This window comes from Ascaphus truei, chromosome 4 (assembly GCF_040206685.1).
Source record: "Ascaphus truei isolate aAscTru1 chromosome 4, aAscTru1.hap1, whole genome shotgun sequence".
NCBI classification, from domain to species: Eukaryota; Metazoa; Chordata; class Amphibia; order Anura; family Ascaphidae; genus Ascaphus; species Ascaphus truei.
Window position 1 is genome coordinate 49,126,140 of NC_134486.1, and position 72,089 is coordinate 49,198,228.

At 42.9% G+C, this 72,089-nt stretch overlaps 1 long non-coding RNA gene across 1 annotated transcript; it reads right to left on the minus strand.

Annotated features, from left to right (window-relative positions):
* Nucleotides 1–7,074: 7,074 nt before the first annotated feature.
* LOC142492765 (uncharacterized) lies at nt 7,075–29,427 on the minus strand. The gene is made up of 3 exons (XR_012800894.1): nt 29,099–29,427; nt 9,443–9,649; nt 7,075–8,043 (listed from the first exon to the last, which is right to left on the minus strand). It is a non-coding gene; the product is annotated as an uncharacterized LOC142492765 (long non-coding RNA).
* Nucleotides 29,428–72,089: the final 42,662 nt, after the last annotated feature.

A 72,089-nucleotide genomic window follows, 5' to 3' on the forward strand; every position in this document is an offset into this window, starting at 1 on the left:
CTCAGGAAACCTAATTAGTTAGTGGGAGGCGGGATCAGCGCCTGGTGACCGGTGTAGGTGCACTTGTAGATAAGGATACCTTCCGGTCACTACGATGACCTTGACACTCCACAGGGGGTCCTGGTGTTAATCCAGCCTTGCGCCGTCTCTCCCTTCTGCAGCACCGTCAGATGGGAAATCCAAGATGGCGGCCGCAGCTCCGCAGCTCCGCAGATAAACCTCACTAAAGGGAAACGTCCCTGACGACTATGGGCGTCCTTACAAATACAGCACCCTACGATGGCAGGGGAAAGACTCCTGGGGCTGTGGGCATACCCTACCTAAGCAGACGGGTCACTGACCCTCTGCTCTCGCACACGAGGTTCCGCCAACCTCCTCCTTCACCTCCCTCGCTGCTCTGACCCACCGCCCACACGCATCCGGTTCCTGCATACACAGTCTCGCATCCCATTGGTCCTCAGCCTCAGCTGACCTTCTCACAGTTCAGAGTTCATAGTTCAAACCCCCTCCAAGTCTCTACTTATGATTACCCTTCGCGCGCTTCCCTCGCGCATGCGCAGCCCAACTGGTACGCAGTAACTTCGCTGGCAAACAGGGACAATATGGCGCTGCCTATGTAATTGACAGCGCGGAACCTTTAATATATATGCACATCCTTACATTCTCCCCCCTCCAGAATCCAGCGTCCCCGCTGGACTACCTAACCACATATATATTTAACTATGTACACAACCCTCTCTTCCTAGATTAGGTTACACATCTCATTAAACAGTACCATCATAGCTTGCATCCTATGCCGAGCCCACTGCTGAGCCTCATAATGGGGTGCCCCAAACTGATCATATGCCATTCGCATGGGAGGTTGACTGTTTCTTTGATTTCGGCGGGGTTGATCCTCCTCTGCTTCCTCTGCACAGTGCTCAGTCTCAACTGGTATTTCCATCTCTACCCTTGAGGGGTGTTCAGCATTAGCACAGTCTCTTTGGGGTGTAAAACATGGACTTTGTGGGTCTAGAGGCTGACTCGCTGGAGTCAAATGATCAATGTTCGGGCCAAGAGGCTCTTTACCCGTGGCTCCTTCGGGAGATGCCTCCACGGCCGGAAGGCCCCTTTGAGAGGTTCCCTCCATTGTATCCTCAGAGGTGGCAATTTTTACAGTCTCTGAGCCATCCTCTGTGTATTCAACTGCTCCATCTAGGGCAGTGGCTGGGGCTTCCAATTCATCCGTCCCTACTTGAGGTATGAGAAGCAGATGATTCCTATGCCACACTTTTACGTGGCCTTCAGAATCCTTGATCCGGTACACAGGAAGACCCGGCATCTGTGACTCCACCTCATACACACCCTCCCGCCACCGGTCTGCCAATTTATGCTTCCCAGGAACACCTAAGTTGCGTAAAAGGACCGCATCTCCGGGGTGAATTTCCTTGTAACGTACTTTGTGGTCATAACGCCTTTTATTCCCCGCATTCAATTGTGCGGTCGTCCGCTCAGCCAATTTGTAGGCCAACTGTAAACTGTCCTTTAGTCGCTGAACGTATCGGAAATGCGTCCTATTGGATACCCCATCGGTAGATATCCGTAGGCGCACATCCACCGGTAACCGGGCCTCTCTTCCGAACATCAAGAAATACGGGGTATACCCAGTGGATTCATGTCGGGTACAATTATACGCATGTACCAATGCTTCGACGTGTTTACTCCACTCCGTCTTTTGCGGGCTCGTCAATGTACCCAACATATCCAACAAGGTGCGATTGAACCGTTCGGGCAAGGCATCCCCTTCGGGGTGGTACGGGGTAGTGCGCGACTTGGCAATATTCAGTAGGATGAGCAACTCCCGTATCAGTGTACTTTCAAAGTCCCGGCCCTGATCGGAGTGAAGACGATTTGGTAACCCATAATGAATGAAATATTTCTCCCATAGTACTCGGGCTACCGTTACGGCCTTCTGGTCTTTCGTAGGGAACGCTTGGGCGTACCTAGTGTAGTGGTCAGTGATCACAAGATTATTACTAACTCCCCGACGGTCGGGTTCGATACAGAGAAAATCCATACATAGACGGACCGTCCCGTTCTTCTTGCGGACTACCACAATGGGTGAGGCGTAAGGGCTCCGAGATTCCTGCACGATGCCAGCCGTTTCCATCTCGTCGATTAATCCCCTCACTTCGTCAACATCCCTGGGGGCAAGCCGGCGGGAGCGCTCCCGGAAGGGGGTAGCGTCGCTCATTCGGATGGTATGGTGGGCACTGCGACTGCACCCCACATCCATATCACCAGTGGAGAACACACCCCTTCGGTCGTGTAGCTCATTCTGCAGCCTCTTCCTCCACTCATCCGGGAGGGGTGAGTCGCCAAAGTCAAATTCCAATGCAGGCTCTATGGTAGTAGGCGAGCTCCTAGCTAGTCCCGTCGAGACCTTCTCCTCGGAAGTTACAGGGTATATCCTTCCTAGCGTCTGCCGCCGGTCAATAGTCATCGGGTACGGGGATATATTCTGCACATACACCCAGGTGCGCTTCGGGATCTTCTCGGGCCATTCCTTGACCGAGGTTAGTACTTTGTAGCCCAAACGTTGTTCGTCCTGGGCCACACTCTCCACGGTGAAGAGCTGATCCTCCGACCGTCGACGGTGATAATGGCAAGCGGCGACCATCATTCGTCCTTCCCCCGGGGGAATCTGGGTCAGTCCCCATTCTTGGCTGTAGAGGACGCCATGCTCTTCCTCAGTCGCAATTCTACCGCAGACCTCTTGGAGGGCGGGGCAGGCCGCTAAGGCCAGCAGTGGGGCTTCTCCCGCTTCTTGCAAGAACTGGCGAAACACTGTGCGTACTATGTCAGCGTTGGTCCCCAAGATGATTGGGGCGCTGGGGTGGTCCTGAGGTTCGGGGCACACTAAGGCCTCCACTTCCATGGGGTGATGTTTACCCGTATTCAGCTGGAGAATATCTAGCTGCACCTTTATTACTCCGTCTATGGGGTAATCTTCATGACTCAATCCCCGTAGCCGCAGGGCATCCGCCGATAGCAACGGTAGTTGATGTAGGTGTTGGTCGTAGAAGGGCCGGTATACGATCGTTACTTGGGATCCCGTGTCCAACAATGCGGCGGCGTAGATGCCTTCGATAACTACGCGAATAATGGAGGCGGGCCGATTCGGGAGCCCTGAGGAGGCGGTAATGCCTGGTCATCCTTCAGGGGTTGGCACGGCATTGAATGCGCCGGTCGGGATGACGTTCTCCGTGAGGTGGGGCAGTGGGCCCGCAAGTGTCCCATCTTTCCACATGCATAACACTGTATTTGGCTGAGGTAAGCCTCGTTTCTCCTGGTGGGGGGGCTCCGCCCGGTCGGGGGACGAGGTCTGGGTGTCACGGGGGTAGGGGCATCCTCGGGGTCAGGGTCCCCAGATTCGGGCGCATCGGCTTTGGGTTCCACTTTCTTGGCCTCCTTACCTCCGAGCTGGGGCTTCTTCCCGGTGGCTAGGTCACGCCCCAGCAGCACCGTCTCATGCGCTTGAACCCGGTCCATTAAGTCGTGAAACGACAACGCTTGTCCGGGCGTTAGGCAGCTACTGACCCGCACCGACACGGGGTGTAGGGGTAAGAGGCCCCGCAACAGCTGAGTGGTGCGTAGTCCGTTAGCTTCTATCCTTGGTAATACGCCTTTCCTCACCAGATTCCAGAGGTCCAGGTGTAATCGTCGGAGAAAATCGGACACCATTTCTCCTTCTTTCTGGGCTAACGCATGAAATTTTGACATCAACGTGTACGTGTCCACCGGGGCTCCATAGGCCTTGGTCAGGCAGTAGATAAGATCGGCCGCGTCAGCTTCCGGATTGTCATCTCGGTAGTAGTGCACCATGTGGGACGCGGGGGGCCGTAAGCACTCAACTATGCGCTGTCTGCGGACCGCGTCCGTGCAGGTCCATTCAGGCAGTGCCTGTTCGGTATGATCCAACCAGTCCTCTATCCCTACTTCCCCTGGAGGCGTGGGTTTCTCGCCGGAGAAGGCTTTTAACTTCCTGTACTGGAGCGACTGGGTGGTGTTGTGGATAGCGGCGGCTATGGCGGGAATAGAGGTGTCTCCTGGTAAGCTGTCCCCGACTGCAGGGTAAGCGTCCAATCTTGATACGCTAAGGCGGTTGAGGCCAGCCCGCAGGCCGGACGGGGTGGACGAGGAGCCTAGGCTCAGGGTGGCTGGCCAACGAGGGTGTAGGCCACGGTCAGGGGAGTGGTCGGGGCCTCCCGTCGCGGCACCTGCGGTGGGAGCATACTCTCTCCTAGGGGTAGAGGTGGCCAGGGGCGCAGGGGTGTCCGCCTGGACTAGGGGGCAGCGCACCCCCGGGGCCTCAGCCAGCAACAGTACACGGGGCAAGGCCTCGGGGCATATGTCCTGTTCAGTGGCGTACCAGACCCGGCGCCAGGTCTGGTCGCGGTCATAGAAGTGGTCTTGTACTTGGGCATTGTCCAGGAGTGGAAGCTTGCGGACCTGCTCGGTCACGGTGCCTAGCGAGATCGTGGCGGGGACATGGCCCAGCGCGAAGACACGGTTCAAGGGAATCCCGTGCCGTTGGGCCCACTTGCGCACCTCGAGTGCCGAGGGCACCGACATGATGTGGGTTGGTAGCACAATAGAGACAAAAAAAAATGTGGGGGCACCCCAGGTCTAAAATCTCAGCAGCGCCTCCAAATGTAGCCCTTTTTGTGAACGCCTGAACTAAGGGACTACGGTGCATAAACCTGCGGCTTCAGGAGCTCTGAGCCTCCGCTTATTGGGAGCCTGGGGGTATACCTTTATCACTTGTGGTGCAGCGCCTCCACTTACCCAGGATCCCCATTATAGAGATTATACCCTGAGCAAGAACCTAACAACAGCAGTATGCAACAGCAACCTTTTTTATATCACACATGAATAACAAATGATCTGCAGACTTATCATATAACATTTACATACACACACACAACGTGGCTCGGCCACACCTTATTAGGGATAATGTCCTGTACATAGGTGGCTCTGCCACTCTCCTTAGGAGTATGTCTCATAACCAGTAAAGTATGGTACCATATGCATTCTCTCAGGAAACCTAATTAGTTAGTGGGAGGCGGGATCAGCGCCTGGTGACCGGTGTAGGTGCACTTGTAGATAAGGATACCTTCCGGTCACTACGATGACCTTGACACTCCACAGGGGGTCCTGGTGTTAATCCAGCCTTGCGCCGTCTCTCCCTTCTGCAGCACCGTCAGATGGGAAATCCAAGATGGCGGCCGCATAAAAATACAGTTTAATCATCAGGAACCCGCCCCCGATGAAGCCAGTTACGGTGAAACGTACGTAGGGTACGTCTGACGTCACCGTCACGTGACGTCGGCTCATCGGGGAGGTGTGTGTGATATACTGTCTGAGTGCTTCGTAGACTGCGTTCGTGGGCAGCAAGAGCACTCAGACCCTAGGGTTGATCTACTACTATATATCTGCAGTGAATGTGGCTGGCCTTATACTAGACCTGTCACAATAAAGCTTACAACAGACACCATGTGCAGTGAGTAGTGGCTGCTTCAACTCAGCCAGCAACATACTCAGTCTCACATCCAACAGCTAAGCATATTCATCTGCCTATACCTCCTTCCATTGCTTTTGGTTAGGGGTCTGATATATACCTATACATATCCAGTATAGCGATCACCCTTACTATAGGGTCCACTAAGTATTAGAGAGGTATTTATATATAATTATACCTCCACTAAACACCCTATCACACCTCTCCGTCTTTTAATATCATTATATGTTTGTTTTTTGTATGTGGTTATTCCAAACAATTTATTTTAATCAGGTATAATAAAATTTAAGTTTTAATTAGGGTGAACCTCTCTAGTGCCACATTAAAGGGATTCTTTCTTTCTTTATATTCACTCTGTGTACACTCCCTGTGAGCACCACCCTCCCCTAGCAATTGTTTGGATTAGATTCCCTCCTCAGCTTGAGCAGAGTTCACAATCTGCAGCTTCCAACTGCATGCAGATTTCTTTTCTGTTAAAGTATGGTACCATATGCATTCTCTCAGGAAACCCAATTAGTTAGTGGGAGGCGGGATCAGCGCCTGGTGACCGGTGTAGGTGCACTTGTAGATAAGGATACCTTCCGGTCACTACGATGACCTTGACACTCCACAGGGGGTCCTGGTGTTAATCCAGCCTTGCGCCGTCTCTCCCTTCTGCAGCACCGTCAGATGGGAAATCCAAGATGGCGGCCGCAGCTCCGCAGCTCCGCAGATAAACCTCACTAAAGGGAAACGTCCCTGACGACTATGGGCGTCCTTACAAATACAGCACCCTACGATGGCAGGGGAAAGACTCCTGGGGCTGTGGGCATACCCTACCTAAGCAGACGGGTCACTGACCCTCTGCTCTCGCACACGAGGTTCCGCCAACCTCCTCCTTCACCTCCCTCGCTGCTCTGACCCACCGCCCACACGCATCCGGTTCCTGCATACACAGTCTCGCATCCCATTGGTCCTCAGCCTCAGCTGACCTTCTCACAGTTCAGAGTTCATAGTTCAAACCCCCTCCAAGTCTCTACTTATGATTACCCTTCGCGCGCTTCCCTCGCGCATGCGCAGCCCAACTGGTACGCAGTAACTTCGCTGGCAAACAGGGACAATATGGCGCTGCCTATGTAATTGACAGCGCGGAACCTTTAATATATATGCACATCCTTACATTTATATATATATATATATATATATATATACAGTGGTTGACAAATCACCAAAAAATCTACTCGCCACACAAAAAAATCTACTCGCCACCTAGTACCAAACGTGTGCTGCTTGGGCCAATATTTACTCGCCCAGGGGTTAAATCCACTCGCCCGGGGCGAGCAAATGTATAGGTTTGTCGAACACTGTATATATATATATATAACAAATACCAAGAAGGGATTCTCCTAATAGTCTGCTGAAGTAATAACAGTAGTATTTGAAGAGTTGGTGCACAATACAGATATAGTAATAAAGCACTCTCAGCTAAAAGCGGCAATGCTGTAATAATGGTAAAAATGCAAATGTAACTGAATATCTAAAACAATTGAGCAACAGAGATTGTAAGCAAAAGTTTGACAGGGACCCTACCCCAGTTTATCTCAGGAAACTTAAAAATCTGGTAAAATAAGGAAAAGTATGAAGGACACCTCACCTCAAATGAGATCATGACTCCAGGTTCACAGTCCTGGGACCTGAGACTGCAGATCATGGTTACAGGTTCATAGTCCTGGGACCTGAGACTACAGATAATGACTACAGGTTAACAGTCCTAGGACCTGAGACTGGAGATCATGACTCCAAGTTCACAGTCCTGGGACCTGAGACTGCAGATCCTGATTACAGGCTCATAGTCCTACAGTAAGACCTGAGATGAGGAACACATTTCTAGCAAACGTGTAACATTAGCTTGTGCCTGATTAGTAGCATTTCTTCTGAATAATAGGAGGAGGAGAGCACTGTGGTCTTTCCTTTTATACTTGAATGAGGTTTGTTGTGTGTCATGATTTCCTTCTGACCTGATATTGTTTTAGTTTGCTACATTATTTACAGTACCAGAAAATGCGTATGCAAGTTTGTGTATAATTAAGTCTTATTGGCACATTTGTTGTCATAACTGATTCTCATTATCGGTCAAAATGAAGTTTTACCTTAATAAGTTGGTAATTAAAAGGCAAAAAAAAAATGAGTTCTGCTGTAGTATAAGATTTGATTTAAACAAATCCCTAGCGGAAATAATTTTTCACATTCTAAGTTTGAAAAGAAAAAAAACATTTGTAACTGGGGTTCTATGTTATTAAACTACAGTATACATAAAGAAAGCCTCAACATGAGCACACGCAACATATTTGAATGCTACTGATTACAGAGTTTCTTCAAAGCTAAAATGTAATAAGGTCTATATTTGTGGTTTTCCATGTAGAGGGTTTTTTTTTTCACTTCACGTCACTGGACACCTTCATAAAAAGGTACTTCCCGCTGTCTGTGTATAGAGAGAGATTATCCTGTGGGACAGAAACACAAGAGCATTAAGTTAATCAAATTTTAAAAGCTGTGAATTTAAACTCTTCGGGATATATATATGTTACCAAAGCAGGAAGTTGGAAAATAAAAGAAACTTTTCACATAAAAAACTGTCAATTTAATGGCTCGGGAGCTGGAAACAGATGTTCCATATCCACACATAACATAAGTGCTGTATCACTTCTCTCCGTTTGTAAGCTTTCCCCTTGTCAAATGCTTGGTACAGAGAGAGAAATTAATGAGCTGTTGAATTTTATTGTATGATCTTCTGATGTGGAAAGTCTATTTTACAGAGAAGTCTCAGGCATGGGTAACCTGATTTGTGCACATGCTTGATCTAGCATTCATCAAAAGGAAGCCCTAGAGGATGGTGAGCTGGGGAGCCAGTGTTGGGTGAGGTTGAAGAGTTAATAGCCATCTCTTGAAAAGTGACAGTTCACTCCAGCTCTTTGAAAACATTTTTTTTTTTTAAATTCTAGTGCTCTATGTTGGCCAATATTGCTTGAGATAATACAGTAAAGAAACAATAAATTGGATAAATTAAAAAAATATGCTAATACTGTAATACAATAATAGTTTTTTACTTCTATAGCACTGCCAGTGTATGCAGTACCATATATAGAGTCTTGCAGACACACGTCAAGGCACCTGGTGAGCTTACAATCTATTGAGGCACAGGGAGAACAAAGTGACATACTCAAGGCCATAATGGGCTGAAAGTTGGGTTTAAACCAGTGTATTTACTCACTGAGCCACTCCCTCAGCTCAGGTTAAAGATGGGTTAACCAGTGCAAAAAGTGTGTGTAATCGGGCGCTCCTTACTTAATCAAATAAAGTGCTAGTGCATCAATTTTATATAAAGAATATAATATATAAATAAACCCAAATTATTAGTGACCAATATATATATATAAAGTGAACCCAGTGAACAATTAATTAATGATCATATAAAATAATTTCCACCACCAAACATGAAATAAAGAATTAATTGTAAAGCAGCTCAAACAAAACCCTTCAATAGACTGTTCTGGAGTCTATATCTTGATTGTAATCTTCCACAGCAAGGGGAGCGCAGGATGTTGACAGCATGGTCATGAAAAGACGAAAAGACATAACATAGTGTGACCTGTGTATATATATCTGGTATATGTAGGGCTGTAAGATAATAGCACTCACACTTTTTCCCCCCGAACTCAAGCAGTACAGAGACTCTTTCTCTCTCTGAAACGAGCAACCTTCAGTTGTGATTTCCAGCACGTTAGTGTGTCCGTGAGGTAATTTTTCCTTCCATGTCATGTAAAAAGGATGAAGACTAATATAGTGTAGTATGTCTAAAAATATATTTTCAAAGCGAAATAGCCAAAATTCAAATGCACTCACATTTTAAAATACATTACAAGGAATGGTACGAAATCCTGATCCTCTGGGCAGACAGTCTCCGGCGCGTGTATGCTCGTTCACGTCCGACACTTCCGGTGTGCACTGTGGTAAGGGCGGATGTGACGTCACGCTTGGTCTCCGGTTGCCAGGATCTCTCAGCAGGAAGTGGGCACAGATTCAACGCGTTTCGTCAATAGACTTCGTCATCTTTAAGGATGGGTTAAGGCTGGGTTAAGGGTGGGTTAAGGCCGGGTTAAGGCCAGGTTAAGGCCTTAACAACATCTTTTATTGTTGTATAAATAACGGAGCTAGGTTTTGTTGTTTGTTTTGTTTTTTGTTTTTATATAAATTGTATTTTTATTGGGGAAGGTACAGGTACAAATTCTAACGTAGCATTAACAAAAGCAAGGAAGTATATAGTAACTAATCTGTCGAATTATTACATTGCACGAGGGATGACGACAGGACAACACGAGACGAGACTAACTTAGACAACATCCATCTTTCGGTGACTTGACAGCTACCGTCTTACCAGGATATATATAACACACCACCGGATGGAGGGGGGGAGGGAGTGACATGAGGGGGAGGGTAGAGGGTTTGAGAGGGTAGGTCTTCCTGTAGAGGTGGAGGAGGGCCGCGGGAAGGTGCAATTTCAGATAGAATCACTAAGACCTACTTATTTGAGCTTGTTTTCGTAACCCTGTTACCTAGGAACTTCTATGTTCTGTTTAACATATCACTGATGACTTTATTATCAAGATGAGATATAGTCTGGACTGGCCAAAAGAGAATGCATCTAGCGCTTTCAATGCCAAATTGTGGTAAGCTCCACCCCTGGGATGTTTGTTTGGGCCAGCCAAGGTACCCAAATCTTTAGATAATTGATGCCAGTGTCGTTAACCAGACTCGTTAATTTTTCAATCTGGCAGATAAACCAAATCTTGTTCCGAATCTTGGGGATAGAAGGAATCTCATTAAGTTTCCATACTGCTGCAATCTCGCATCGTCTCACTAGAGCAAGGTGCCCGATTAATTTATTGTTTGCTCTTGAGAGCCCTTCCAGTGGTCTGTTTAGCAAGAACAGCCACGGGTCTAGGGGAATCGGGAGGCCCAAGATCCTCTGAGTCCAATCTCGAATTTCTTCCCACAGAGGTGCGATCCGAGGTTAAGACCACAGCATATATAACAGGTCAGCCGACTCTCCGTACTGTCGAGGGCACAGTCGGGAGAGTCCTGGCACATACCTTGATAATTTTAGTGGGGTTTGGTACCATCTCACCAGCCCTCTCCTTGATAAAGGCAATCTATTTGCCGAAACGTTGGACCTTTGGTGGCACAATAAACTGCACCTTTAGAAAGACCGTGTGCCTGCATCCATTCCTTTGCACCATCTCATTAGGACCTTATATGTATTCTCCTTTAGTGTGGTGCAGATTGAGCTTTTAGCAGCTGCTAGATAGATATCGTTCCAGTCCTTATCTTCTAGGGATTCTCCCAGGTCGGACTCCCACTGAGATCTGTATCTCGGGTGTCTCTGTCCGGGGTCATCAGAACCGACCACTTCCCCGTATAACTGCGATGTGAGTCCCGAAGTGTCTGACTCTGCCAGATAGAGCTTTTCAATATTAGTCAGCACTGGGTAAGGGGCTAATTTATTATAAAATGCTCGGACCTGAAGATTTAAAAAAAATTCTGAGTGGGGGATATTCTTTTCAGATCTAATATGTTCAAATGATTTACTTTTTTTGCCATTGGCCTCCAGGTCTCTAAGGCGCATGTATCCGGCCGTTATCCAACTAGAGGTACTACTGTACTGCAGGCCAGGAACAAAGTCGGAGTTCCCCCAGAGGGGGGGCATCAGGGAATTTTTAGTGGTAAGGGAGTGACTGTGCTTTGACGTGTTCCATATTGACAGCGAGTTGGTCACACAGGAAAGCGGTATGACAGCACCTGTGCGTGCTTTTTTGGGGAGACATATTAAGGATTTCAGCTCTATCGGGGCGCAAATTGCCCTCTGTAGTTCCACCCATCTTTTCAATGCAGGGTTGGAATGCCATTGAACAATTTGGCTTAATTGCGCCGCTTTGTAGTAGGACCACAGGCAAGGTACTGCTAAGCCCCCTGCAGTGGAGGATCGCTTCACAGTTAGTTTGTTTACTCTCGTTTTTTTGCCTCCCCAGATAAATTTGGAGATATCAGACTGAAGCGAGAGTAGGTCTTTCAGTCTCAGTGGCACCGGTAATGTTTGGAATAGGTATAGGATATGGGGGAGAAGATTCATTTTGATACTTTGTATCCTGCCTATCCAAGAGATTCTTTGGGAGGACCATTTTGAGATGTCAGCTTTTAGTGATCTAATTAAGGGGGGGGGGGGTTAGTTTGCCTTATAAATGTCTCTGACATCCCTGGTAATATGGACTCCCAAGTATTTCATCTGGTTCTGTTTCCAATTGAAATCGAAATTTAGCTTTAGTAGCTTTTCAACCTCCGTGGGGAGGCTTATGTTAAGAGCTTCCGATTTAGATTGGTTGATTTTGAATCCATACAGTATATTTTAGTAAATTTGTCTAGCAAGTTGAAGAGATTTGGCAGAGAAGTGAGAGGTCGTGAGAGTATTAATAGAATGTCGTCAGCGTATAGAGCTGCGTTGTGGGATTGCGAGCAAATATCTACCCCAACTATGTCTGGACAGCCACGGATGTGAGCTGCTAGAGGTTCCATACAGAGGGAAAATAGGAGGGGGGATAACGGGCACCCCTATCTCGTGCCACATTTAATTTGGAATTGGACAGATGGAAAGCCCTGGTGTATGACCCTAGCAGTAGGGCCTGAGTAAAGTGCCATAATCGCTTCACTCACCCTATCTCCGAATTCAAATGCCCCGAGAATCTCTTTTAAATACGGCCAGTCGATCCTGTCGAACGCTTTTTCTGCATCCAGACTTAATATCATATTTTGAGATTTTCCTCTGTTAGCCAATTCTATCAGATCAATGATTCGTCGGGTGTTGTCCGCTGCTTGTCTACCTTTAATAAATCTGACTTGATCTGGATGTATCAGTCTGGGCAGGATCTGACTTAGTCTATTGGCCAAAAGTTTGGCGTAGATTTTGATATCAGTAATAATCAGGGAGATTCGTCTATAGCTTTTGCATTCCAGCGGATCTATGCCTAATTTATGGATTAGTGATATAGATGCTCGAAGCATCTCTCCGGGATTGGGGCTCCTGCTAAGATTGCGTTAAACATTTGGAGCAGCCTTGGGGCAAGTACTTTGCAAAACTTTTTATAGTAAAGCCCAGAGAAGCCGTCTGGGCCAGGGGCCTTTGACGGCTTCAATTCTTTTATCACTGTGGCTATTTCCTCAACAGTAAAATCAGCACCTAGACTCTCTCTGTCCGCCTCAGTGAGCTTTGCCAGATTCGAGTTTGCTAGGAAATCTCTTAGGGTCTTACTCGTTTTTGGGGTATGTGCCACTTTCTCCCCGTTGTTTAGAGACTCATCGAATTTACCAAATTCGTTAACTATAATTTTAGGGTTGGCCAAGGTGGAGCCTGATTTCAATCTAATCGCTTGTATATTATAGTTGGCCTGTCTGTTACGTAGCAGTCGGGCCAGCATCGTATCTGGCCTGTTAGCCCGCTCGTAAAGTTTCATCTTGGACCAACATAACGAATTGTCTGTCCTGGATGTCAAAAGCTTATTTAATTCAATCTTAGTATCTTTCAATACCTTGAGGACCTGCGGATCTGGATTTTTTTTATGTCTCTCAGATAGGGAGCTTAATTTAGTCTGAAGGGTGATAATTTTAGCGTCCCTTTACCGCTTGCGTCTCGCCGCGACACTTATCAACGTGCCTCTGAGGGTCGCCTTGTGAGCCTCACAGAGAATTAACTGAGATTTCACAGTGCCTGTGTTGATTTCAAAGAATTGGTTAATTTCTTTACCAATGTGTTCGCATATATCAGGGATTTTTAAAAGGGATTCATTCAGTTTCCAGTTTGCTCCCTGTCATGATAGAGAGGGTTTGGCCTGGGATTAAAGGGGTTACACTCTATTTAGCCACCCTCTACTCTCACCTGGGAAGCAAGGGGTTAACTGGACTGAGGTCTAGCCATGTGTTTTTTTTACCTTGCTTCAGTATCCAAATGTTTATTCCCCTGTATAGCTGTATTGTGTTATCCTGGTGTTTGCACTCACACCTACACTAGGATTGATGCGGGAGGGAAGGGGGTTAATGTTACTTTAGTGATTATAGCCCTTTGTTCCCTTTTCCCGCCTTTTTAGGCTCCATTTTGCAGCCGTCCATAGGTCGCCATTGAGCCTCCATGCTTTCTAATGGCAGAAGTAGCGGTTTTGGACCTGTTTTCCAGCGACGATCAGCAGGTGGCGTCCAAGAGGAGGAGCGGCGGTTTCCCATTGTAAGTCAATGGGCTCATTGACTTCAATGGAGATTCCTCAACGCCGGCCTCGAGGAACAGGTTGGCAGCCATCCAAACCGCAGACCGCAAAAGCGGATACAATGTCTTTGAAAAGAGTTTAATCACTTCGGTCAAGTTCAAAGACAATTGGCGTGGGAATCTTAAGTTCTAGGGCCCCTGGGAATAAAGTTCTTTTTGTCCCTAGCTCCTAGGAACCCCCACATACGATCCACACCGGGTCCAGGAATGAGAGACCCCCGTAAGGGGTCGAGCGGAGAAGGAGGGTACGCGCCATTGACTTCAATGGCAGAGCGGTGTTCCCATTGAAGCTAATGGCGGTGTGCGCCATGCATTGTCTATGGCGGCGCCGGCCATTGATTCCAATGGGGAAAAGCCGCGTGGCGTAAAAACGGCTAACTGTAAAATGATGAAAAATGTATGTCCATATCTCCGGTTATGGAATGACCAGGGGGATGGGATTTGGGTGGCATGTAGCCCAGGTTCCGGCTTTAATGCATGACCCTTCCCAGCCCCCCTCCGACCAAAGAGACGGAGTATGGACGAATGTAAAAATTTGTGTTTTTTCCATAGGCTCCAATGGCGGCGTTTCCCCATTGAAAGCCTATGGCGGGAAATCCCATTGACGGCAACGGCGGAGCCCGCCATGCAACGCTATGGCGGCAGACTCCGTTGATTTCAATGGGGATTTAGTGAAAAGCAGAGATTCATTTTTGAGGGACGAATCCTGTATTTTAAAAAATGTATTAAAGTACATTTCTGTATCTCCGGTTTTGGAGGTCCCAGAGAGTTGTAATTTGGCCAATATGTAGGGTCACTGTAGGCTTTAATAACTGGCAGATTTCGACCCACTGGACCCACCAGAACGGAACTTATTAATATGTGAAGACATTAAAGTATATATGGGATTTTGGATCTGCTCTGAAAATGCAGACCCCATCTGCTATGCTAATAGGGCAGGAAGAGCATCTTGAAAGAATTAGCATAGCCCTGTGATCCAAAGTGATCAAAAGCTAACTGCCCTGATTGTTTATACTAGGGCCGGGAGCAAAAGGAGCTGAGTGTTTTTAAGTGTGGTACTTCACACTTACAGGGGAAGCCAAAATCTACTTCAAAGAGATTTTTCTAGCCAACTCGACGCCTAGGTTTAAGAGTAAAGGGTTGAAATGGTATATAAGTCAGAGTCACCCCTTACTCATGTGTCTTCATGCATGGTCTTCATGATCTTCATGTATTGTCGTGATGTCTACATCTGAAACTGAATTATGGAAGAAATGGCCCATCCTGTATCCTGATGGCTTTCTTGTCCAAACCTTTCAGTAAGTGTCTATATTTTGTCTGTTATTTGTATAATCTTGTGTGTTCACCTTTTTCAAGGAATAAATGATATTTTATCATATCTAAGCCTCGTTCAGTTCAACCCAGTTATATTTTTGGTGTGTATTATTAATAGCCTGTCACAAAGTTACCGTCACACTCCCAGCCTGTCGTGTTTAATTTGGTTACACCTTAGCTCAATAGGTGCATGGTCCGACCATGAAATATTATGGATTACCACTCGGGCGACCAACGGGACCAGTCTACTAGAGATGAAGAAGTAGCCGATTCTATTGTATGAGTTGTGAGGGTGGGAGTAAAACGTATAATCTCTATCCAGCGGGTGCAATTCTCTTCAAATATCTGTTAAATTATTCTTCCGGAGGCCTGAAGTCAGGGAGAGCCGCACTTTTTTGTTATTCTCCTTAGGAGCGCTGGATCTATCTATTGCTGGCTGAAGGGCTATAATAAAATCCCCTGCTATGATGATATGGCCATGTGCCCAAGTGTTTTGGGTTTGAAAGAAGGTGTCAAAGAATTTTGCGTCTTGCTCGCAGTGAGCGTACATGGCTGCTAAGGTGATAGGTTGCTCATGTATGGAACCAGTTAGGATGATGTAGCGACCTTCTTTATCTTTTTTAACTGTCTTAGCGGTAATGGGTATCTTATTGTGGAAAAGTATAGCAATTCCCTTCTTTTTATCAGGGGCTGAAGAGAGGTAGAACTGCGAGTATTGCTTATCCATGTAACGGAGGGGGGGGGGGGTCGCTTTTGTCGCTAAAATTAGTTTCTTGGAGCATCAATATGTCGGCACACCGTCTTTTATATTCTGTAAATGCTATTTTGCGTTTAATGGGGCTGTTGAAACCCTTCACATTATGTGAAATGATGTTAAGGGCCATCTAATGATAGTGGGTGTGTAGTGCGGATCATGAGCCATAATCTTACCCCGTTCCCAGGGCCGAGATATCCGTCTGTTGGGTTGACTGGTGATGTGGTGGTAGAGGTTCCGTATGGTCTATTGAAGTCTGCTCCTCTTTCAGATGAGGGGGGAAAGGAGGGGATGGGAGGCCAGGGTAGGGGGGGGGACAAATGAGGGTAGGGGGGGCGGGGAAACATATAACATATAAAGAACAAAAAGACAGCAGTGACAGCTTAAACATTGTGTTTCTGTTAGTGAGTACACATAGATTTAGAAAGATCTCACCTGGGGCGGTCCCAGTGAGATCCTTATGCCCATAGGCATGGCCTGGCAGATCGTCCGTAACATTGGACTGGTCTGTGTCCCAAGGGATCGGCCTCCTAGGGACTTGAACACGGCCCATTACAGGGGAATGGGTCAAAATAGGAGATGCCTGCAGGGGGGGGGGGTGGTTCCCGCCAGCGCATCTTGAAGCATTATTTATATAAATTTGTACCGGCAATACATCAACTAATAACTTTTGGAGATAATACAAAATGACATTTTACAAACACCTCAAACAACTGATATCAAGAGTTAAAGTCCAGAGAGGTATAATTTATACCTATAGGGATGCGTGAGAAATCCCACCTCAAAACCTCCCCTCTGTTTCTTGTATGACCCTACCCTTACCCATATAGTAAACTCCTGTACCACTCCTAACTACACCTTAAACTGTGGCTAAACTAAACTCCTCCTAGCATCTGTCACCCTTAATTCCTGATCTGTGTCTCCGGTCCTTAAGAGACATGGAGAACGCCTGTCGGACCCCTCTAGCCCCCCCCACCTATTTCTCTGATATTCCTCGTGGCACGCAAGTCTATCTCTATACAGTGTGTATTCAGAAAAAAGGGGGAGGTAGATGACCCCATTTATAGCCGAGGTTACTTATGGGGAGGGCCTCTGTAACTTAGACTAGATATTGCTATTTAATCCTATGTTCTAGTCGTCTATCTGCCTACCCCCATACCCCCCCCTTCCCCTGTGTGTAGCTTCTATGGCCCTGAGGCCTTTATTGAAGATAGTATTAGCTCCAATGAGACCCTGCTGTCACGTTGGAGGGAGCGCTCTCTTTACCTTTCGGCTGTTGATTGTCCTCTCTCCCCCATATCCCCCGCACCGCCCCCACCTCCCTCCCGGCCCTCCGGCATCGCTCGCATCATTGTGAGACACGGGAAGTAGAGGGGGCGGAACCAGAAGAAGAGGGGAGGCTGCCATCTTGAAGGTGTCTGTCGAGCAGGTTGGAGGCGTGGCCAGCGGGTCCGCGCCACTCCTCGGAGGTTCCCGCTCAACCTGGAGGCATGGGCGTCCGCAGAAATGTTTTCAGGGGGGGGCATAATTTTAACTAGACAGAGTGAGAGTGGGTGTGGGGGGTGTGTGGGTGACGGGGTGGGTGACTGAAACTTGGGTGGGTGACTGACTGACTCGTGTGTGACTGACACTTGGGTGACTGACTGACACTTGGGTGACTGACTGACACTTGGGTGGGTGACTGACTGACTGTGGGTTGGTGTCTGTATTCATTCACAGACAGACAGACACAAACACACACACACCCTCCCTCTCAGACTCTCCCTCTCAGTCTCTCCCTCTCAGACTCTCCCTCTCAGACTCGCCCTCTCAGACTCTCTCAGACTCCCCCCCCCCCTCAGACACTCTCTCCCCCTCAGACTCTCCCTCTCAGACCAGACTCTCTCAGACTCTCCCTCTCAGACTCTCTCAGACTCTCCCTCTCAGACTCTCCCTCTCAGACTTCCCCCCCCTCAGACACTCTCTCCCCCTCAGACTCTCTCAGCCTCTCTCCCCCTCAGACTCTCCCTCTCAGACTCTCCCTCTCAGACTCTCCCTCTCAGACCAGACTCTCCCTCTCAGACCAGACTCTCCCTCTCAGACTCTCCCTCTCAGACTCTCCCTCTCAGACTCTCTCAGACTCCCCCCCCTTCAGACACTCTCTCCCCCTCAGACTCTCCCTCTCAGACCAGACTCTCTCAGACTCTCCCTCTCAGACTCTCTCAGACTCTCCCTCTCAGACTCTCCCTCTCAGACTCTCCCCCTCAGATCAGACTCTCTCAGACTCTCCCTCTCAGACTCTCCCTCTCAGACCAGACTCTCTCAGACTCTCCCTCTCAGACTCTCCCTCTCAGACTTCCCCCCTCAGACACTCTCTCCCCCTCAGACTCTCTCAGCCTCTCTCCCCCTCAGACTCTCTCCCCCTCAGACTCTCTCCCCCTCAGACTCTCAGACTCTCTCCCCCTCAGACTCTCTCCCCCTCAGATTCTCTCCCCCTCAGACTCTCTCCCCCTCAGACTCTCTCAGACTCCCCCCCTCAGACTCCCTTCCCTTCAGAATCCCTCTCACTCTCAGACTCTCACACACACGCACGCACGCACGCACACACACACACACCTTGTCTGGTGCCACTCTAATGCAGATAGTCCCAAGGTGTAGCCTCATCTCTTTCTTACCCCCTCTCTTCTTCATTCACTCTCCCCCTCACCCTCTCTTCCTCACTTCCTCTATTACACCCCCTGTCTCCTCACTCTCCCCCTCCATCAATTATCCCCCTCTGACTCAAACCCACTCCCTGAATCCACCCTCCTCACATTCATTCCCTCCCCCCCTGATCTCACACACACACACACACACACACTCTCACACACTCACACACACACACACACACACACACACACACACACACACACACACACACACACACACACACACACACACACACACACACACTCACACACACACACTCACACACACTCACACACACTCACACACTCACTCACACACACACTCACACACAAACTCAGACACTCGCAACAAGGGGGAATCAGAGCGGGGGGAAAACGGAACAGGGGGGCAATCAGAACGGGGGGGACCGGAGCAGGGGGGGAATTGGAACGGGAAGGGGGGACCGGAGCAGGGGGGGGAATCAGAATGGGGGGGACCGGAGCAGGGGGAAGATTTTGGAATGGGGGGGATCGCAGCAGGGGGGGGAATCAGAGCATGAGGACAAGGGGGAAGCGAGAGTGGAATGGAGAAGTAGTCACCTGACTTGCTCCATGCAGGAAAGGGCGGGCCTCGCTATGCAAGCACAGATAGAGCTTGCGAGGGCAAAAATAAATAAATCCTGGCAGCGTGCCAACACGCGCCAGCCAATCAGGAGACAAGGGAGGGTTTTTTTTTTTTGCAGAGACGCGCGTGCTTCCTTGCACATAGTGAGCGCGCTAAATCCTGTCACGCCAGTGCCCTCTGTCCCCTGCTGTTGGCGGCCGTGTATCCAGGGGGGGCAAGTGCCCCCCCTTGCCCCCTCCTGCGGACGCCCATGCCTGGAGGGAAGATGGAGGGAAGATGGCCGCCCTTCCAAAATCAGCGACGGATCATCAGGGACATCTTTGCTGCCACTTCCAGGCATCGCGTCAGATTTCTGGTCATTCCAACAGGGTCCGTAGCGATGTCTCTTCTGGGTGAGTTAGGGGTAGCGCAGCTTCTCAGGAGTGGCTCCTTTGGTCAACGGGGTATGGCAGAGGCTTGTCCTGCGTGGATCAGTCTTTAGCTTTGGGGGGGGCGGCCGCGGATCCAGCTCTGCTCCAGGAAGTCGACGGAACCTCTCCCTTCCCTGGGGATACATGAGGGGAGGTCTGTGGGGACCCCAAAGACTGCTCCAGGTCCATCTTGCGAAGGAAAGCGTCTCCGTCCTCCGGTCTCCGTAAGGTTTGTGGGGTGCCATTTTTTATTACAAGCAGAGTGAAGGGGAACAGCCAGCGGTATTTTAGGTTGTTGTCTCACAGCGCTTTTGTGACCGGCCATAGATTCCTCCTCCTGGCCAGCGTAGCTGGGGCTAGGTCTTGGAAGACTTGGAACTGGACCTCGTCAAATTCAGTGTATTTTTGGTTCCTGGTCTTTTGGGATATGGATTATTTTGTTTAAAAAAAATGGAATTGGACAATAATATCCCTGGGGGGGTCCCCGTGTTGGGGGCGGGAGCAGAGCGCCCTATGGCACCTATCCAGGTGTCTGTCTGTGTCAGTTCCGTCTGGTATTTGGTATTCTACCCAGCATGTGGTGAAGTCTTCTGGGTCTGTTACAGTCTCTGGTACCCCTCTGATGCGGAGGTTGTTTCTCCATTCCCTGTTATCGTAATCTTCCAACTTATCCCCCATATCCCTTACCTGGTCCGACAGGGAGGCTACCTCAGCTTTAGTTTGCTGCAGGACTGATATAGTTTTGTCCGATTTTACCTCCAGTGTGTTTGTCCGCTCTCCCAGGGCGTCCAGGTCTTTGCGCAGGGCCCAGAGTTCTGACTTGAAATTTTTTCTCATCTCCCCACACAGTTCTTTGATGTCCTTAACTCTGGCCCATTCCTGGTCCTCAGTCTGTTAGCCCCCAGTTCTGTGTCTGTGTCAGTCTCTCTAGCATCGTCTTTGGGCGACTGGGGGGGAGGTCTGTCCCTGTTCCAGCTCTCTACTGAAGTGACTTTTTTGCCCCTTCTTGTGGTTAGCGGCATCCCCTGGATACCTGAGGCTGCCTTCTTTGTGAATTTTTGTGCATAAAATGCCGGTATTTAATTAATTATTTGTGCCGACGGGCTGGAGCTCAGTTTTCAAGCTTCCATGCACCACCGCTCGCGCATGCGCCTCTCCTGTTTCTTTTTTGATAGTAAAGCCTTCATTTGGTTTATTATTAATAATATTTTGTTTAATATTAATACATAGTTGTGTTACAATAGCTGTTGTGTGAAGCGGTACTTAGTAAGTAAAGCAAAGCGTGGTGGTGTATGCCTGGATAAGTCTATTGTATAAACTTATTAAGCTTATTTAATTCCTAATCTCTAATGTCCTGCTGATTTCTTTGTTTGTTTACATGTTAAAAGGTCTGGAAGAAAAAAACACAAAGTGCACCTCAGGTAAGTAAAAAGTTGTATTCACAGAAATAGAAAGTATATGAACACTTACAATAAGGCAATGGATGGTGACCATATCACTGCTCGCTACTCGTCGGGCCAGCTGAACATCCAGGATGGCTCAAGGCTGAGCAGCTCCGTGTCCCACGCAAGAGCAGATCTTATGCTGCAAGTTTGGAGGCACTTACTGATTGTGTCAGCGGCTTCAGGCTCTGAAGTGATTAGCTCTGGTGTGTCTAACTATGTGAGCTAAGTGAGACACCAAAATTGTGTAGATAAAGGTAAAAGACAGGCGCTACTTGTCAGATGAAACCAATAAATAGTAAATGGAAAAGTGATTGAGAGAAATGGGTGACCCAACCCCTTGCTCAAACCTCACTGGTGGGACCTGTTTCACGGGTTCCAAGGATTAAGTATTGCTCAAAACATCCAGGGGGAGCATAAGGGAAGATAAGAGAACAAAATATATATATAAGTGCAGACGTTATGTGATTAGATGAGTATTTCAGCAGAGTCTTGGCTCGTAAGGCTATTCTACTCACAGGAGCAAGGTGTATTCAAAGCAGTTGGCAAATTGGGTTGCCACCCTTGAAGATGTCTATGATCTGTGCCTCCCAGGCGATACTCCGTCAGCGGTATGTGTATAAAGAGAGGGAAAGACTACATAGTGCGATCAGTATGAAAAAAGTTTATATATAGAAAACACAATAAAAATGCGCACTTACAATTTGCACAAAGATAAAAAGCATGTATCACATAATGTGAATGGAGGATGTCCCGAAACAGCTCACCGCCTCCTTCTGGTCAGTCTGCTGGCTTCCGCGGCTCTGTGTCCTGGACCGGAGCTTCCTTCTGCGCGCCCGTCTGCAAGGTGTGACGTCACTGCATTCAGAGCTGGTTTCTACGGATCCTCTCCAAGACCAAAATTGGTCCGCAGGTAAACTCTACGCGTTTCGCCCAGCTACCAAACTGTTTCTCGGCTTCGTCAGGAGTAAGTTGTGTGTTCTAATGGTGGCTATTTATACATGTTATTCAATTAAAAAAACGACTCAGTTTATTCAAAAAATCAATCAATTAGTCTAGGCTGAATTGTTGTTGATACCCATTAGAATTTGTTAAACACAATACATGATATGAATAGAATATAATCCCCAAAGTCCTATTGCCACCTATGTACTCAGGTTCATGGGATTAACACTGATTCCAATACCTACTCCCTTGTGCAATCTAGACTAATTGATTGATTTTTTGAATAAACTGAGTCGTTTTTTTAATTGAATAACATGTATAAATAGCCACCATTAGAACACACAACATACTCCTGACGAAGCCGAGAAACAGTTTGGTAGCTGGGCGAAACGCGTAGAGTTTACCTGCGGACCAATTTTGGTCTTGGAGAGGATCCGTAGAAACCAGCTCTGAATGCAGTGACGTCACACCTTGCAGACGGGCGCGCAGAAGGAAGCTCCGGTCCAGGACACAGAGCCGCGGAAGCCAGCAGACTGACCAGAAGGAGGCGGTGAAGCTGTTTCGGGACATCCTCCATTCACATTATGTGATACATGCTTTTTATCTTTGTGCAAATTGTAAGTGCGCATTTTTATTGTGTTTTCTATATATAAACTTTTTTCATACTGATCGCACTATGTAGTCTTTCCCTCTCTTTATACACATACCGCTGACGGAGTATCGCCTGGGGGGCACAGATCATAGACATCTTCAAGGGTGGCAACCCAATTTGCCAACTGCTTTGAATACACCTTGCTCCTGTGAGTAGAATAGCCTTACGAGCCAAGACACTGCTGAAATACTCATCTAATCACATAACGTCTGCACTTATATATATATTTTGTTCTCTTATCTTCCCTTATGCTCCCCCTGGATGTTTTGAGCAATACTAAGTGAGACACCAAACAGGAACAGCAGTGGCGTAACATGATCACTACAATTGTCACACGGCTTGAGCTTCGTCACTGCTACTCTCTTCCCTTGGAAGCACATGAGAGGAGAGATGAGGCTGCAGGAAGAGCTTGGGCAGCTGTATCATTGGGTTGCTATGACAACTCACAACTGATGCGGGTAGAGGTGGTGTGCATACATGGCTGAGAGGCAGAGCCACTTGCTTGTAATCTAAGGCCTGGGACATAGTAGTGTGAGCAAGGCTGAGCCGTGCTCACACTCGGCACTGAGCCCCTGCAGCCGCAATGAGAGCGGCTTTAGCAGGGACTCGCGCATGCTTGCGGAAGTGTGTCTCACCAAGTTTTCTAATTTGGCGCTTGCCGGAGCGCAGGGCCGGTCACGTTAGCGGTTCGCCCAATGAGGGCGAACCAGCTCCGTGACGTCACTGGCCCGCCCCCAGACCTGCCCCCGACACGCCCACGGATGGCACGCTGTGTAAGGCCAGGGAAAGCACCACTTTCCCTCAGCCTCAGCGCGCCTCCGCACGAACAAAATGACTATGTCCCAGGCCTTAGGCTGCAGCCATGTTGCCGCTGAGCTCGCTCATGCTTGAAAGTGGTGACGTCACCAACTCACCAAGCATGAGCACAGAATTTGGCAAGCATGAGCGGGTGGGGCGTGGCTGGGGGCGTGTCATTAGCTGGATCGAGGCTATTTCTGTGTGTAAGTGTGTGTGTTTGTGGCTGTGTGTGTGGCTGTGGCTGTGGCTGTGTGCTGTGTGTATTGACTGGTGATGATTGGTTGCTGAAGGGTCATGTGACCCTTCAGCTTGCTTAAAAATCAATTTGCTCTGTCTCCCCAAGCGCCTAGCTTGGTTGAGCGCACGTTCATGAGCAGGGGCGCCGTGTGAGTGTGGCCGTACAGATTGATTTTAACTGAAGTGAGCGTGCCAAGCACCAACGTGGGCACAGCCTAAATAGGGACAGTCAGGGAGTTAGAATGAGACGGTTAGGAAGTGGCATTTAGAATAAGAAAGGAGACAGAGAGGGAAGAGGAGATACAGGAGACCAGACAAGGAAAAGAAAAGAGAAAAGGTGAGAGTTACAGAAAGGGTGATAGAAAGAGGGAATAAGGATTATTAAGGATAGGCTGCAAGAGAATTAAAACAGGGCCCAAAATCCCATAATAAAGTGAAAACCTCACCTTGTACTGTATTGCAACAGCAGACTGTGAGATGTTTACTGTAAATAGGGGTTGGAAGATACATTTGTAATAGTTAGAGGTGACGGGTAGTTTCCTTACAGGAAATATTTCTGTTCTTATTATTTACTGTAAGAGTCCCTGAAATTGATGGTCTAGCTTGTTTTATTTTAGTTTCTTTAATGTATTATTGTTTTACCGTATTCTGTTGCTCGCCCTTTTCCGCTTGTCACTTCTCCTGGTATTTATATTTCTCCTGTTTAATAAAGTGTTCTCCTCTATTCCCATCCAAATACTCTGTGGCATTTTGTTCCTGGGGTTTGCTTCTTGCATTTCTTTGTGGTCGGGTTGTAGGGACTCCTCCCCGTGGCCTACATGTGAAGTTCCAGGAATAAGAATGAGCAAGATAATGGGGTCACCAAACCACAATCCTTCTTATTCACTATCACAACAGCACCAACACTGTAACTGAAGAATCATAGAACTGTTCATGGTATGCATAAATTAATATAATAAAGTATAAAATAAAAGGCGTTTTTGAGGAACTTTGAAATCAAATTTAAACTGCAAAGATAAATAATATTTTTACATGCAGCATTACTGAATTAAATGAAAACTTAGTGATAATATTTGGTTACTATTGAATTACTAAGCAAACAGCTAAAATGTTCCATAAGGGCATAAGTAAATGAATACTAATAACCATGGCCGGATTACCCAATAGGCAGATTAAGCACATGCTTAGGGCACCAGCAAAGCAGGAGCATCACAAAAAAATGGATTTTTTTTTTTAAGAATTTGATATTTCAAAAAAGCATTGATGTACTCACCATAGGAAAAATCAAAAGTTTGTTGGATTTTCTTACACTCCACTATATACCCTTTCCCCATTTTTCTGCTATCTTTGATAACTTATCCCCACCTAAACCAGGGGGGTGTATTACTAACGTAGATCGAAATAATACGTGGAAATCATATCCTGTCATGTGTTGCAATAAATTTATGTTTAATTATTGACATATTTTTCTGAATTACATATACTTGATTCGTTCTTTTTTTTCTCTTATATTTTATGTATACCGAAAACTGTGGTAACATTGACCCTTTGTGGACAACTTTGGCCCACCATGCAAAAAAGGTTGAGCATTTTTTAAACGGATATTAAGCGTGAAATTTGGAAAATTTGGACGTGCTGATTTGTTGGTCACAATAGTTGCAACATCTGCCATTTCTAATATCATTCTCATTTTTACCATTAGACATCAGGACTGACGCCATTGTATATGTTAGTCCTAGTGTATATGGCTCGTTGCAGCATCCCTACTATGCGGCCAATGCATGGCTATGTGTAACCCCCACATTTTGCGTATAATCTCATTTCTTTATGGTTTGGGGCGATGCGAGCTATTGAAAGGTTAGAATCCCATTACTAAGAATTTGTTTCAAATTTATTTCAAAATGTAACATTTCGTATGTACAACATTTTATATCTAATTTTCAATACCACAATTATTTTCAAAGCAAATGTAAGTATTATACTGTTTAATTAGTCATTTAAAAAAACGTTATGGTAATAATGCAAATATTTATGCGTTGCGCATACAGTTTTGGTAAATCAAAAATGAAGCAGTTTTTATTGAAGTAAACGAGTGAATCTGCGCTTGTGCTTTTAGCTGGTATATGGCAAGATGGATATAACTTGTACGGAACTGTGCGAAATGCGTAGCGGTTATAACACAGCTGATTTTGATCTGTGTCTGCCGCAGTGTCTGACAGAGCTCCTCTGAGACATGTCAGTCTCCTGCACGTCAAGTTATCTCACTGGAGATGCAACCCGGAAGTGCAGGATCGCGGATGATATACAGCGGAGGATACAAAGTCAGCGAGCACTACACTTCCCCAGTGTCGCAATCGGCTGAAGGCACAGTGAACTGCGATCCACTGACCTAATTTTACCTATATTGTAAGTTTCCACTTACTTTTTATATGTGTTTAATACATACTTTTACTTACCTCTGGTGCGCTCTGTGTTCTCTTTTTCCAGTTTTTATTGAAAGTGCAAAAAAAAGCTATTTTTATTTCAGCATACATGTAAGTTTTATGACATTTCGAAAAATACAATTTTATTTTACTGTTTAGCATTGTTTTTATTTTAAATTGCATATGGGGGACACCGTGATCTTTCATTGCTCAGGGCCCCTAATGATCTTAATCCGGCCCTGCTAATACATCTTAATTGAGCAAAAAATAAAATTGGTTTCGTGTTTCACGTGGTATTCACCCTACGTCACAACCTATAAGGGTTTCTACCACATAGTAATGGATTGGTTATTAAATCACTTGGGACATTTTTCAGCAAGCATCAAAGTGAGATGACATCCTTTAAAACTCATATAATAAGCCTTTCCCGTCTCACCACATATACAGTATGCAACGACACCCCTATAAAAGTTTGTGACACGTGTCACAGTACTTCCATTGATAGCATGAGGCAAAAGCCTTTGAAGGCAATGAAAAAAAAAAAGATAAAAGAATAATGAGGAATGGAGAAAACATTTCAACAATGCAAGGATCCATTTCTTCAATCAACAAAATAAATGACTGATGAGGCCACCCAGTTCCGGGTAGTTTAAAAGGCCGGGAAGAATTGGGGATGCTCTCCAGGGGTGTTTGAATGTTTTATTGAATCCATTAAATTCAACTGAGGTAAACATAGCCCTTGTGTAACGTTTTCCTTAATTACACTGAATAGTTTAGTTAGCTACAGATACAGCGGCCGTTATTCGAAAATTTCACAGAGCCGTTTTCGTGTGCTCTGCTGTATTCCACGCGGCATTCACGCGGCCAGTCACACCAGGCACATGTGTTTATCGCGGTTGCTTTGTTTGAATTTAATGAATTCTGTTTCGTATCCGTGGCAGAAATGAATAAATTGCATGCGTACAGTACTGTGCTACTGTGTCAATTTCAGGTGTTTAAAAGCCAGAACACTAAAATGCCATTTTCTGCACTTGTGTCATAAGGTGGTAAGGTTGGAAGAAATCACGCGCCATGACATGGGTATTCCGAGGTATACAATGCGTGAAATGTTCGAATAACGGCGGCTGAATCTGTATTTGTTATATTAGATTGTTTTATTCTTTTGTTTTTCATAAATACAGTACATGCCATTAAGCTCTATTCCTCAGGCCTGGCACATAGACCTTTTTATTGCATGACATTGGGAGTTACAGAGCTTGTTCTGAGTTTTTTGTGGGTTTAAAGGAATGAGGTGTTATGTCTTGGTCTAAAGGACAATAGACTTTCTAGGGCAATAGGGGAGTTTTAACCCACATGGGTTTATTTGTATATTTTACTGCTTATTGCACATGCTAAAAGCAGATAAATAAACTACCTGCTGAAGCAGACGAAATACAACTTCTAAATGGACCAGCATTTAGGTTCTTAGAGCATCAAAACCCAAAATAGCACAAACATGGCACTCTGCAGAACAAAATGCTTTCATTCTGTTGTCCACTCTGCCTGATACAGTAAATGGTGCAAGCCATATGTTACAATCACAGTCACAGTAAGGCTAATGTCTTATGTAGGAAACTTGGATAAAGTTTCCCTCAAATTATTTCATACCTTTATGACAGAGATACTGTGATGGAAAGAATTGCTTAAACAAAAAAGCATTTTAAAGAATATATACGATATTGAATTTACTACCTGTGGTCCACAATGTGCAGTAGCTTGAAGAATGACCCCTTTACCTACACCACATATTAGTTAAGGATAAAGTTGTGTGTCTTCAAATTTGCATCTCAATTATTTTTCAAGTTTTTTTTATATTATGCACTGTTTTTTTTTCAAATGTTCACGAAAGTTCACATTGCTGGGGAATGGAAAATCTTCACCAGGTTTCCAGGAAACTTAATGACTTTTGGCTTAATTCACCAGAATTTAACAAAAATGGCAGAATATGAAGCCAAAGTGTACACTTCTATGTGTGTGTTCCCCATTTATAGTCTTCGCAGCAACATAAATTAGAGTGAAACTGAAGAAATTAAGATAATTTCTGGGGAAAAAAATGCAATGCACTGTGACTTGTAAGGCTTGGTAAAAAAAAATGCAATGTTTGCAGTTTTCACGAACTTCTTCACAAACAAATATTGTCATATTTCCCCTGATTTGCGAAAATCTGTAAAAAAAAAAACACACAACTGTAGTCAAGAACAGTGTATTATCTTTTTAGGCAATACTTAGCAGCCATGCACTGTACTGTATGCTTAGCATTCCAATGCTGGTTAATGTACTTTCTGGCCATTAGTGTGAAATGAATGCCACTGATAAAACAGAATACACTTTTAGCGAGGACTTTTTAAACATTTTGATTTAATGGACACTTAAACAAATGAAACTGTGCAGTGCTGATAACAAAAATGTTATCTTTTAAAAAAAGAGTTATGAACTTCGCATGCTAAAACACTTGAAATAAAAGAAGCAAATCCAACATAAGTGCAAAGGAATATGTCAATCTTTATTTTTTCAAAATGAATATGCTCTGGAGTTAGGGAAAGAACTGCTCTCTGTCGTTAAACACCTCTACTTCAGACAATGTCGGGCTGCGTGAACACCAAACAGTAGCAAGGATGGCCTGAGGTACCACTTTCCTGAGTGTGTTATGTGCTGCAAACAACAACAAAAAGAACACACTAAAACAATGACCTGCCATTAGTACCGTATTGGCCCGAATATAGTGCGACCTCGCACATAATACGACCACTACAGATGTTAAGATGTTCTTCAGGAAAAATAGATAGACCTGTTCCTTGCCAAGGGTTTTTTTTAATATATATTTTCTGGGGTAATTCCATCACTAAAACAGTGGTAAAATTGCCCCAGAAATATGTAAAAATGCTCTTTTTTTCCCTGTCTGGTACTCACTGTGCAATTGGGATCAGCCTGTAAAGTCCTGTGTTTCCTCTGTCGGGCTGAACAGCTGATGAGCAGGAGGGAGGGCGGGCGAGCCTGTTGTGAAGCGCCGGGAAAAAATGGCTGCCTCTCCTTATCTGTGGTCCCTCCACTGCAGCTCCACAGGTCCTCCGCTGTCAGCCTCCCACAGTGCTGGGACCAGATTCTTATCAGAGGCTTCCCTGGTGCTGCGGCTCTCACCTCCTCAGGTCGGTGCCACCTGCTCTGTTCGGCGCCGTGTCGTGATGACCGAGAGCTCCCGTGGCCATCTTGAATTTTTTCCCGTAGGTAAATACAAGGCTGCAAATATAGTGCGAGTACATATATTGGCAGGGCTATTTAAGGCAAAAAACCTTGCACTATATTTTGGCCAATACGGTATTTTTAAAACAATTTTTATATTGACAGGAAAATAATAATGATTAAAAAAACCTGCAACCATCTACACTTGCCAAAAATGAGACTTATTATTATTTATCGCGTTTCTACATATATCATATACCTTTCCAGTTGTTAGTTATATGAGGAGCTAATGGTGATAGTAATAATTGCTATCATCCTGTTCCAGTCTTCTCGTTGCCGACCTCTGCTTGTTACCTGACTTCGCTACCTGCCGCCTGCCTCGGACCCCTGCTTGTTACCTGACTTCGCTATCTGCTGCCTGCCTCTGATCTCTGCTTGTGACCCTTACTTCGCTCCCTGCTGTTCCTGCCACTGGGATCCACTTCAGCCGAAGTCCAATCCTTGACATGGTGAGACTGATTAACACCTTTTTCGATCTTATACAAATATCTCAATTGAGTGCATGTAAACAATATATTAAAGTATCTATTGTGGTCTAATTCGGATTGTGTCCCTCCAGCCTGCACCAAGTCTTCCAGTCTAATAAGAATTGCACATTCAAAATCCCATGGGATGCTTCTTAAGCCCCATGTGTTGTATATAGCCATATCCAGCACAGGATATGTGTGGTGCAAGATACACTGCCTAATTTACAACCTGCATCGGGCATTAGGAAGTATATTAAGGGCCTCATGCAGAGAGCAGCGCTATTTACAATCTCGCCATTTTCCGGCGAAAATCGCTCAAAAAACAGCTGAAAATGGCGAGGTAGGAAAAAAGCGCCATTTTTTTTTTCTATTTGAAAATCTCGCCGCGCGGCTGGCGAGAAACTACATCTCGCCAGTCTGAAAAATATCCAAATTCAGAAAGGCGCACTCGCCATCTAGCGGCTGTTTTTGGCGCGATTTTCTTCAATTTTCTCCGCCAACTAAAGTTGGCAAGAAGAAGGAGCTCGCCAGCTATAGGGAAAAAAAAAATGCGCGATTTTTTTTTTCTCCCTTTCAGCTGCGCGCATCTCCTCATTTACAATTCTCCACATGCAGTAATGCTAAAAATAGCGGATTTCGCCCATTTCTGCATATGGAGAATACAACTCTCGATTAAAGCTACTTTTTCTTAAACTCTCCAATTTATTCTAGCACTGCTCTCTGCATAGGCCCCTCAGACTCAATACTCAATGCCAAGACTCAATGTCATTTAGGAAATTGCCTCCCACAAATACACCTAGCCCTCTTTTAAATCCCCTTTAAAACCATTTAATACCATTGGCATTTGCAAAGTCTAATGGTATAGGATCAAAAGGTAATTGTGCACATACACACAGCTGGAACAACACAGAGTGGAAAGTTTGGGGTTAAGGGAGACGAGAAAGAGCTCTATTGCACCATTTACTGCATGCTTCTTGCAGCTTACATCTACTCTCTCTCTGCTCTCCTGTCTTGCCATTAACCAAGAAGGATAGTAACAATTTGCCCTACTATCCTGTGCACTAACCTTTACCAAAATGGCTATTGCTTTTTACACTTTAACTATCCGAAGCAAAGCAGCACTTTCAGGAGGTTCCCGACATAAAACATTACTGGGCATGCATAGAAGATGAAACAGGTTTGGCTACTCCTTTCCCAGGTAATTTTGTTAAATATTAATTCAGATGTTTTTCGTAATAAAACGAAACATACAAAATGTGACAAAAATGCTAATATAAGCAATTTCGTTCTCAAATTCCAAACCTTAATTTCTTTCACGTTTTTATAAAAAGTCTTTAAATTCTCCAAGCAAACTGCCACGTTTCAGCTAAATTGATAAAAAATTAAAGCTTGTAATATAATTGAAAAGATGGATTTTTACAGTCATGCAGCACAAAAAAGAAGAGCAAAGAGGTGTAGGAGACATTAACCCCTATTTTCTAAGCGAGGTGAGGTGTCTTCTGGTGGCAGGAGTCTTATGGAGTAGCACCACTTACTAAATGTAGCCATCAAGGGGTTAACCACCCCATACTTATTCTAGAACCCGAACCAAGTGTGGAACCAAAAGGATTAATCTCCTATTCCTAAAGAAGGTCCCTTCCTTGAAGAAATTAAACAAGTTCAAGAAAAGGAGGGGTGTCCTCGGCTAAGGTTATTAAAGGGAGGCCGGTATAGTGTGGTTAGGGACAACTGAGGGTGAACGAGAAGCAGGAGCAACCAATGATCAGTGCCCCATCAGACAGTCAGGTCATCAGAACCAAGGAATGATAACCCACCAGGAGGACAGAATCTACATAGGTTCTTTGACTAGAGAAGACCTAAGGAAGCTTAGCCCAGCCTCACCTTAATAGAAAGGGACAGCCCCGATCCAACCATAGATGTAACCCTCCACCTGGTAGCCACCAAACACCTACAAGGACTACGCCCTTTGTTTGCGAGACCCGGACTGGACTTGGCAGAAGTTTGAACTTTGTGTAATAAACCCCTTTTCATATCATTTAGACTTTGTTTTTCATTCCTCCCATGTTCAGTCCTGCCTAATGCATAAATAGAGATGGGCAAATGTGTCCAAAATTCCATAATATTTTTTAAGGAACTTTTAGGGGCCCCAAATCTGAGCCTATTTATTTACTTGTCCATTTTCTGCTCCCCTGTTTTTTTTTAATGTTTTGACAGTTTGATTGTTTTCCTCTAATTTTCAAATATTCACTCATTTTCAAAAATATGTTTCCCTCGAGTTTTTAAATATTTGCTAATTTTTGGTGGTTTGGCCAGTGACCACACCCACCTCTTCTCAGTGGCTATCTGGTACTTAGTCTGACTAGTCACAGCACCTGACACTCAAGTCAAGGCTAGAGATGGGCAAAATATTTGTCGGAATTTGAATTTGATATGGATTGCCCACTTCCTTTCATTCGCCGAATTCCACAGATGAGTCTCAAAAAGTAGATTACTTTTTTTACTTAAAATCCACCCGACAGATTTTGAATCTGAAACTGCAAAACTGAATCTGAATCCATCAAATGGAATTTTAATCCATCAAACAGAATTATTATGGGAGGGGGAATATATAAATATCAATGAAAAGACATTAATTTATCTATTTTTATTTATTTATAAAATGTTTTACGAGGTAGTAATACATTGAGATTTACCTCTCGTTTTCAAGTATGTCCTGGGCATAGAGTTATGATGACAAATAATACATGGTTAAAAATACAGTACATAGTTACATTAAGTGAGCAAGGTTATACATTATATACAAGACATTGCATCCACAGTAAGAGATAATATATATTAAAGGCGTATATATCAGATACAGACCAGATTCAAATGAGAGACAGCTTTAGTTTTGAAATAATTTAGACTGGTGTCGGCTGTGAGAGTCTCCGGTAGATTGTTCTGGTTTTGGGGTGCACGGTAAGAGAAGAAGGAGCGGTCGGGTACTTTGTTGAACCTTGGGACCATGAACAGTTTAAGTTGAATGTGCTGATGGATTCTTTAAAAGTCGATTGTTCAAGACCCAACAGCGAATTCTTAAGAATCCGGTTGGCCTTACAATGAAGTAATCCGACAGCAGCTTTCATTCGGTGGATTGAATTTAATCCTCGGGAAAAGCTCGGGAAAATCCACGGATCGGATTCAGACAGGTTTGCCATCTCTAGTCTGAGCTACATAAATGTTAAGCTTAACAGGAGGCAATAAAATCATAGCAGAAAGAGTAGAAATGAGAATGTCCATCCAAAGATTAGAGTTCGTTGAACACATACAATATAAAAATGCAATGGAACTGGAGTCCTTTTCTAAACTAATAATAATGTAATATTTTTTATTTAGATAACAACCTGTTACAAGTAAGACGAACATCAATAAATCAGAGCTATATAACAGTCAAAAACTGGTAAATTGTAAAAATAATATAATTCTTTTCAATGTATTTTGAGATTGTTTCTTATTCTGCATAGTGTGTGATTCTATTTTTCTTCAAATGTGCTCATTGTCTTCCTCCGAATGTGCACTGGTGGAAGATGCATCACAAATCTGTGATTATACCGCAAATACTAGAATTGCACGAGTTTCAGAACCTGTCAATAAGCGATTTTTTTTTTGAAGGCTCAAAATGTTAGCCACTTATCGAGGCTTACTGAATAGCAGTAGGCATTTTGGCCGATAATTGCTTGATAAGTGGCTTATGAATGCTTATAGCATAGGCCCCAAAGAGTCAAATTATGTAGCTCTGGAGCCATATGAGAAACAAAAGGACAATTCTTCTTATTTTGTGGGTATACAGCTGACATCCTTTAGAGTGGACTAATGGACTAAGGGAATGGTAGACTGAGGCAAGAGTATAATGTCCATGTTGAGTGTTGAGATTCAGCATCTGCTATGAAAATTAAACAAAATGCAGTATCTATTTTGTTTTGCAAGACATTTGACAGCAAATGTCCAAGCATATGCAATTTTTGCAAAGCAAGGGAATATTTACACAGCATTCATGAGTTGAACAATTCTAATATTAACTTGTTTTCTCTCTAAATAACTATCTTTGGTCTAAATAATAGTCTCTCAATCTGAAACTGATTTACCAAGCTGTTGTTTATATTCATTGTTATCTTCAAACAAAGTTTTGTAATCATTGGCAAATGTACATTCAACAATTGAAACAAAATATAAATATCCCTTATGTTTATACACTTTTTTGTTTAAAAAGTCTGAACAACAGTGAATTGTACACAGAAGGACAGATTCAAAGTAAAAATGTGCAATACAATAATAGAACCCTACATGGAGATAGTACAACATATTAATGTGTTGAAATGGGCAGCTGGGCTTCTAAAATTAAAGATTAAGCCTTGTCCTTCTGCCCAGGACATACATGAAAACGAGAAGTAACTCTCAATGTATTACTTCCTGGTAAAATATTTTATAAATAAATAAATATTCTTGTCAGGTTTACCATCAGTAACCCTAGGCTTAATGGTGGGCATCACTATTTTGGCCTTGTATTATTATGTACATGTACAGTATGTTATGCATAAACACCTGAAAGCAGTGATACTGCTTTATACCAATGTATATTGTGTTTAAACTCATGAAAGCAGTGAGACTGCTTTGCCCTAGTGTATAGGAATAGGAAGGGGTTAAAACCTGGACTTGCTCCACAAATGAGCTTTATCACTGTGCTGCATCGAATTTTCCATGCCTGGGATGGGGGTGCTCTTGATAGGGCACAGTGTTCCATATTTCCAGTCTGTTTGCATGGACTTTTTGAACCTGGGTGCAAAGTACACCATGTGCAGAGGCTGTGTTACGAAGGGGGCTTGCTGGGATTCAATTTCGAAGCAAAGTGGAGCTTTAATTCTTTTCCGATCGAATGGCGTCAAACCAGTTGACTGTGTGGAACCCATAAGAGAATAGAACCAGCTGAGCAGAGGATTTGTAGGCCACTTCTCATTGACGAGGACGTTACTCCTTTGTAACGGGGGTGGGGAGGGGGGCGGGGTGGGGGGCAGGAGGGCATAGCCGTGCCTCTTCCTGTGATTGGTCCTTTCCGTCCAGCTGGCTCCTAGTTTGCTGGGTGTTTAAAGAGATGTAAAATATACAGGACACCTACAAGCTCATATTGAACCCCCAAAATAACCACAACATACATATAAGCATATAAGTGACACAGAGGAGTGCTACAGAGCATGGCAATATATATTTAAAACCAGAGACAGAACATGAAACACAGACAGAGCTCAGTGCACATCCAGTGATACTTATACACGGTACAGTGTCTAAATATATATGTATAGATATCATTTGAATAAAATGGTCTTTTAGTTTAACTCCTTTGGCCAAAGTGTTGTAAGCCCTTGAGCCACTTCACGGCAGACCACATCTCAAGGGTACCTAACACTAATATAAATTCTTAATAACCTGTGCATTACCAGGAAGAATGATTTATAATAAATATGTCAAAATTAGTTGCATAGTTCTAAGTCTGATTGAAGCTCTTATTAACCTGTACATTACCAGGAAAAGCACTCTGTATTAGATTTGTCACAATCAAACTGCAAGCAAGCAAGTTCCCCTGAGAGTGGGAGATGCAATGGAGTGGGATTTAAAACCAAAGACAGAACATGAACATATCTATACATATATATTTAGGCACTGTATAAGTTTCATTATATGTGCACTGAGCTCTGTCTGTGTTTCATGCTCTGTCTCTGGTTTTAAATATATATATTGCCATGCTCAGTAGCACTCCTCTGTGACACTTAGGCCTCGTTCAGGTTGCTGGCTTCGGAGGGAGGGCGTGCTGACGTGCTTGCTGCAGTGAGAAACAAAGTATTCAATTTGAATACTTGTTGTCAAGGTAGCAACTGCCCTGCCTCCGAAGCCAGGAGTTGCCGCTGACGACAGCTTCAGTAAACGAAAATTTCTTGGTCACAGAGACCAAGGCAGCCAATGAAATAATTCTTCAGAATGATTTCATGACTGCAACTTGGATACTTACCCTGCCGTGTGTAACCCCGCCCCCTCCCCAACGCTGAAAAGTCTGCTGCTGGGGGATAATCACATGTCGCCCAGCAAACTGCAGCACTGTCTCCCTCACGCCCTCCCTCCGAGTCCTCAGCTGGCACCCTGAACGAGCCCTTATATGCTTATGTGTATGTTGTAGTTATTTTGGGGGTTCAATATGAGCTTGTAGGTGTCCTGTATGTTTTACAATTCTTGTTCAGCTGGTCTTAGCTGATTGGAGGGTGGCTCCTCCTACCTAGTTTGAAGGTCACCCCGCCCACTTTTAAATTGTTAAAAGCTCACTCATTGCATCTCCCACTCTTAGGAGAACTTGCTTGCTTGCAGTTTGATTGTGACAAATCTAATACAGAGTGCTTTTCCTGATAATGTACAGGTTAATAAGAGCTTCAATCAGACTTAGAACTATGCAACTAATTTTGACAGATTTATTATAAATCATTCTTCCTGGTAATGCACTGGTTATTAAGAATTTATGTTAGTGTTAGGTACCCTTGAGATGTGGTCTGCCGTGAAGTGGCTCAAGGGCTTACAACACCTTGGCCAAAGAGTTAAACTAAAAAAAACATTTTATTCAAATGATATCTATACATATATATTTAGGCACTGTACCGTGTATAAGTTTCATTGGATGTGCACTGAGCTCTGTCTGTGTTTCATGTTCTGTCTCTGGTTTTAAATGTTTAAAGAGATGCCCCGGATTTATTAAGCCCGCCTTCATCCATGCTTTCAAATGGTAGCGGCAAAACCACATCTGCCTATCAGATTGGGAATTCCACAGTTGTCCGTGGTTAGCCTCTGTATCTAGAGACTAGCTGGAAATACGGACAGGCCGTGATCCTGAGTTATGGGGATTTGCAGAGATGGGCAGAATTACGGAAAACATCCTTGGTAAACTAGCTTTGGCAGGGCCCAACACCTAAAAACAAGTGGCAAAATGGGTCAAGAGAAATATCTTCCTGTGAAAGGATGCTGTGCTATTTCAGGTATGGGTGGCTTGATACAATAACTAAAGTTAGTACAGAAATGTTGTTTGTTAAAGAAATAGGTTTTTATCTATAACCTTTTTATTTTGTGTGATATTTGTTGTGTGCGAATGGGGTTAAGATACAGTTTCAGTAACCATGTAATTGAATTTTATTGTATTTTTCTTCTACTCTGCATATGCCCAGAAAGGGATGCTTCACCTTAGCTCACCAAAGTTAGTGATAGTGCACCGGTGAAGGACCAGACCACACGCACATACCCAGAGACATTTACAGGGACACACCAACGAGAGCCCTCCAGAGGTGGACACCTGGCAGATGAAGAGGATACGGTAGAGGCGTTGTGTGAGATCACAGTGCGGTCTGACGGATCACCATCTTCAGGTTGTCCTGGTTTGAACTGGAGACCAGGAAAGGTACCCAACATGCACCAACTGACACACTCACACGAGGGGGTAGCGCTACTCCTCACATTTGGGTGGGACTGCTCTCTGCCACACACACAAGGGGTAGCGCTACTCCTCACATTTGGGTGGGCCTGCTCTGGTGGACATCAGGTTACAGGTGCCCCGGGCACCCTCAGTACTTTGGGGGGACTCACTATTGTGGTGTGGGGTTATTGTATTGTGGGGACGTTGTGTTGTGGGTGTAATTATATTATTGTGTCAGCAAATATATTGTTATACGCTGGTGTGTGTATCATTTCACTGTAAGTGGTCCTGAAAGGGGTTATCCCACTGCGCTGGGATCCCTCTCAGGTGGAGGCGCTGCATTGAGGTGAATGAAAGCTCACCCCATGCTCCCAGCTGTGGAGGCTCAGGCCTTCTGTGAGCCCCAGGTAACAGCAGCACACGTGGTTCCCCTTAGACAAGGGGAAAGGGGGCTACAGTAGAATACACATGACAATCATATAAATAACAAATAATATAAATAAAAAAAAAAAACAAGAAAGACGGTGCAAAACAGCGCTACAAATGGTCATAAAATAACCCCTATTGGGAACACATGAAAGTTACTACACTGGCAGCCGGACAAATACTGAAAGTACAGTCAGTCAAAATGCATAAGAAAAAAGAGAAATTTCAGCGCCAAAAATAATGTCAATTATAAGAAGTCCAAACCATGCAATGGGATGTCCAATGGTAGTCCTTAGATGAACAAACGATGTGCAAGTGGACTGTAGATTCTCATCAAGAGACAGTGCAATATGTGAAAAAAGAAAAGAAACAGATTATGGTGCAGTATGCCAGTCAATGCAGGCTAAAAACCATATACACACTAACACAAAACAAACATGACAGACTAACGACAACACAAGCCAGGCTAAAAAATTAAAATAAAAAGCTATTTATTAACAACTAATGCAGGGTACTGGAGGATAACTAGCAAACACCACTCCACTCCACTCACTCCATAGCAGCTTCCACACAGGGGAACTTGTTTGCTTGCAGGATGGTTGTGACATCTCTAATACAGAGTGCCTTTCCTGGTAATGTACAGGTTAATTAAGGCTTCAATCAGACTTAGAACTTTGCAACTAATATTGACAGATTTACTATAAATCATTCTTCCTGTTATTACACAGGTTATTAAGAATTTATATTAGCGTTAGGGACCCCTGAATTGTGGTCTGCCGTGACGTTGGCTCAGGGGCTTACAACAATTTTGGCCAAAATTTGTCAAACTAAAAGACCATTTTACTTAATAGATATTTATACATATATATTTAGGCACTGTACCGTGTATGATTTTCACTGGATGTGCTAAAACTGAGCTTTGTCTGTGTTTTATGTGCTGTCTCTGGTTTTAAAAAAAATGCACCAATAAAAATACCAGTTCTCCAAATCAATACATCACCTTGCATATGAAATCTACAATATTATATAGCCACATTAAAACAAAATCCTATTTCATAATAAAATCATTCTCATCTTCCAATCAATATCATGAAATGCCAATCAAAACATTGAATTTACATTGTATACAAGATGCCTAAAATCTATGCACCATGTACACTATGCCAATCAATGTTAACAATAAAATATTACAAAACATATACAGTACCATTAAATCCAAACAAGTATACCATTTAAAACAAGCAAGTCAACAGAAATAAATTAGCATTCATTAATCAAATCCAAAACAATTAAAATACCATCCAAAACAATTACACAATTAACTATTTCAATCGTTAAACAAAACAAGTTACCATCAGACAAAATTTAAGTACCAAAAAGAATCCAATGTACAAAAGCAAGCCTCACCCTGACCTAAAGTATAGCATACAACACCAAAAATTACATCTATCTAATTCAAAATTACATTACACACACATTTATGCATAGCAGCATAGCAAAAAACATTTTAAAGGCAGCAAAACAAGCATTTTCTACCAAATCATTTCTTACCCTGTATGTATATATCGATCGAGACATACATACATACATACATACATATATACATACAGTGGTAAGAAATGATATTTAAAAATAAAGACTATCACATTAAAAAAATTAAAAAACCTGTAAAATGTAAAACAATAATATTTTTGGGGTTTACTTACAATTAGTTGACCCACTCACCGATCGCTTACTCTCGAACCAATCCACGCCCAGGAACCCATAAAATAATAAACCATAAAATAATAAACCAATGTGGTTCAGCTCCGGACACCCCCTGCTCATGTACACAATTATTAAAATGTATTTATTTAGTGTACGATCTTCTGTAACAGCCTTGCATGGAGATACAGAATCTCCATGCAAATGTTACATGCGGCTTATTTTTTCTATCAGCTAGCGTACGTGAAGCTTAAGAACGCAAGCAGGGGGAAAAAAAGCAATACGTACGCTGTGGCTGTTTTGAGCACGTACATTAGAAAATGGGCTCAAGGCCTTAGTGAATCGCGTCTCCGGCCTCACTTTTTAAAGGACATGCTTTTTTTTCCATCCGTACGCAAAGGCATTGAGCTTAGTGCATAGCCCCCTCTATCATCAGTCCTTTGTTCAAGCAGTGTAGCTATTTGCGGCATTACCTGTTGCTGCTCAGCCAATCATTTCATTCATTTCCCCATCTTACGAATGAAGGCTCAATTGGAAATGGAAATCCACTTCCCAGTTATATTGTAAGCTTTTTTTGGGCAACTCCTTTTCCTAATGTCTACTCTTATGCCTGAAGCACTTATTCCTATTATGTCATGTGTATCACTGCCATAACGTGCTATGTACATGGATGATGTTACATAAATAAAAATATACATACATACAGTCATGTGAAAAAGAAAGTACACCCTCTTTGAATTCCATGGTTTTACATATCAGGACATAATAACAATCATCTGTTCCTTAGCAGGTCTTAAAATTAGGTAAATACAACCTCAGATGAATAACAACACATGACATATTAAGCGTGTCATGATTTATTTAACAAAAATAAAGCCAAAATGGAGACGCCATGTGTGAAAAACTAAGTACACCTTATTGTATTGTATGTCTTTATTTATATAGTGCCATTAATGTACATAGCGCTTCACAGTAGTAACACACATGGTAATAAAATAAATAACAGATAATATAAATAACAGGTCATGGGAATAAGTGCATCAGACATAAAAGTAACATTAAGGAAAAGGAATCCCTGCTCCGAGGAGCTTACAGTCTAATTGAGGAGCTTACAGTCTAATTGATCTTATTAACCTTATGATTCAATAGCTTGTAGTACCACCTTTAGCAGCAATAACTTGAAGTAATCGTTTTCTGTATAACTTTATCAGTCTCTCACATCGTTGTGGAGGAATTTTGGCCCACTCTTCTTTACACGTTGCTTCAGTTCATTGAGGTTTGCAGGCATTTGTTTATGCACAGCTCTCTTAAGGTCCAGCCACAGCATTTCAATCGGGTTGAGTTCTGGACTTTGACTGGGCCATTGCAACACCTTGATTCTTTTCTTTTTTAGCCATTCTGTTGTAGATTTCTGGGGTGGTTGGGATCATTGTCCTGTTGCATGACCCAATTTCGGCCAAGCTTTAGCTGTCGGACAGATGGCCTCACATTTGACTCTAAATTACTTTGGTATACAGAGGAGTTCATGGTCGACTCAATGACTGCAAGGTTCCCAGGTCTTGTGGCTGCAAAAACAAGCCCAAATCATCACCCCTCCACCACCATGCTTGACAGTTGGTATGAGGTGTTTGTGCTGATACTGTATGCTTTGTTTGGTTTTTGCCAAACGTGGTGCTGTTCATTATGGCCAAACATCTCCACTTTGGTCTTGTCTGTCCAAAGGACATTGTTCCAGAAGTCTTGTGGTTTGTTCAGATGTAACTTTGCAAACCTAAGCCGTGCTGCCATGTTCTTTTTAGAGAGAAGAGGCTTTCTCCTGGCAACCGTTCCAAACAAACCATACTTGTTCAGTCTTTTTCTAATTGTACTGTCATGAACTTTAACATTAAACATGCTAACTGAGGCTTGTAGAGTCTGAGATGTAACTCTTGGGTCTTTTGCAATTTCTCTGAGCATTGCACGGTCTGACCTTGGGGTGAATTTGCTGGGATGTCCACTCCTGGGATGATTGGCAACTGTTTTGAATGTTTTCCACTTCTGAATAATCTTTCTCACTGTAGAATGATGGACTTTAAATTGTTTGGAAATGGCCTTATAACCCTTCCCAGATTGATGGGCAGCAACAATTGCTTCTCTAAGATCATTGCTGATGTATTTCCTCCTTGACATTGTGTTAACACACATCTGAATGCTCCAGACCAGCAAACTGCTAACATTTCGGCTTTTATAGAGGTGGTCACACTTGCTGATGATCAATTAATCAAGGGCATTTTATTAGCAGCACCTGTCTGCTACTTAGCATCTTAATTCCTATGAAAGCAGTAAGTGTGTACTTAGTTTTTCACATATAGCTTCTCTATTTTGGCTTTATTTTTGTTAAATAAATCATGACACGGTGTAATATGTCGTGTGCTGTTGTTCATCTGAGGTTGTATTTACCTAATTTTAAGACCTGCTAAGGAACAGATGATTGTTTTTATGTCCTGATATGTAAAACCATAGAATTCAAAGAGGGTATACTTTCTTTTTCACGACTGTACATCCACAAAATGTAGACAAGCCCTATGGCGAAAACTGCAAGGTTCACAGAGACTTTAAAGTAAATGTCTTTCAGTCAGCAGTAAATTCAAACTTAGGTTCAGTCCTTATTGGTCTATGTTAGACCTTAGTGGTCTATTTTAGACCAAGAGCCCTGCTTTAGCAGCCTTAAAGCAGGTGCAATCTACCATGGTATTTCAGAGATGCAGTAGGCCATGCCAGTAGTGGTCCACGTGTGTCCACTGTCTGCAATGCAAACTGAGGTAATTACCGGTAGGACTGCTCAAAAACAGGGAACTTGTCACAACAGCTTCCAGCAATGAGTAAACAACAATCCTCTCAACAGGATTGAATTGCAGGATATAGAATCTCAACACTCTGACAACTCCCAGGACTAACTTAGGATCACCTCACTTCCTACATGCATACACCTTAATAAGGGTACAGTATCTTTTCAGGGATATTCAGCACACCTGACTAATTGGGGTACACTGAATGTCCGACGTGGAAGAAAAATGTTCTAACCAGATGGCTATCCAAATTTCTGGGATGGATCATCTACAAATGTGTGGATTTAAAGTACCATATAGCACCCGGTAACAGTTCTCTATTACACCACTATATGTAGGAATTTAATTACCAAAAGGAATATCCATGTTCATGCCTTCAACCAGTGGGTGAGCTGGAAATGGGCCTGCACTCTATGGTACTGCCACAATGTCATTAGTTGGGCAAAAATATCACCTTACAAGAGGGCAGTAAAGCAACAGTAAAATGGGGTCTTGTCACTAGTCAGCCTTAAAAATGTAAGGGTAGCCCTTGACCCTTTGAAGCACAGTGAAATAAACTAGGGTAGGTTGGTTGAGATGGGGGGAAGACCTTGGGTAATGTGTTTAATTAATTCCTTGGGGATTACACATAGAGGGACCATCATCAGTAGATGTGGTAAGGAAAACTTCTGGAAATACGCAAAATAGAAAAGCAAAAACAGAGAAGTAACATACCAGGATATGCACACAAGGCAGCATGCTGAACCAAGAGCATCAGGTTAGGACATCAGGTTAGGTGGTAGGGCTAAGGCAATTGGGCTTGGGCAGCAGTGCTGAGCCTAACGGACTGTTGCAGTATGGCTGAGGTTGGGTATAGCAATCAGACAATCCCTTAGTAAATGACTAATTTCAGCTCTGGGTAGTAAAGTGGTTAAGCAATGTTATAATAGGCAGCAAATCAGATGTAAGCAATTGCTTTGTTCAATCATGGAGGATGAAACCCCTGGACTCTCCCACAGGACAAATAGTAGTATTTAATCTTCTAAATACTAAAACAAAATGTGATCCATTGTTTATTGTTCCAATATGGGATTATATTGATCAAAATTTAGGTATACTATTGTAGGTATCCAAAGTGCACTGTTACAAATCTGTCTGACAGGGAAGGGCCACTTTTACTAAAAAAAGAACAGGATGGTTGTGAGTCCAGAAGGTGCGTTTAAATCATCCCATACAGAAGCTTTTTAGAAACCTCAACTAATTGGAACATTTTCTTATGGTTTAAAAGGGTCATTGTGGTTAAATGGATATGGGCTATTTTGATTGCAGGGAAAGCCAAAACTAATCGAAAATAAGTCCTATCAAGTAAAATGATATCTGTGTCCAATTTCAAAGGTTGTGCAAGGTCCCCTTTAAGTAACAATGGATATTAGAACCAACATTGAAGAGAAGAAAATTAGCACTGAATGCTCGGGTTAATTTAATAAATATGGCCTGTGTTTTAAAGATAAAAACATAAAAGCTAACAATGAACATGGAGAAAGATAGAAGGGATAATTTAGGTAACCGGATTAATTCCAAAAGAAAAGCTAAGAAATGAATCGTGATATAAAAATGTATCTTAGCCATCTTATGACTATTGCACAAAGCAAAATAAATAATACAGTAGTTTCTTGTCTTCTGAAAAAAATTCAGGCAAACACAGTTAGCAAAAGATAACAAAAAGGCGCTTAATTTTTTTTTAACATGAGCTAGAATATTGAATGTAAACTTCACAAAAACATACTATTTTGGCACATGTGTTTGTATTCAAGAAAGTTCTAGTAGCCTTATGTGTCCTAAAGAGCATATTGAATACATACGACATTTGCACTTGAGAGGGTTAAAAAGAAGCTCTAATAATAAACAATACATCATAATGACCGATAATTTCAACTATGAAGATCTATCATGTTGGTTCATTAGAACAGGGGTGCGCAAAGTTTTGACCCTGCACCCCCCTGCCTGCTCACCTCCCGGCTCACGCTTCCCCCCCCCCTCCTTTCCGGCTCTGGTGTTAAATGACGTAGCAGGGTCATGTGACCCCGCTGCGTCATTTGACGCCGGGTTACCATGGCGACGCGTTGCGGAATAACAGGTAAAAGAAGATGCAGAGGCCTCACGCAGCCCCCCGGCATTTCATTTAAATGCCTTGGGGGAGAGCGCGGGACCTCTGTAGCCACCGCACCCCCCTGGAAAATCTCCCGCCCCCACTTTGCGCACCCCTGCATTAGAAGGTATCACAACACACCTGAAAAATGAATGTGTTTATAGAGAAAGACAGCATAAAAAATGTGGTAGATTTAGGAGGAGGTATCACTAGTCCCTGAATGCAAATAAAGACCTAAATAGAGATACCTACAGGTATTTTATGTGTTGTCAAGCAGATAATTATGGATTTTAGCATACTAGGTTAGCAATGTTTCTAATCAAACTGATAAAGAATAAAGATACACTCACAATAAGAATGTCCTTTATAGAGAGAGCCCTTTGAAGAGGTGCAAATGTGTGTTCCACCAGCATCCAAGTCTTCCCTTAACCACAGGTGAATAGCAGACAAGTGATGTCACTGTGCTGGTTACTTCTACCGACTTGGATGCCCCAACACATTTTGCAGTCAACTTTATTCATTATGGTACTTGATTCTTTCTTTGGGTTTTCTGAACACGTGTGTGTTGAAGGGGACAAATAGATATAAAATGTTACCCCTCAGAGAGAGTACGAAGGGATTATGCTATGGTAAGCTTATATGGTTTCTTCAGTCCAATAGCTCTTGGTTAAATTAGCGTTGAATGATTTGTGAATCATGGAGCTCAGGGTTACAGCTACCTACAATATCAACATAAAAACAGCTACATCATTGTTTGTATAAAGCATTTAAAAGCGCAATTTCTTGTAGCTAACTAAAAGAAAATAAATACCATACAAGTATAGCATTCAATATTTTCACATACATTCAATTTGTGGTTCAATAATTTCCCTCTAAAGTTTAGTCTAAATATTACCATAAACCATAAAAGTAAGTGTTTGAACTTTAGCAATCATAACAAAGAACAACGTATAGGTTGTATTTTATGTACTAAAGAAAGGAAAAAGAGAATGAACATGAACTTCAGCCTGAATAAGCATAGCCGGCTTTAGAGGAGGATATAATCCATTGAGCACTTGAAACATTATCTTTTTAATACAAATGACCTTTTTCCTTTTCAACTATAACCGTTTATGATGTAACATGGTGAAGTACCTTTTGTTGCATTTTACACAAAGACCCCGTTACCAAAGATGCTTGCTAGTTAGCACAGTGATTTGATCATTTGAGGAGTTGTATGGCCCACACACTCCCTACATAAGCTCTTTGTACACCTCAGGAAGACTTTTTCAATTCTTCCTTTCCATTTCCGACAAAATACTTTGCTTAAAAAATAAACCTTTCATGAAGCTTTCATTCAGTCTCATATTATCACTTGGAATGTAGTTCATTTAGCTATCCATTAAAACTGACAATGCTAAAACTGCAGAATTTTTTTATATACAGCATGACACAGTCATTCCTACTTGAGAGGAACACAGTTTTACAGGAGTTTTCAAACCAGGTGAAATTCATTTTAGTTAGGGAAAAAATTGTGGGACCGTCAGTCGTTAAAAAAAAAACTGCCAGGCATTAAACGTCAATGTGCTTTGCAAATTCATCATTATTTGTCTGAAATAAGATATCAATAGAGTAAAAAATAAATAAACAACAGAACAAAATAAAATAAAACAAAACATAACGATATATATTCCATTTGTCCCTACAAGCCAGTCACAGTGCTGCTTTTTGATGATGACTGTCCATACACTTTAAATCTAGTGTAGTTTAAAATAAAATACAGGAAGATTGACTTCACAAATATTTTTTTTAAACGTATACGTAAAGAAACAAGAAAACTCAATCTTTTGTTGGCGCTTAAACATGCAGAGTAGATCTGCCACAATAATCTACTCATATACATTGTCAACAATAAAAATAAAGCACACAGACAGGGGGAAGCAATTGCTGCTAAACTAGATTTTAGTCAAGGCATATTAGCACAGGTAGAGCAGGACAATAATGTTTCAGGGCAGCAGACCCATCGTCCGATCCCCCCAGGGAAATTTAAAAAGCCCCATCATATTGGGTAATTAAAACACTCACATTGCCTAAAATGGTTTTAAGGCCTCAATCCAGGCAGTACATGGAGGTCTTTAAACCCTTTGAGGGAATGTAAGTTTACTAAATACTGCGTGTTGTTCAAGCACATCCTCTCTTTAATTTAATTAATATGTTAATGTTTGCACATGTAACTTTATTGCTTGTATAATTGTATTTGATAAGCATGTGTATATAGCGATGGCTGGTCCGGCTATCTCTCTACCTTCACTGGCACGTAAATTCTAGTAAGACACAGACAGTGACAGGCTATCCTATGGGGTTTCCCCCCCTCCTCATGCTGACTTCCTGAGTGACTGGAGTGGAGATGACACAGGGATCTGTGATAGCCAATCGTGGTACAAATACTGGGCCCTCCCTCTGAGCTTCAGGAAGGAAGTTCCTAAATTATAGAATGAAGTTCAGCCCTTTGGGGGTGAGTCCTTCAGTAGTGAGTTGGGTTCCAGAGGATCCCTTCAAAGGGTAGGAGCTCTCAGCTTCTCCTCCCGGCTGGGAGTGAGACATGTGCTCAGCCCCGCATGGGCTGAGAGCATAATCTAATCCAGAGAGGCCTTACCATTACCCGCAGGCCAGTACATCCAGAAGCCAGGGATCTACATTATCAACTGGAGCATACACTGTAACAATACCAGTAGAGGCTGCTATAATAAATATCCTCCTCATTAATACTTCTGGTTCCCCTGCAGTATGTGTGGAGAGAGATATTGGCAGTAAGGACTGTCATAGCTTGGACCGCCTTCAGCCTTGCTGGAGCCCCCTATGTCTGGAGGCGCTGTCACCAAGAAGGAAAGAGCAAGAAGAATCCCCAAAAATCTGCTCTGTTCCCCCACAACATCGCGGGTATCTCATCTCTCCTGTAACTCGCAGGTTATCAGCACTACACCTAGCAGTAACCTAGCCATATCTCCCAGGGGTTGGGGGAGCATGCACTACATGTATATTAATATCAGGTTTATTAGGGAGAATCCACGGGTAGAGTCTGCAATGCAGAATCACTTGGGGTTATCGCAGATAGCTGGAATCTGGAATCTGGATCCGTGGTGCGATTGTAGTAGACAGTCCAGTGAGGAGCAGGCCGGTGGGATAGTAAGGCGATCCAAGGTTGGGGCCAGCAGCAAGTAGAATAATAGTAAATAAAGCTAAAGGTCAGAGATGGGAGGAGACAGCAGAGTACAGTACTAGCTGGATTCGCTACAAGGTTTAGGGAATAGTCAGCAGAAATGCAGGGAGCTTACAAGTAGCAATGGAACAGGATAACCTGCCTCCAGGCAAGAACACTTATTGTGAATCACTGGAGGACAGGACATGTGCTTTCTTTAGGCCATGGAAGGACATGTGATGCAATCTGCACAGCTGACTGCCAAGTGGCTGCCTGGATGCAATCCCTGTGCATTGGTTCTGAGATATAGACTGATGCACATCTCTAAACCCATCCCCTGAAAAACACTGAAAGTGTGAAACGCGTAGGGATCGGTAAATTTTGTGAGACGTCACTTCTGCTTCTTTGACTACAAGCCTGGACTGTGGAAGGGTATTGATGCTGCATTTTATACTGTGGGTGACGCAATAACACTAACGTCCAGTGCCATTATTATCGCTACACATCCAGAGCATTATCACCAGGAAGATGCTGTCACTTAGTTTTCTGTAAGTTTGAATATTTGTTTTATATGTTTAATAAAACTTTTATAATTCACCTTGGTATGCTTTGTCCTTTTTTCTTTTTTTATCTAGCTGAAGCATTTGGGAGAGGATCATCCCATTTGAGATCAGCTGCATGAGGGAGCTGATACACATGGACTGCAAAACAAGAATACAAGAGCAATTTGCACGGACTTCTTTTTGAACTGTCAGGGTCGCTATTAAAACTGCTAATGATTAGCAGTTAAGGCTGGGCTTTCTGAGGAGAAGTTGTCACGTTATATATGTAGTGGTGTTTCCCCTACCCTCTGGGAGATCTCCCCTGCTACCAGGTGTGTAGTGCTGGTACCTGCTGGCTTACAGGATACTGAGTTGTCCGCTGATGGTAGTGGGGACATCAAGACAGGATTCTGGGGCAGATGATGGTTCTTAATCTCATTGGTGTCAGCGCCTCCATCTCTTGAAGGCACCAGGAATGTGAAGGCAATCCCTGCAGGAGATCTCACACTACTCCCCTTGATAGATTGCACTCGCAAGGCAGGAGTATATTTTATAAACAGCAACTTCTTTATTCTTCTTACAGTACACAGCATACAACATCGTACCCTGCATAAACAGCTTACTCTGCAACACTGCACACACTAGGCCTCCAGTCTCCATATGGTCCCGGGACTCCCACCCCTGGCCATGGGCTCTTCCCTGACCCCCTATTAGACTAACCCCCACACCCCAAGGGGAGGGGACAGAAGGTGCCAGAGCCCTGAACACCTCTGTGTGATACCAGTCTCACTCAAGAGGGAGAGACAACTCCTAAATTTACATGTGCAGTCCCTTAAGTACCGAGGGGGAAGGTCCAAGATCTGAGCTCCTTATTGGGCAGAACACTCCCCTGTCACTCAAGGGAGCTGATTGCTGGTGTGGAAAACCCTGGATTGGTATTGACACTGCCTGCACTGTAACCAGGGCCTGTGTCAGGGAGGGCAGATTAGTCGCCAAACCAGGCATGCCTACATATATATGTATAAAACCCATGTTATATTAAAAATAAGTATTGTAAAATAGAACATAGCATATTCACTAAGTATAAACAATCATGCAATACAGTTTTAAATATTATAGGTCTCCCAATTGGATTGGATGAAGTACCATATGACGGCAGCCATGTTGCTTTTTGTGACATCATGTTAAAGGGAAAGGAAGAACAGCCATTCTGATTGGCTGACCACTGCCTTTACATGACGTCACAAAAAAAATGCACATGGTTTTCACAGGCCAATCAGATGGCGTGTGAATCATATTTGCACTCAAATATGACGTCACAGGCCTATAAAAGCCTGTGCAGCCTCATTTGACGGCAAGAAGCCGAGGAGTGAGGATCTCCTCCACCAATAGGATTACAATGCGTGAAGATGAAAATGGATGAATAAGATACAGATGAAGAAGAAGAAGATGCTAGAAGACCCCAAAAGACCCCAAAACGGATTACAGTTAACAGATGAAGATAAAGGAAGAAGAAAAGGACTTTGGACTTTACCTGTTGCCTGTTACTGTTTGAGATCGTGGATTGGTTCGAGAGCTTCCGAAGACCCATGGAATCGGAGGGTGAAGACATCTAAAAATAAGGAAAAAAAATTGAATGTATGTTATTTATCTTTTACAGGTTTTTTCATTGTATTTTTTTGAATTGACCATTGATTGCAATGTATATATGTATGACCCTTTAGGACTATACAGTACATACATACATACATTGGTAAGCAATGTTATTTGGAGAAATGCATGCTTTTATGTTTTTTTTTAAAATGTATTTAATTACTTTGATATTTCTTTTTAATGCTACTGTATTTAGTTTGTGTTTTGATTTTGTGTGCTGGCATTTTTGGTGGTGTTTTCAATAGGTTATTTCAGGCGGCGTTTTGGTGTTTGCTTTTTAATATTGGATTATTTTTGCTATTTTTAATTTGAATGATGGTGTTTATTTGGAGCTTTATTTTATTTCTTGATGGTTTTGTTCTGGTGTTTTAATAGTTAATTGGGGTCTTTATTTGGTATTTGATTAATAGATTGCTGCTAATTTTGGGGTGTTTACTTATTTATTCTTGTTTATTTGGTGCTTGTTTTGATTACATTGGCTATTGTTTGTAGTGGTAAATTGACTGGCATAGTGTTAAATCATGTCAATCTATTGTTTTCTTGGCATTTGTTATGTGTTTAGTTTGCTATGTAATGTGTTTTATGTTGGGTCTGTTTTTTGTTTACTTCACCATTTATTGCTATAGTGGTAAATCAGGCCCATATTATATGGGCATGATGTACCCACTGTACCAATGAATAGGTGGATGGTGGTGTTAGTTGCTTGGGGAGGGTGGTTAGGCCTTCTGGGTGTGTAGTGGGGGAGGGTGGGATAACCTCTTAATTACTATAGCGGTTACTAACCGCTAAGGTGATTAAGGGGTTAGGGGACATTAGATTGTACAGTATTTGTTATTGTACTGTATTGTTTGTGGCAACTGAGGACATGGCTGGTGATAAGGATGAGGATGGCCTTCATCGCGGTAGCCTGGCAGGGGTGAGTGCAAGTTTTATTTATTTTCATTCTGCTGCTTAATATTTTATTTTTAATGGACAAATGCACTATTATCCATATCTGGATAATAGTTATTTTGACCATTAATGTACTGTATGTTTTAGAGGCAGGAAGGGGAGTGTATTTATTTAAAAGTATTGGCTGGTATATTTTTTTGGGCCAACGATTGTTACCGCACACCCGCGGGGACACCCACGGGGACAACCTGAGGGCCCATGGACACCCGTAGGGACCATCTGTGGACCCCAATGGGGCCCACGGACACCCATGGGGACAACCTGGAGGTGATCACCCATGGGAACCACCCGTGGACCCGTGGACACCCGTGGGAACCACCTGGGGACACCCACTGGCCTCTTGTATTAATTGTGTGCTTGAAAAAATATAAACAATACTTTAATCATATCTCCATCTCTTTTGCGCCAGCCTTTAGCTGGTGCAAAAATCTGTCGTGCTTTTCAAGTTCGATTCACTTATCACTGCTTAGTGAATCACGCTGACTGTCAATAAATGGCGCATTTGCCGTTTTTGCCTGATCAGACAAGTTTTTTTCAAATTTTTTTTTTTGGTGAAAAAATGCATTTTATGGCCAATAATGCACTGTTATCACTGCTTAGTGAATCGCACAGCAGGCAGTATCGGTCTTAAAAGCCATTTATCTCACTTAAAAGCAGTTACAGTATCACTGCTTAGTGCATAGCCCCCATAATGAGGCTGGTTGAAAGAAGTGCATAATTAATGCATAATTAATAACAATAATGATAATCTATGGGGAATATGTATTACCATACAAGTAGTGCAATTCTGGGGCAAATAATCTGTACTAAATGTATCAAAGAAAAAATCAATTTGAAAGTAAAAGGATATTTTCGTTGATAGTTCTGATGAAGTTGCTTTACCCTAGCATTGCACCAGTTTTGCCTTTATACAAAGTCCCCTTTAGGTAAGTGTCATCCTTATACCTTCTTTAAAACTAATTGCTAGGTACTTCATCAATAGCAATAAGGGTGTCTGTTCTTCAGAGACACTACATAGTATTCAGTAAAAATGTTTAGATCTCAACTTGTGGTATCAGCTGTCAGTTTAAGGAACATATGCGAAATGAGGGCTTGCTTCATTGCAGTTCAATGTCAGTAGTGCTTTCACAATATGGCAGCATGATGCGTTAGATTACAGTTGTAATAGAGCACATCCTGAACAGCTGAGCCTACTCGTTCTCCCTCATTCAATACCTTGCTCTGTTTTTGTATGAGATCTGGTAGGATTATATACTCCAAACAGCTGTCTATAACTTCATGGATTTATTTAAATGAAGACTTGCTTTCTTTCAGCTAAATCAAACTTTATCAGACAGTTTTACTGTTGGCTTTTTAAATAAAATACGTTTGTTAAACAGTAAACACGTTGTTACTGTTAGGAAGGATTATATAAACAAGAGGCAATTAAAAGACGGGCACAAGGAAGTCTTATGCATACAATGGTCTTGTTAAAGTAATATACTGCTCATGGGAAAGTTGTGTTCATTTGAAGGAAATTATAGGGTTGAACCGCATGCAAAATAACAAAGGAACCATTTTCTGCAAATAAAGAGGTTAATACATTACGCCGTGTACAAGATATTTCTCAGAGTTTATAAATAAGAGGGTTAGAAAGATTTACTACATTGTTGCATATGTTTTCTCATTATTTTTCTAATAATGGTATTTTGGTGGTTTAACACATTCTTTTCAATATATTATGTGGCATGTGTGAGGAGATTATATTCAATAAACAGGATTTAAAATGGTTAAAACTATTCTTTGAGCATTATCATTTTAATGCCCAGAGATCTGACCTGCACTTTAATGTAATTATGTCAAGATATTTATACAGCAATAGTAAAACTGTTGATAAAGTACACTGCAAACAAGGCCCGCAGAAGATATGTGACATGAGCATTTCAACTGTACAAGGTCTTATAAATAGCCATCTGAACATGACATGCACACAGGACTGCTCTGGCCATGTTCAGATCGCTATTTATCAGACCCTGGTGGAGTGGGATGAGATGAGAAAAATGACTGAGACTATGTGCAACTAATTCCTAATTGTTATGCCTGTTGCAATATTGGTCACATCTGTAGATTTGGAGGGGAAAGGCACACATTCTCTCACAAGTTTATTGGGGACTGTGGAACCAAGAGTTGAATTTATTGTGATTCCACGGTGGTTGTTTATATTTTACATTGCCCATTCAATATTCTATGCTGTATGTTGGAAGAACTATTAAAAAGTTGAGAACTAGGATACAAGAACATGCCAGAAATACTAGAGGTGAAGATCTTGATTTACAGTATTTAAACATTTTACTGTGAATCATACAGGTAATGTTGATGGGTACAATTTTGTGCCTTACCAATGGTATTCAATGTTTAAAAAGGTGAAGACCGGTTAAAGAGATTATTACAAATTCAAAGTGAATGGATTATTGAATTTGAATCTAGTGTCCCCAATGGATTAAATGAGGAAGAGGATTATATTTCTTTTTTGTTGATATTCTTTGTGATAACCATTTTGTGACTGTAATTTTGGTAAACCTTTTCGTATGAACTTTAGTGAATTTGAATGCTTTTAATTAAGTGACTGAAATGGGAAATTATGAGGTATATATATATATGTATATGTGTGTGTGTGTCGCACTTTCCCCCACCCCCTGGAAGATGTGTGGCTACGGTATATGTGTGTGGTGCCATACCTGTGGCGTACAGGAGAGCTGAGACTCCGCTATTGGGAACCTGGGGTATACCTGAGTGATCGTTCGGTAGCGCCTCCACCTCTAATGGGATTCTACTATGTGTAATGAACCCGTTAAAAGACAATAAAGAATGCACACGTGTAAAACATAACAGTTTACTATACACAGTACTAATGTAGTACAGCCAATCCACCAGGCCTCGCATGGCCGTACCTCCCAAAGTACCTAGGGGCCCTTGGGCACCCAACCAACCCGGTGTCCACAAAGTCAAATCCCCCTCCACCCAATGTGTGGTACAGCGCTGCCCACTAATGTGTGAAGATGAGTTGGTGCACTTAGTTGGGTACCTGCTGGGTGTGTCCACACCCATGCACGCTGACACTGTACTGATGATAGGATCCACGGATCCGTTCCCGTAACTCGCGAAGCCTCTGCCTCTACGTGGGGTGGTGTCCCACCTGGACGGTGTCACCATGAAGAGTGTCCTTGCTGGAGATGGTGGTCAGGATGCCAGGATGCAGCGTGTCCTGGCTGTGTCCCTCACTATTATGCTACAGGGGCAGAGTCCCTACCTATGGGCCTGTCCCTGCAGCAACCACAAGCTGAGGGGAGTCGGGACCAAGCTGGGACCTAATAGGGGGTATCTGGCCTAGTGCAGGTGCCACAAACACCTGCACACACAACCTACCCCTTACTTGTCCCAGCTCCGACTGGCTAAATGTCCCAGTGCGCGAAATGTATCTAATTCCTGCAGGGGGAATACTACAGCCCTATTGGCTTTGCTGCAGCATGTGATTGCAGCCCCTGGGGCTGCTGGGGATTGTATTTCACCTTCGTGGCCTGTCCCTTTAATGGCCGCTTCCCTGGGATCCTCTGCGCTAAGCTCCCTAATGGCAGCCGCACAGCTGAGCCGTTCTGTGCATGCGCGCAATTCAAGATGGAGGCCCCCCCTAGCCGAGTGCACCGCGAAGCTCTCGCGACCGGCTCGCCTCTCCAGCTGCCATTGCAACCTCCCTAGCACCCGCCAGATGCGCATACTCCACGGAGGTAAGGGGACCCTGCTATAAATTTATATATTATGATTGTTTCGATAATGTAATACATAATATTTATATTTTTTGTATACCTGACTGCTGATTTGGGTTCTTTTCTTCTAGCATAGTATTCATTGTTACCCATTAGCACCACCAGAGGAATTATTATGCAGCCCTAGACTACTGGTAAATGGTTCCTTATTGATTTCTACATTTATTTTGAGCAGTATCATCTATTTTTTGGTATACTGTATATACCGAAAAACAAACAGTAGGTGCAGAATATGGGGCAAAATTGAAGAAAAAGAAAACAAAATAGAGTAGTACAGTATGTCTCAAAAATAGGATTTCCAACCAATGGTAATTATTGTACTAACATCTAATTTTCTTTTAAAGTGGCACATCTCCACCTGTGGTCTGGAACTAGTGGGTTATCTGAGACCAGTAGATTACAGTGTAATAATTCCTGTAAGGAGCAGCGCGTCCCACCGTGGGATCATGTTGCGGAGCTGTTGATCATCCAGGATTATCCTGGTCAGGACTATGACCAGGGTGGTAGTATAAGTGCACCAACGGGCCCCAACACAGGGAAGCGCTATCCCTCACACTCACATTAACTTTATAGCTGGTAGACACTCAGAGGTTAAGTGCCCTGGTACATTGGTACACCAAGGACAAAGGGTGATGCAATGACTAATATGTGGAGTAATGCCATGATTGACATGTGGGGTGGTACCATAATAATTATGATGAATGAGGCAATGATGTTTATGCAATGAGAGTTATGCAGAAGTTATAGTACATGCTCAGTGAAGACTGTTTTATTAAACTGTGTGTATTTACTGTATTGTTGGTCTGGTAAGGCAACACTCCCACCACGTTAGGATCCCTCATCAGTGGCTGCACCGTGTGTAAGTATACCCCAGGCTCCCAGTGGCAGAGGTTCAGGCCTTCTGTAGCCTCACAGGTTACAGCAGCACACGTAGTTGTAGTACCCCCGGGGTACACCCGCTACATAGATATGTATAAAAGGGTAGGGAAAATAAATATTTCTAAAAATGTTAAACACATTTTTTCAAACCTTACATTTTTGGATAAGATTCATGAGTTTCTTGAAAAAGTTTAACTATTACAGTATATAAAAAAGAAACACAAACCCTCCCCCAAAAAGCACACAAATAATAATAATAATAATAATAGATACAAACCCAAGGAGGTTTTGGTTTTAACTTAGATTAAAAAATTTGTTCTGAAGTTTATATCGACTGTCAAACCATTGAACTTGTGAATGTGCCCTTTGATGTTTCTCTATTGAAACCATTAATTGGCCACAGCATACTTTTAAGCTCTACTACTCAATGGTCACACCGGTTGCCAATCGCCTCTTGGACACTCCCCAGTTTTCCTGTTGAAGCCAATCATTTCTACTTCCTAGTTGCAAGATCAATGTGTTTTTGCCTTTGCATCCAGTCTTGCTTTCAGAGCATCTTTCTGTCTGACTTGTTTGCTGCCCGAAACGCCTGACTACATTGCTACTTTCTACATGCCCTATCCCCAGTCTGTTATACAGTACTGTTATCCTCACTGCCATCTGCTCAGACCTCAGCCTGCCTGACCTTCACTTCTACCTCATTCATTGCACTGCATTTGTTTGTTGATCCTGCACTTAACCAACTCTATGGGGCACAGCCTAGATCTACAACTACACTTCAGCCTCCATCCAATTCCGCCTGCTCCAGCCATCAGTATCCACTCTGTCTTGAAGCACACCTTCATTGGTAATAAAGGTCAGCAGTGCTGGCAGTCAGCTAAACCTGCTGCTTTGTAACTCTATTGCTCCAGTATACTTTTGAGCTCTACCTGAACAGTCTGCTGCTGTTTGCACCTGTTTCCAGTTAGACTTGTGGACATACAGTAGCCTTAGCTTCCTCTACAGATTGGCTATTTCCTGTTCCTGAATGCAAGATCAATGGAGTTTGTCCCATTGTATCCAGCATTGCTGCCTTCTCATTCCTGATTTATCTGACTTGGTGCCGGCCTGAACATTTGACTGCCTTACCTCGCTCCTTTTTTCAGACTGTTCTGAACCTTGCATGCTTGACCTCCCTTCTGTTTTCAGTGTGCACTTACCATCGGCCTGCCTGACCTTGTTATGCCTCCTCCTGTGGTATTGCGCTTATATGTTTTTGCCTGTTGACCCTGGTCTGTGTGGTACAGGTCACCTCTTCGGCTATGCCTTGAGCCCAGACTGATTTTCTTTCACATGCCCATGAACTTACCTAACTGATGATGCAAAAGTGGGCCTTGTTATAAGCCTTCTGACTGGGAATGCGTTGTCTTGTTTTTTCCCAACTACTTCAATTGTCCAGCCCCACTGGCAAATATTCAGGACTTTTTTCAAGGGGATGACTACTCTGTTTGATGTCCTAAATTGATCTTAGAGTACAGAGTCAGTGTCGAGGGGAGCAACTGTGGGGCTGGAGTTCACTAGTTAGGACAGGCTAGCAGGCAGGTAGCAATGGTCAGAGACAGGCATTAGACAGGTACTGTAGAAGTGGTCAACAGAAAGGCAGTGGTCAGAGGCAGGCAGAGGCAACAGTCATCAGGAACAAGCCAGGTCAATAACAAGAGAAGCACAACATTGAAAAGGTCAGAATAGATTTTGGTGCACAAAGAGAGAGAGAGAGATAGCAACATAATAAGGCAGCAAGCTAGATCTCAGGGGAAAACAAAATAATCATGCAAGGAGGAACAGGTAGAGGAGGTTTATAAAGGGATGGCTGCTGGTAAGGTACAGGTGCCAGTCATAAGACAATCGACAGCCTCAGAAGAATCCATGCTGGAAGAGAAACAACAATCTCCAGTCCTGGTGGCAGACAGGCAGAACTCCAGCCTGGGAGTGTAGAGACCAGGGTTCAAGACCCACTAATCATATGATTGCCCTATCAAACTCTTGTCAGGAGCTGAAATTGCATGCAGTCGTGTTTTTTCTATCTAAACTTGATCTTAAAGTATTGAAGGAATGTCTCAAAGAAAATCTGTAGAAAGGATTTACCTGTCACTCAACCTCTACTGTGGAGGATCCCATGTTTTCGTAGTGAAGAAGGACCATCTCTTGTGTGCACTATTAAGCACTGAGCAAAATTACAGTAATAAATCTATATCTGTTTTATATCTGAACGACTTTGTTCAGCCAACATATTCTCAAAACTGGATCTCAGAGGGGCGCACAATCTGGTGCAAATACGTCCAGAGGATGAGTGGAAGATGCATTTTGAAACAAGGTACAGCCACTTCGATTACCTAGTTATGCCATTCGGGTTATGCAATGCCCCTGCCATGTTCCAACATTTTCTGAACAATATGTTGGCTTTGAAATGATCTATCTTGATGATATCCTTGTCTTTTTATATAGCCTGAAAGAGCATTGACAACGTGTTCGAACCATTTTGTAACGGCTTTGTCAGTGTAATAAAAAGGGCGGGGGGTTTTAAATATTTGAATCAATCTGGTACTTCAGGGGTTAACGTTGGTTAGAAATTTTGTTAAAAATACAAGAATTGTTTTTATGACAGGACAAGACCCTACATGTGTCTATGTTGATCTACAAAGAGGGCTTAATTAGGGGGCTGTAACTGATGACCAACTATAAGTGAAAGATTTACAGTTTAGAAGGCTATGGACGATAACCATATCCTGCGCTGTCAGCCTCAAAGAAAACTATAACATTCCTGAAATCCGCCCTGTGAATCTCAGGGAGAGGTGACAAACAGGTGAAGGCTATATTAAATATAGGATATCATGGGCTGACACCTATTCAGAAGTATAATGTATAGATATTCGAAACAGTAGCAAAAAGACGGATGCTATTAGGCCAAACACTTGAGGCTTAGGAGGTGGCAAGGCACAGATCCATTTGTCAGTCAAATTTAGGAGCAAGCCAGTCAAGATTAGTATTGCTACATTCAGCTCAGTGAACTCACCGGAACCTATTGATATTACTAACGTGTGTCTAAGTATTATAGCCACAAAGTAATGAGGCCTTTTCTATTTTCAAAGATAATGGGAAACAGGGAGACACTTGCACGACCCTTGGGAATACTGGGAATCAACTTATTTACTGACTGAGTTAACACTCCAGGCCACCATTACCTGGAGAGGTGAGCTGTATTGCAACTGCTCAGAAATAGTTGTCTCATTCTACTTGGCTGGAATGCATTTCACTTGCACTGTATGTACATTTTGTCCCCTGTATTTTATATTGTCCGAATAAAGTGATATTTTACCTTCTAATCATTTATACACCCTCATTTGACTCTTGGGCATTCACTTTTAGGCTGCACTTATAGTGCCGGCGACGCGACGTCGCAGCAAAACAAATGTATTGCCGCCGTCGCGTGCGCTAATAGTAAGCGCAGCGCAACGGAGCGACAGGAGCGACGTGGCGGCGCAAAATTTGGAAGCCGGTCAAATTTGATTTTTCAGAGACTGTCGCCACATGTGACAGCCTCTGAACCAATCAATGGCCATGTCTCTTGCAAAGCGAAATACAACTTTCGCGGGTGGCGACGGCGACAGGTAACGTCACCCGTCACCGTCGTGCGCAGTATATGCGTGGCCTGAGTGTTTGGGGTTCATTACCATCTGCTATATCTACATTGTATCTACTGGTAATTTACCAGTTTGATATTCCATCATTAAACCCCCACAACCAGGATAGATCAGCAAGTGCACACTATTTGGGGCTTTTTTCTTAGCCTACTCTCCACCTTGGATAGACTCCGTGTCTTTGAAGCCCGTTTTGCTTTTCTATATTCAGACCACATTTAAACGTTGCAAAAAAGGAGTTTTTCTGTCAAGTCGTAAATATCAAGTAGGTGATTTACGACAGTGATTCAATGCAAAAAGTCTGGGCATAAATGTTTGAATAAAAAACTAGATTTCAACACAGGTATGTTCTGGGATCAGAACTCGTTAATTCTCTTCTACTCCAGTAACCTCTCTGGGTAGGACCTACGACATATGGTAACGTACTGTATAGGGATTCCTGTTTATGTTTTATCCTTTTATTTTGAGAAATTGGTCTGCATTTATTGTAACTGTATGTTCTTGTAATATCTTTTTCTGTAGCTTAAGCACTGTATTTTTATATATATTAAAACAAAACTTTAATAAGTAATGCTTTGGGTTCTGAACTGTTTGGACTCTTTGTAGAGAGTATTTACGTTTTCAGACACATTTTGCTACAACAGATTTGTGTGTGTTAAGTGCATTCTTTTCTTTAATAAACAGGGACCTTAGACTCTGCTATATATATATATATATATATATATATATATATATATATATATATATATATATATTAGATTGCAATCGAGTAAGGGAGCTTTTACCTTAGCAGTACCGGGCCTGAAGCATCCAAAACTGATCTTGCCATTCATCATTGCAGTTGATGCATCTGATACTGCCTTTAGGGCAATCTCATCACAACGTCAGCAGCCTAAGATGTTTTTTATATCATTGTGCTTTTTAATCCCATAAACTCACCCCACCTGAAATGAACTACAACATCAAAGACAATGAGCTTCTAGTGGTCAAATCTGCCTTTCAAGAATGTCAGCATCTGCTAAAAGGGACACTTCATCTGGTTACAGTCTTTGCCGATCACAAAAATGTTGAATATTTACTTCCAGCTCATCAACTGAACCTGAGTCAAGTCAGTTGGGCACTGTTTTAATGTTATGCTATATCACCCGAAATTTATCACACTAAATGGCAAAGCAGATGCGCTTTCAGGGAAATACAATGGGAAATGATCATCGCTAGTTCTTGTTAGCACTGTCCTGCAACAGAAGAATTTCCTGGCAGACACTAATCTGAAAAGATGCATCCAGCAAGCAATCAGTACAGATCCGTAAACACAGTCTATTATTCAGTCCCTGTTAATGCCATTTGAGGAGCAACAGGGCTATTGGTTCTTAAAGGGTGGCCTCTATGTTCCACCGGGCAATCTTTATTTGTAAGTCCTGAGATCTCATCAAAACTCTCCAACTGCTGCTCACCCTGGTCTTAGAAAGACAAAGTCACTTCTCATTTGCCAATTCTGGTGGACATGATTCTGCATTGATGTCTAAAATTATGTCCGGTCCTTTGAGATCTGCTCTGGCAACAAAAAGCCTCATGCTAAACTAAAGTGCATAGGAGCAAGGTTCGCTCTGTGTATGCGCTATACAAGACATTTACACTGGCGACACACTTTATTCGAGCTCGGCTAGTCCCACGAATTCGGGTATACCCGGGTTTATTGAGGTTTGTGACTGTTTTCTGCCCGAGTGCATTGAGTTATTTTCCGGCAGGGATTGAAGCATTTTATTCCCGCTGGCTGCAATACTGCACAGTACATATATATATACTGCATTACAATTCATGAATTTATGCCATCTGGTAGACACGCGAAGCATTGCAGCCTATTAAATCCTAATCATTATCATTTAACAGATCAGCCGCCCGTCAGCCAGGCATGAACCCAGGCTGGGAAGGCAAATGCAACGGGGCTTGTCAGAGGTGAGGAGCGGTTTTCACGTGGCTCCAGTTTTTAAAACACACTGCACACACTGCTCACTGCACACACTGCACACACTGCTCACTGCACACTGCACACACTGCACACACTGCACACACTGCTCTGCTGCACACACTGCACACACTGCACACACTGCACACACTGCACACACTGCACACACTGCACACACTGTTCACTGCACACACTGTTCACTGCACACACTGTTCACTGCACACACTGTTCACTGCACACACTGCACACTAATCACTGCACACACGGTTTGGCTGCACACACTGCACACTCTGCTCACTGCACACACTGCTCACTGCACACACTGCACACACTGCACACACTGCTCACTGCACACTGCACACACTGCTCACTGCACACACTGCTCACTGCACACTGCAACACTCTCACTGCACACACTCTCACTGCACACACTCTCACTGCACACACTCTCACTGCACACACTCTCACTGCACACACTGCTCACTGCACACTGCACACACTGCACACTGCACACACTGCTCACTGCACACACACTGCTCACTGCACACACACTGCTCACAGCACACTGCACACACTCCCAGCACTCACTGCACACACTCCCAGCACACACTCTACACTGCACACACTTCCAGCACACACTCTACACTGCACACACTCCCAGCACACACTCTACACTGCACGCACACACTCTACACTGCACGCACACACTCTACACTGCACGCGCACACTCTATACTGCACACACACACTCTACACTGCACGCACACACTCCCACTGCACACACTCCCAATGCACACACTCCCAATGCACACACTCCCAATGCACACACTCCCAATGCAAACACTCCCAATGCACACACTCCCACTGCACACTGCACACACCAGACACTCCCAGCACTCACTGCACACACACTCACTGCACACTGCTCACAGCACATTCTCACAGCACACAGCTCTCAAAGCACTCAGCTCTCACAATACACTGACATGTCAGCAGCCCACCCCTCCCCTCACATGTCAGCAGCCCACCCCTCCCCTCACATGTCAGCAGCCCACCCCCCCTCACATGTCAGCAGCCCACCCCCCCCTCACATGTCAGCAGCCCACCCCCCTCACATGTCAGCAGCCCACCCCCCCCCTCACATGTCAGCAGGCCACCCCCCCTCACATGTCAGCAGCCCACCCCCCCCTCACATGTCAGCAGGCCACCCCCCCTCACATGTCAGCAGCCCACCCCCCCTCACATGTCAGCAGCCCACCCCCCCTCACATGTCAGCAGCCCACCCCCCCTCAAATGTCAGCAGCCCACCCCCCCCTCAAATGTCAGCAGCCCACCCCCCCTCAAATGTCAGCAGCCCACCCCCCCCTTAAATGTCAGCAGCCCACCCCCCCTCCCATGTCAGCAGCCCACCCCCCTCACATGTCAGCAGCCCACCCCCCACCAGCCCGTTTTTCACACCCCCACCCCCACCAGCCGTTTTACTCTCTCTCTCTCTCTCTCTCTCTCTCTCTCTCTCTCTCTCTCTCTCTCTCTCTCTCTCTCTCTCTCTCTCACACACACACACACACACACACACACACACACACACACACACACACACACACACACACACCCTACCTTAGATCAGCTCAGCACATCCTCTCTCCCCAGTACTAAGCCTAAGCCCCGCCCCCAGCATGCTCTGACCTCTCCAGAAGAAAAAAAAAACACACGGCTGCTGGGGGCTGGGAGGGAGGGGGCTGGAGGGGGGGAGGGAGGGGAGAGGGAGGGGGCTGGGAGAGAGGGAGGAGGGATGAATCGCCGCCGTTTTTTTAAACTTTTTTTTTTTTAATTTATTTAATTAACTGGCGCCCGGCCAGAGTCATTGTGGGCCCCACAGAGAGGCCAGATGGGCCGCATGTTGTGCAGGCCTCTTCCTTCCTTCCCTCCTCACACCCTCCCTCCCGATCAGGCGCGCAATGGCCATTTTTCTTTTTAAATTATCGCGACCCCGTTACTAACGCGGTGGTCTCGGGGTGGACCCCGAGGACCGCGCTATAACGGGGTTTACCTGTATTAATTTACTAAAATGGCACATTTTGTTTACCTGCTTAGATTTCTGAAAGTTAAAGAACCTGTTAATCTCTTCCTTGGGGGAGTGTTTAGGTTATAAAAAATAAATTACCTAGGTACACTTGCAGGATATCAAAGCACATCCACTCATGTTGTCCTTCCGGTTCCCTTTGCAAGTTTGTAGTGGTCGTCTTATCCTGCAACCACTTAGTAAGCATACAAAGTAAGAGAACATGAATGCATACAAGGGATTACAATAGCCACGGTTGGCTGTTTTTGTCTCTGCATGGAGGACTGAATAAACAATTGTGGTAAAATACAGTTAAAGTGTTAATCCCCTGTATGCAGTCGTTTTGTCTTTCTTTGGGAGTATTTAGGTTGCATGGGCTCCCAGATGAGATGGCCTCTGATCACAAAGCCCAGTTCATGTCCTGTTCCTGGCAAGCCTTTTGTACGTCGTTGGGGATCAAGACAGCTGTAAAATGTGTGTCTTCCCCAGTTGAATGGACAAACGGTACATACTGCCATTCAAAATTGCCCATTCTTTGTGAACTATGGATTTCCTCCCCAAGCATGCCCGCCAATAGTATCAACTTGTCCTGTTTCTGCCACAGCAGAAAGTATAAAAGATTTGCAACAACTCCACACAAAACCAGTGGATATTCTTAACAAGACCTATGAGATTTACAGAGAATATGCCAACCAACACCTCAAAAAGGCTGAGCATACAAGGTTGGAGACACGGTTTGGCTGTCTACTCAACATCTATAGCTAAGATTTGCTACAAATACATCCACTATCACCCAACTCGTTATTGAAATCATTCCATGAAAATACATTTCTGGGATGTAATCCTCTGTACCAGGTCTTGTCCAAGGGGAGGAGGAATATGTGGTAACAAAGAACGTTGATTCTCAGAGACATCAAGATAGCTCTAGTACCTGGTAGACTGGAAAGGGTATAGTCCAGAAAAAAGATCATGGGAACCAGACATAAATATTCATGCACCATGCATCCTAAATGAATTCCAAAAGGCCTATCCAGACAAGACAGTTCCTAAGGCGGCTTGGAAGATGTCTTGAATTTAGGGAGGTACTGGCCGTACCTGAAACATCTGAAATCACAACCTCAGAGTTCCAGGGCACAGCTTTGGTAGTCAGCTAATAGCTTGTTTGCTCCAGTGTACTTGTAAGCTGGATAGTTTGTTTGCTCCAGTGTACTTCTGTGCTCTATAAACACACAAATAATCAGCAAGGATTATATAAAGTCCCCTGGAATTGCACTCTTGGTAGGTGACATTGTAAGGAAAAATGTCATCTCATAGGAGGCCACTAAATAGCCTAATCCTAGATAGGGTAAGCCGCAAAGGTCACACTCAAAAGAAAATTAAAAAAAAAGTTTTAATGAACAATATAAAAACTGACAAGACACCATAAAAATGCAAAAAAATGCATGGACTAAAATCCCCAAATGTGTGGAGGTGCGAAACAGGCTGAGAACTAGCTGTGTCCAAAGCCACAAGTGAACACTGACTGCAACTACGCAATCCCACTCAAGATATGTATGAGTATATGCGAAATATATGATACACGGCAGCAAGGAAATGATAAGTGCTGAGATGAGCTCAGTATACCGTGTAGCCTCCGTGAGGTGATATACAACCTTATACCGGGTGTCCTGCGTGTATCGTGCTGACAGCTAGAGCCCTGGAAAGTGTCCGGAGCTAATCGCGCCTCCAACCACAAGCCACGTGAACGTCAACGTAATGATGTCACGCGTTCCCCGACGTACGTTTCGCGCGTCTCTCCCTGAAAAATCTGCTGCTGTTTGCACCTGTTTCCAATTAGCCTTGTGGCACAGCCTTAGCTCAAATATATGGTGGCTGTTTACAGTTTCTGGTTGCCAGATCAATGTGGTTTGTCACACTATATCCAGCCTTGCTGTCTGACCATTCCTGATTTATATGACCTGCTCCCTGCCTGACCGCCATCCTGTCTTCAGCTTGCCCTGAATCCAGGTTGCCTAATTTTGCTTTTGTCTAAAGTCTGCCCTGACCTCAGCCTGCTTGACTTTGCAGTTGTATTCAGTCTGCCCTAACCTCGGCATGCCTGACATCAGTTCTGCCTCATCCTGTGGTACTGTGCTTGTGTAACGCGATCCGGTGCCTTACATAACACCATATCTGGGGTCTGACAAAGTGAGTAGAACGTCCCTCACTCTTGTGTGAACAATCGTGGAGACGTAGCAAAGGGATTGATCTGGCAGTTTTTAGCTCCAGTTACCTGGGCAAGATATCAAAAGGCCTACAGCAGCTGTCTGAAAGAGAGGAGAGTTCAGGTACAAGGGATGAGGTACAGGTCCTAAAAATGTTTATTCTAGGGCTTGTTGACGGACAAAATGCATACTCAATTGCAGCTGCAGAACTAGAAGGCATTTTTTTTCAGACAGCTAGAAGGCAAGCCTAACATAACAAAACACGTTAGGTATGAAGACAAAAGTGGTGCAGTTTTGTGGGGAAACAATGTATGAAAGCAAGAAAGCAAATGGGTTTAAATGGGACTTTTGTCTTTAATACATTTATTGCAGATTTTTTTGCCCCAGAATTGCATATATTATTAAAAGAATAATGACATGGTAGTACAGAACAAGGAGTGCACCATAAGATAAAGGGGTAGCTATAACAGAGGGTATGCTTTGCAGTATCATGCAGCAGCTAGGAATGATTTGCTACTCCTGCTACAAAAAACGCTATTCACAGCATTCTTCGGAGCATTTAGAGTAAGCAAACCTGTGAGTGACAGTTAGAGCATTGGCCAGCCGAGGGGGTTTAGATAACGAACAGGTGGTGATTGAGGAGGCTATCTTAAGAATCAGGATTAAAAGATGAAAAACTGACAAAAAAGGGAAGGTACAAGGGTCATGCTGCAGCATATACCCAAAAAGTGAAATATGCCCTTTAGCAGTGGTGCAAACTTACAGAAACACCAGGTCACAGGGGGGAGAGGAATTTCTTATTTGTACGAATTGGTCCCTCTTAGCATAACACCAGTTGAACAAGATCTTGAAATTAGCAATAATTAAATCAGGTAGAGACAAGACAAATGTGTCTCTCGTTCCATATAGGGGCAGCAACAGCAGCCACCATAAATGGTCTACCTGTAAAAATAATAAAAAATAATAGGGAGAAGGGAATGATCAAGGTTCAGAGAACACAATTAGGCCTAGGGAGATTGATAAGAAATGCACAGGCTTGAACAGAATCTATCCAATGTGGAGTTGGAAATGTAATATGACCTTGGCTGGCAGCATAGAGGAAGCTTTAAAAGAAATGTGGGTGTTGCTGTGAGGGAACCCAGATTAGGGCAAGGAGGAGTGGTTAATTTAGTGTTGGGTGACCTTACCAACAAGGGCAGTATCCTGCTGGCTACAGCTCTCTGGCCAGCAGCAGGGATGGCGTAAGACTGCTGTGTGACCGAGTAATGAAGGTTACACTGGAGATTATGCTGGGTGGACTAGACAGCAGCAGGCAAAATGGTAAAAAAAAGTTTTGCTGTGGGCTACATGAAAGCAGCTGCTGTTGTGTCCCTTTCTAAAGTGTAAAATAAACGCATAACTTGATGTTTTTGGTAAGATCATCTGCTCCAGATCTTAATATAACATTAATAATTGGGCTATATATATATATATATATATATATATATATATATATATATATATATATATATATATATATATTCTATAGATGTTGTGACCAATTTTAAACCCGCCATGGTGTGGGTCAAATAATTTATGCCGAGTATGGAAACTTAATGTGAGCATGGTTAAAAGATTGCGGATTTGGATCCGCCTCGGTACTTTGGTCCGGCTCAAAAAGGGCAATCCGCCTTTTCTGGGTTTTTTTGTTCATTGACAATCCACATGGTGGATTAATAATCCATGGTCAGATTATTAAAAATCCTTACTCAGATTAAATCTGCGGCAGCGGGATCTCTCTCTCCGCGGATTAATCCATGTGTGGATTTTTAACAATTTGGCAATGGATTGTGGGATCCGTGAATTGGATTCTTAAAAATCCGTCCGTATTTTATCTAAGGTCGGTTTTCGATTCATCCGTAAGGATTGAAACTGGAACAACCCGTCAATGGATTTTACACCGTGGAACAGATTTTGAATGGAAAACATGGGAAATTCTAGGAAACGGATTTTCACAGTTCCGCCCATCCCTTGTTAAAAGGATGGGGTTAGTGGATGCTGTAGGGAAATTATTAAAGTTACAACAGATTTGTTGAAAATAACTCTGCTTCAAATCTGCATATTTTATTAAAATACTAACATTTTCATTGATAAATGTGGTGTTTTTTATTTTTGTTTTTTTTTAAAGAAATAATGGCAACGTATAATGTGATAATTCCCCACCTCCTACACAACTTCATTAAGGTTTTTCTCAAACAGAAGTAAATTCTCCAAAGGTCGTGAAATCCAGATCATTGTGGTGGTATTTCTCACATGTAGTGCAAAATTCAGCACTTACTCGATGTTTTAGTGATTTGTGTTGAAAGTCCAGGGAAGCGATGCTGAAACAGTTTAACATGTCTACACTGAACTGTGTCACAATTAAGGAAACTGCAGGGGTATTCTTCTTCTCTAGTTATAATTAAAAACTACCCTAGCACCAATGTACTATTTACATTAGGCCTAAATACATCTTTACAAAAATTAAATAAAATGCATAGTTCTACTGTTTAAAATATACTATGAAATGTCATAAATAGCAATTAGAGTTGCATACACAAGCAATACAATATTTAAAAGGGAAATGAAGGCGTAGTACAAGGCACATTACTGTTTTTATAACTTAAGGTATATAAACTTTCTGATAGGTGAAGCAATTAGCATTTGTGGCTTCAATTATAATCCTGTAAAAGGGTAACAAAATAAAGTTGAGAGCGGGGAAATGTGCCAAAGGGAATTGCAAAGTGTGCGTTCTTTATATACAATGTTTATTAATTGATCCTAATGATCTCATTTAATTGTCATTATGGTGTGACTTGTAACCTTTTTTATTAGCACAAGAGGGGATAATGCCTTTTTTTCCCTTACTATATAGATGAAACCTTTTAAAATATTATGAACCTTGCTCAACCTCAAATCAAGGATGTTATATGATTTGACTATATTAATTCTTCATGCAGTTTAATTAAAAAAACACACATATATATATATATATATATTTATATATATATATATATACTCTTACTCTTATATATATATATATATATATATATATATATATATATATATATTTTTTTTTTAATGAATGTGTTACCTCATAAAATAAAAAAAATCAAGGTTTTAATAACATTAATAACATTAATTATCTTAGTTTGGGTCACAATTAAATTAAATGTAAACTTTAAAATAGTAAGATTGAAAAAAAAATATCATCAGTATGACAAAATAAATTATCATGTAAGGAGGGTTTTCATTTTCAAATAAAAAAATGTTTTTTTTACTCAAAGCATTTTGTTTGACTCTACCAAAAACATCTATATTTTTCATAATGATTTAATGAATTACAGTATACTACAGTCTGCAATTAATGCAGGTTTCTCCAGGTCAATAAAGTTACTGGGACTCACACACTAGTTAACTAATTTGCCATCACCTCTGCTTCCACTTGAAAACAACGCTGCGTATTCATTCAAAACAGTCAGGTTCAATACACAATAAGAACAGCATTATAATTCAGGCTTTGAGTTGAGCATTCTGCAAAGATTGATAGCAGCACTGATTTCAGTGAATAATCTGATTATTTTGTTTCAACAACCGTGAAATGCTATGTCACGAATGATGAGTACAAACTAAAGAACAACATTTTCTTCACTCTTTCACTGAAAGGGAACATTGTAGCTTCAATGCATGTGGATTTTGGACTGGACTTGATGGATTTAGCCATTATCTAAGATAAAGAAAAGGGCTCATTCATAATACATTCGATTAAATTGTTCCTTTAGCTTCTGATTATTTTCTTCAAAAGTAGTCATTCATAATCTGTTTTGTGTATAGTATTGTTGGGAAGTTGGCAACTCCAGATATGAGTGTAAATTTAACAAGAGCATTGGATTTACAGATGCATTTATTCAGATTGTCCATATTCTAAGATCTCTGTCATTTTAGAACATCCAATGAAAACTCATCCAGCTGAGACTTGCAAATAGTGTGCTGGCAAAGGCAAACACGGCACTTTTTTGGCATTTGGTGATTGTCATTTAATCTGAGTGTCATCAAGAATAGGAGTGGGGCAGTTTCACACCTGACTCGCTTACTTATGTGATATTGTAGTGTGGATGTCTCTGATCTGGGCGGAACCTTCAAATTGTCCAGGCATATGTAGGGGTAAACTTAAGAGAAGATCCATGGTTGGCCATGTCAGAACTACATTTCAAAAGTTATTTTTTGTAGCAGTAATGTATCCATTTTTCAGCTAACACTGGAACCTTATCTATATGTTATATCCTAATAGCCTGTGCATCTACAGTACTGCCTGTTATCTGTAATATCTTCTCCATTAAAAGTTGATCTACATTTGTTCCAGTTTCTTTTGCTACTAACCAAATGCATAACCATGCATTTAGCTATATTAAACCTCATCTGTCATTTTCCAGTACAGTCTAAAATGTACATTACATGTTATCAGCAGGAATGGGTTCTTTGCAGTAAAGTCTGTGGAATGTACTACCTATAGGAGACTGCAAGAGAAGATGCAGTACAATAGATACAGTAGACTGGACATCTTTTAGAAAGGAAGCATGTAGGGATACTATATAAAAAAGTAAAATAGAACATTGATCCACAGACATTGTCAGGAGATAGATTTCCCCTTGTCAGCCATACTGTAACTTGCATTGTTGCCCAGTGATTCATTTTTTAACTTACTCTGTATCCATATGAATATATTACACTATAGTATGAATATCTCCAAATTAGAGTTATAATTTAGTTTTACATTTATAGACCGTAGTCTCTTTTTAACCTAAACTGCTGTTTTCCAGAATAAGGCTTACAAGGTAGGTGTCAGTCAATATGTTTTCAATTAGCTTTGTTTGGATCTGATGAACAAGTTCCGAGGAATTTCAAGCATGCAATAATACTACCAATGTGAGGAATTTCAGTGCTCAGTGATATCACATCAATGGTGTAATGTGTAATATATTCTATAAAGAGGGAATCTTTATAGACATGTAAGAAGGATCAAATGAGATTATATACAAATGTTAAAGTTGCATCAATGCTGAAAATTACATAAAAGAAAAAAATGTGCTGATCTTTGTCCAACACAATTGATTACATTTGTACTGGCATTTTTATAGCTTATTCTCCATCAGTTTCTTTATTGTGTGTACATGTAAAGCATTGTTTGGTTTTTTTTTTGGTTTTTTTAAGTAGTCTTTTTATTTGGTTTCTAAACATATTATTTTAAACAACATTACAACATTCCAATACAAGGAATGGAATTGAAATACAGAAAATAAACATACTTTTACACAAAATTGTATTTTAGTATTGCACATCATACTGTTAATCCCAGAGTTATACACATAACACAAATAATAATAATAACATGACAGACATTCACATTTCCTAAAATTAAAGTTACTGCTACAGTATCATCTTCCATCTTCCAATCCTAACCTGCTATGAGGTGATCCAGTAGAAAGCATTGGTGTTTATGTATATTTTGAGATTCAATGAAATGTCGAGCAAGGGTTTTTTCCTGTTAACATAGGAGTTTGGATGCTCCTTTACTACTAAGTAGGAGCAGGTCTAAAGTGCATGGATTTAGATCTGTTTGAGATTAATAGTTGGTATATGTTGATACATAACCCTTGATATATTAAAGTACTCTAATACCATTGAGTGAATGGTCCCAATGAGTCTGCTGGTTTTTAATCCCCATACCTTTTTATAATGTATTTCCTTAAAGTCGAACCTGCTGCATGTTGAAGCTTGTACAGACAAGCCCAGGTTAAGGACACCCAGCTCCAGGAGGCAATTCATTAAAGTGTGATAGTGCTGATCGGACACTACAGCACTGCAACAGCCATTGATTAAATTAACGTTTCCATGCGGTTGTTCCCTATTGGAACTATTGCACTTTGATAAACAACCGCTATTGATCTGTACAAATTATGTTAATTATCATTGACTGTGTACTCAGCAATGTTTAAATTGCAGATAAAGATTTAAGGCCAGGGTACCAAACCAGACTACTGTCACTTTACCTTTAAGAGAGGAAAAAGCAGTGGCAGGAAGATTTTCCTAAGATATTTGTGTCTTTAGGTAACATTAGGCTGCTGTACATCTGTACAAAACACAAGAGAATATCCTCGGTGCCTAGTGATAAAGTCCATACAGTATGTAGTGTGATAATAGTCACACTGGTGTAATACAGTATACAACCTCAGTTGTTGTAGACAAATGTCCTGGTTGCTGCAATCAGAATTCAGTGATGATGGATTCCCAATGCATGAAATGAGATCAAAAACATATATAGCATAATACTGTAAGGTAGTTAGAAAGCACAAAATATTGTGCTGAATAAGAGCTTCAGAGGAATTAAATTAAAGTGACAGGTAAGTGAAAAAAAGGGTAGTACATTTATTTTAAAAATATATAAAAACAAATACTATAACAGTTCAATATAACCACAATACTGATTGTCTTATTGACAACTTCCAATTGCAATCCGCTGCAGTAAATAGATCCCTACTTACTAGACATAAATTGGATAAGCACAGTGGATAATCTGAGAGTATCCCTTCTCATAGACGTCAGGATTGCCCAATGGTAGGGTGCCTGATTCGCGCCGTATGCTCCTACTGCCTCCTGTAGTCTCCACAGGTTCCCTCGCGTCTCGCAAGAGAGTGA